This window comes from Sarcophilus harrisii, chromosome 3, assembly GCF_902635505.1.
Source record: "Sarcophilus harrisii chromosome 3, mSarHar1.11, whole genome shotgun sequence".
NCBI classification, from domain to species: domain Eukaryota; kingdom Metazoa; phylum Chordata; class Mammalia; order Dasyuromorphia; family Dasyuridae; genus Sarcophilus; species Sarcophilus harrisii.
This window is the reverse complement of record NC_045428.1, coordinates 488230475-488302563: the sequence shown is the minus strand read 5'-3', so window position 1 is coordinate 488302563 and position 72089 is coordinate 488230475. Positions and strand designations below refer to the sequence as shown.

At 35.0% G+C, this 72089-nt stretch overlaps 2 protein-coding genes across 2 annotated transcripts; both read left to right on the top strand.

Moving 5' to 3' along the window:
* Nucleotides 1-4012: 4012 nt before the first annotated feature.
* LOC111719790 (interleukin-18-like) lies at nt 4013-16771 on the top strand. Its single transcript, XM_023499457.2, has 5 exons — nt 4013-4166; nt 7668-7796; nt 10204-10332; nt 12822-12958; nt 16035-16771. Exons 2-5 carry the CDS (start codon nt 7676-7678, stop codon nt 16284-16286), a joined length of 639 nt encoding a protein of 212 aa, XP_023355225.2. The 5' UTR covers nt 4013-4166; nt 7668-7675; the 3' UTR covers nt 16287-16771.
* A 22370-nt stretch (nt 16772-39141) lies between these two features.
* LOC100919934 (interleukin-18-like) lies at nt 39142-60807 on the top strand. Its single transcript, XM_031961406.1, has 6 exons — nt 39142-39246; nt 50166-50294; nt 52436-52447; nt 55036-55164; nt 57933-58069; nt 60568-60807. The coding sequence occupies exons 2-6, from the start codon at nt 50174-50176 to the stop codon at nt 60805-60807; spliced, it is 639 nt and encodes a 212-aa protein (XP_031817266.1). The 5' UTR covers nt 39142-39246; nt 50166-50173.
* Nucleotides 60808-72089: the final 11282 nt, after the last annotated feature.

Here is a 72089-nt window from a genome sequence, read left to right as displayed (position 1 = left end):
ATGTAATAAAAGTATTTTATCATTTGTGAGCTTCTCTACCTGTTGTTTAGTTAATCATAGATATAAAAGGAAATTTCTTTTTTTGTGCCTCTAATTTGTTTATGATGTGACATTTTAGTGTAAGTCACATTCTTATTTGGAAGTTTATTTGGTACATGATGTGAGTTAGTCTAAATATAATTTCTGCCAGACTGGGGTTTTTTGTTTTGTTTTGTTTTCCCAACAGTTTTTGTCAATTAATGAATCTTTATGCTAGAATGTAGGGTCTTTGGCTTTATCAAACACCATATGACCAGATTCATTTGTTCCCAATGTCTCTATATTTTTAAAACAGTAATAAATCATTTTGATGATTGTTATTTCATAGTATGTTGAATTTTCCCTTACAGTCAGAAAGTAGATATAATTAGCTCAAAAAAAACATTATTTATTTATTAAAATTTCACAGTAAGAACAGTAGCTATTCCCCTGCTCACAAAACTGGGCCATATGTCCCCGTAAATATATATAGTCTCTGTGGCAATATAAACAAATTTGTAGTACAGTGGGAATGAGTCGCAAATTTGGAACTCCATGTGGTCAAAGCAAATCACGCTTCTGGTGCTACAGGTTCCCAGTGTCCTTTATGTCCTTATGGAGTTCCTTATGAGGCTCCTTGGAGAAATTTTGTGTCAACTGACTAGTCAAATGACTAGAGATTGTGTACCTTGAAGTTGCTGCTACCTCTCTTGAGGAACTATCTCCTTGTGTCCATATCATTCTGGAGATTGTGTCTTCACTCAAATACTGGCCCTGCTTGGATTGTCTTCAAACAATGAACTGTTAAATTGCTGGATGCAATGCCTCCCTCAGATAAGAAGTTCCAGTGTTAGGCACCATGGCTGACAGGGAGTGAGTAAAGATAAATCCCTTTCTCTCTTCTCCAATGCTCTCTGGCATAGACACAATGGTCACACTCTACAAAATTGCTCTCCTATTGGACTCATCCAAATTGAATGAACTATAAGATTATTTGATTGTCTTTTAAGGACCACCTAATGTCATGGCCATTTTTTCCAAGCCAATGTCCAGGATCCCTTTCTTGTTCAATAAAGCTACTCATTTCTAAAGGATATGGCCAAGTCTTTACAGTGATTAGATCTTGGACTTTCTTGGCTGGGAACTTGTTCAAAGCCCAGTTGCCCTTTCTATATAAAATAACAATTTTTAAAACCATAATATCATTTCTTAACACAAAAGTCAATGGGGTTTCTTTATGGTGAAATTATCCAATTTCCAAATTGCTTTATTTTGGAATTAACCAAAATTTATTTGTATAGTATGGATACTAGATCTGGGGGGTTATCTAAACTCCAGTTATCCAAAAAGTCACCAGTTCTGGTAACTTGATTTTGATAACAAAAAAGAAAGCACTGGCTGAAGCTAGAAATTTGGATAAATGTCATCTTGTTCAGTAGCATGTTGATTTTGTAGCATACTTTGCTGGCAGCATGGCATAATAACTAACATTTATATAGCACTTACCAGGTGTCAGGCACTGTACTAAGCTCTTTATAATCATAATCTCATTTGTTCCTCACAACAACCTTGAGAGGTAGGTGCTATTATTATCCCTATTTTACAGTTGAGGAAAGTGAAAGAAACAGAGGTCAACTGACTTGCACAAAATGACACAGCTACTCAGTGTCTGAGGCCAGATTTTGACTCAGGTCTTTCCAATTCCAGGTCTGAGCTGTGTCCTGCACTGTATCATCTAGTTGCCTTCAAAAGTGATCCTTACACTCAGGAAGATCCAGGTTCAAATCCTGTCTCTGAAATAAATGTCCTGTGTCACTCTGGCAAGTAATTTAACCTCTCCATCCAGGCAACTCTGTGGGAATATGGATTGAAGAGAAGATGTCAACATGCTTCAGTGGAAGGAATTCTCCTCCTTCATTCCTCATTCACCATGAATTCCCAGATCTAATATCCATGCTGTCCTTTGTTATCAGATAACATGTTTTTAAAAAAAAAAAATTTCTGAAAGATGAGAATAATACTATGAGAATACCATCAGGCTGTTAATAACAAGCTAATTCTCTAAGAGAGAACTGAGATTGGGGATGACTGCTGAAGATAACAAGGAGGATTTTGAGGGCATAATGGAAGGAAGAGGAAGATCACAGAAGGAAGAACAAACACCACTGCTTGAGCTGGAGGGGAAGATGAAAGTAGAGAATGGAGAGAAAGCAAAACCACTTTTATCACATCTCCTACCAAGGAAATGAATCTTTGAGCCAGGGATGATAGAAGAAAAATAATTAACAGACAAATAATGTCTAAGAGAAGGTCTGATGTCTAAGATAGAAAGAGAACTAAAAATGAATAGATGATGAAAAAATGGTGGTCAAGAAACCATTTGGGAATAGTTTTCAAAGGAATTACAACTATTAACAAGCATGTGAATAATTGCTCTATATACCTAATAAATTGGAGAAACAAAAACAAGTTTCCATCACACATCCAAAAACACTAACAAAGATGGAAAAGAAGATGGAAACAGTCACTACTGGAGATGTTGGGTAATTTAGACATCCTAGAGAGTGTGAATGGGCTAGATCATTCTGGAACTCAATTTAGAATTATATTGACAAAAGTGAGTGATCATATTATACCTTGTGATCCAAAGACCCCACTCCCAAGCATATACCCCAAGAAGATCATCTACACTATATTTATATAGCAACACTTTTTGTAATAACAAAAAACTGAAAACCAAGTTAATTCCCATCAATCAGGGAATAGCTAAACAAAGTGAGATAGATGAATGTAATGGAAGTACAGAAATACTTATAACAGTGAATATTAATTTAGACATGAATGGAAGACATGGCAAGCTAAACTCATTTGCCTTATTGATGGAGTTACCAGACTAGTACATATGATGGTCATTCTTACAAGTCCCATGAAGAAAATGGAAGAATATGAACTAGATGGATGATAGTTCATTTAGGTGAGTTAGGATAGTCACCAGAAGGAGTCAAGGATAAATTAATGCCATTTTGAAGGGAGGAGTCTAGAATTTACTGTTCCTCTTTTGTTCATTGTCTTAACCATAATGTGGAGGAAGCAAAGATGAATAAAAGTGTCTAGAATGCAGGCTTAGTATGCCTACAGGTGACACTTAGCTGCAAATCATAGCTAACATACCCTCTTAAAGAGTCAGGTTCCAAAAAGATCTCATCATGCTCCATAATGAGTCAACTCTAACTAGCTGAAATTTACTGGAATAAATGTGAAATTCAACTATCAATGTCACAAGATTAGGGTGGTGGAGATATAGCTACTAAGCACTTAAACTATGAAGCAACAATGTAATATGGCAGCCAAAGAAATAAAAAACTGATGAAGCTGAATTAAAGACACAGTATCCAGAAATCAAGAGGTAAGAGTTGAGCAATACTCTTATTTTCACCTGGTTAAATACACATAACTCTTCTCTTCTGCTCTTCATACTCTTGAATGAAGCACAGAAGCTGGAAGGCATTCCTGGGGAGAGTCAGGGAATTCACAATCATACCAAACCAATATTGAAAGGATTAGGGATATTTAATCTGAAATAGAAAAGATTTAGAGGAAAATAAAATTTCTGTCTTCAGGTGCCTGAAGGACTGTCACATGGAACAGAGATTAAAGTTGATCTACTGACCCTAAAAGAAAGAACTGGGAAAGAAATGGGAAATTATATGGAGGTAGATGTTTGTTCACCATCAAGAAAAACTTATTTAAAAGAAGCAGCTGAAACCGAAATGGGCTGTGTCCAGAGGTACTTAGTGCCCTGACATATTTCAGGTAGGACTGAACTGTGTGAACTTTGAGGTTTTGACTCTAGCTGTAAGAATCCATGTCTTTAGATTAATACAATAATGATTTTGCATAGAAGAAATATCACAAATACTTTGAAAGATTTTTTTCTCTCTTCTCTGCCCACTTTTCTTTTCTGAACTCTTCTCTCTTATTGGTCTAGAAGTGAGACAGGTTTATTTCACAAGAAATTACTATCCACCTACTTCACCTTTCCAGGCTCCTCCCACTAGATCACCTCTTATAAGGCTCTCCAGAGAAGTCAGTTCATTGTGAAGGATCATCCTAGCTGAGGTTGTGTCTCAAGGAAAACCTGGCAGAAGGTAAGAACAAAACCACTGAATATTCAGTAGAACTCAGAGGAAAGGACTGGCGTTAGAATTCTGTGCTATAGATCTTGGGGTCACAGAAGTCCATAAAATATGCAGTCAGATAGGTGCATAGGGCACAGTCATCTATATTCCCTGCTTACTTTGCAAATAGATGCAGGAAGGTCAATAATCCTCTTAATATCCTTGTCCTACTGTCTGTTTTTGTCAGCTTCTTAGATATATATACAAAGAACCACCAGCTCTTTTCTTCTTCCAGAAACATTGAGATGAGATAGCAAGAAGAATAGGGAGTCATAGAATATTAGATGTGAAGAGGACCTTAAACATAATCTAGTCCAAATCTTTTATTTTACTGATGAGCAAAGAGAGTCAGACAAGCCTCAAGTTATTTAGCTTAGAGTAAGAAGGAACATCAGTGATATGCAGTTTTGTCCCTTATTTTATAGATAAGGACATTGAGGTCTAGAAGGTGAAGTAACTTTGCCTAAGATAGCATAGCTAATTAGAGAGAGCCAGAAATAGAACCCATGTTTTCTGGGGTCATTGTGCCTTCCACCATACCCATCTAGAAAAGTTATCAGGCAAGACAGAAATGTGAACTATTGAGAATAAAAAAGTGCATTTGTTGTTTTTAGTGAAAATAATCAAGGTTGTGTGGATTATTGAAAAATGCAATTCCTTGCCTTGCCTCTTAGCAATATTTTTAAATGTGTGCCTCAGTTTCTTCATCTGTAAAATGGGGACAATAACAGCACCTACTTCTCAGTATTGTTGTGAGAATCAAATCAGAAAATAATTGTAAAGCACTTAGCACAATGCCTGGCACATAAGAAGTGCACCTATTAATGAATAGTTCCTATTAATATATAAAATAATTTATTATATTAAATTAAATTATATTTGTAAAGTGCTTAGCCCAGGCCCTGGCACATAGTAGGCCCTATATAAATGCATATTCCTTTCCCCTTCTATTCTATTGATCCCATCACCTCACCTGAGTTACTGCAATAGCCTCTTAGCTGTTCTCCTGACTCTGCTCTCTCCCTCCTCCGATTACTGTGCCTTCTGCTTCCAAATTAACATTCCTTATTCATCACCTACATAATGCCCTTCCTCTCCTCAAGAACCTATGATGCCTCCCTATTATCTATCAACTTAAGTCCAAACTCCTCATTCTGGAATTTAAGGTCAATTGAAACCTCAACTCTACTTTATCCTCTACTGGTCACCAGTAAAAACACTATTTCAATAACATTTGTTGTCTTCCTACTTCCCTTGTGCATTATTTAGACTTCGCTCCATCTCACTCCAGGAAATAACTTCCTCCTTTTCATTTTCCTGATTTTTAAAATGTGGATAATTATACCTGTCCTACTTGCTATCAGGCTTTCTTGTGAGATAGAGGTCACAGAATCATATGGATCATAGTTTTAGAGTTGGAAGGGACCTAATAGGTCATCATACCTAATTCTTCCCCATCTTTACAGATAAAGAATATGGAGCTCAAAAATGTGGTGAGTTGCTCAGCTAGTGACTAAGGCAGGATTCAAACCCAGGCCACCATTTGATGCAGCTTTTTGATTATAAATGTAAAACTGGTTTGAAAAATCCAAAGGTTGGATGCTTTTCATGAATGCTAATGACATCACTTAGACTTAAAGACTCTTTTCTACTTTTCCCACGCATTAAAATTCTCCTCATCTTTCCATCTTTACCCCACAAAGGCTTCCCTTAAAAGTGAGCCACATCCTGTCCTGTCCCCTCACTCTCAATCCTTGGGAGACTTCAGTGTGGCCCATACAGTTTTTAAAAATATTGTATGTGTGATTTATCTTCTCCACTAGATGGTAAGCTTTTCAGAGCATAGATCTTAAGACCATATGATAGAAGGAGGCTTGGAAGTAGAATAACTGAATCTACTACTCTTGGCTCTGCTGTTTACTAATTATGTATTTATTCTTAGGCAAGAAACAATTTCCTTTATTTAATTTTCCTAATTTTGAAAACATGATAACCATACCAGTCCTACTTTCTATCAGGCTCTCTTGTGAGATAAAGAGGTCACAGAATCAAATGGATCATAGTGTTAGAGTCAGAAGGGATCTAATAGGTCATCAAACCTAATCCTTCTCCCTCTTTACCAATGATGAACCTGGGGCCCAGAAAGGTGGTGACTTGCTCAGCTGTTATCTGAGGCAGAATTCAAACCCAGGCCACCATTCTATACAACTTTTTGACTATAGCTTTGACTGTAAGGTATGGATTAAAAATCTCATCTATCACATAAAGAATGCAAAGAGAGGGGAGTGCAATTAAGACAAGAATAACTGCAGATATAATTGTTCAAATGGTTTCGACTTCTTGGTTATCTGTAGTACTGGTGTGGGTTAATTTTGTTGTGAGTATAAGAATTAACACATAAAGCACTAATGAGCTAATTAAGAAGACAATTATTAATGTGTGGTCATGAAAATATATGAGTTCTTCTATGATGGGAGAGGTAGCATCTTGAAAGCCCAGTTACATAGGATAAGGCATGATAAGATATACAGGGTTTAAACCTATAATTTAACTATGGCAAAGTTATGTAATGATTGTTAGTAATATCTTTTTTGAGAAAGTCATAATGGTTATGGGGTTGACTTGAAATCAACTTTTTGGGGGTTCGATTCCTTCCTTTCTTGTTTTAAGATTTAATGAGTACGGGTTGCTCAAAAGTATGATATGAGGGAGGGCAACTGTAGAGTCATTCGATATTAGTGGTAGTTACTTCTACAGAAGAAACTTCTTGTTTTGATGTGAAAGCTTCTCAGATAATAATGATCTTCATTATCATTATTCACATTATAGATGTGAAATTGGTTCAATTTTTTCTATCCCTCCTGACTCTTAAGAGACCATTGTGCATGTCTTAGGCCCTTCAGTCTTAAAGAACTTGGTACTTAGGGGAAAGATAAGTGAGGTTAAGGAAAGATCTTATTTTATTATTTTTATTTATTTATTACTTTTTTAATTAAGGATATCTGGATATATATATATATGCACATATATATGTGTGTATAGATATAGATATAGATAGAAATCTATATCTATATCTATACACACATACATATGGGTAGTCAGTAGAGGAGAGATGGAAGAAGTATGAGAGGAAGAAGATGATTGCTGTAGAAATGTCCTGGAGGAGGAGGTGCTATCAAGGACACAGGCCTAAATTAGCCTAAAGAAATAGTAGGGACACCTTTTCTTCTGAGACAAGGGGGAAACAGGGGAGAAGAGTGATAATGTTGGGTTTTAAGGAATGCAGGGAAGAACTGTGGGAGTTCCCTTTGGGGGTAGGGGAAGACTCTCTTCAAAATGCCGTTTTAAAGCTCCATAAACACAGCAGCCAACCTAATACTTGATTATTTTATACCATTGTTTTTGGAATTCTGCTCTCTCTCTGGGACAGTTATGTCTGGAATTCTTTTAACAGTATGGCTTCCACTTTAGATATAAAGATGGCAGCTGCAAAAGACTGTCAAGAAGTGGCCTGTTCCCCAGAAGAAAATTGTAAACTTAATCCCAATTTTATTGACAATATGGAGCCAGAATTTAGAGAAGATGAATGCTGCTTAAATTGTAAGTCATCATAGGCATTTTTGGAAATGGCCAGTATGTGGATTTGTTTTGCATAACCACTGTCATAATAAGATTTTTATTAATAGACAAGAGAACAGGAGTCCCATAGAAATGTGATAATTTTGAAACTAACATGATAAACATAATGTGTGTATCCATACATATACATACATACATATTTTTTTAAATGTAAGCTATATATCCTAGAGATTGTGCTTTCATGTAAAATCCTTTTTCTCTTTTGTGTATATGAAAATGATCCTGTTGATATTTTTAAAGTTCAGAATAACCACCAAAAAATTTTGTTAAGTAGTCCTTTACATTTTTAAAAATATAAGCAAATGAATTTTTTGAAATCCACCCACAGCTCTTCTTTTTAAAGGATTATGGTAGATATTATATTCTTTGTAATTATACTACCCATCTCACAGGATTATCATGAGGAAAATGTTTTGTAAATTGTACCATGGTATAAAATATAAAAGAAGGAGAGGAACAATCAGCAGGATGATTTCAGAAAGGCCTGAAGAGACTTACATGAACTGATGCTCAGCGAAATGAGTAGAATCAAGAGAACACTGTACACAGCAACAAGATCATATGATAATCATCTCTAACAGACATGATTGTTTTCAGCATTTATTAAACACCTGTTGCTAGATACTAAATGCTTTACAAATATTATCTCATTTGATTTCACAATAACCCTGGGATGTTGGAGCTAATATTATCCCTTTTTGAGGAAACTAAGGTAAACAGAACTTAATTGACTTTCCTGGGGTCACACAGCTAGTAAATGTCTGAGTTCATATTTTAACATGTCTTCTTCCTGACTCCATACCAAGCATTTTATTCCCTGCTCTTCATAAGATAGTACATTGTACTGTATTACAAGATAGTACATTGTAAATTATGCAATATGAAGTAAGCTATTATAATTATTCCCTTAAGTGAATCTTATTTTCCTCCTATCAACTTCTAATAAAATATTGTTGACAGTTAGCTTGAAAATATTTAGATCCCTACACACACACACACACACACACACACACACATACACACATACACACATACACATACACATACACAAAAGGAGGATGTAGGAAGTCCCAGTGACAGCACCATCTAGCTACATAAGAGGTCTACATCCTTAATGGGCACGATGCAATTCTAAAAATTTTCAAATGTGCTTTTCCTTAGCAAATGGATGACATAACATGAACTCTTTGGTTTAAAATTCTTTTAAATAAATTGCTATAAGATTGAAGGAAACCTCTATTTGGAAGTGTTAGCAAGTAAAAAGACAGTTTTGTCATTGCAGCAGAGAAGCCTCTTTCATTAAAGATTATATAAAAAGTTTTTCATGGGGTTAGCTAAGTGGTGCAGTGGATAGAGCACCAGCCCTGAAGTTAGGAAAACCTGACTTCCAATCTGGCCTCAGACACTAATTCGCTATGTGACCCTGGCCATCACTTTACCCCAACTGCCTCGGGGGAGGGGGAGGGAGCTTTTTATTCCCCACCTTTCTCTGTACCTGAAATGTTATTTTTTTTTAATTTTTCCTTTTTATTTTTTTAACAATAGCTTTTTGTTTTCAAAATATATGCAAAAATAGTTTTCAACTTTGACCCTTGCAAAACCTTGTGTTCCAAATTTTTCTCCCTCCCTTTCCCCCATTGCCTCCCTTAGATGGCAATTAATTCAATATATGTTAAACATGAGCAATTCTTCTATACATATTTCCACAATTATCATGCTGCACAAGAAAAATAAGATCAAAAAAGGAAAAATGATAAAGAAAATAAAAAGCAAGCAAACAATAACAAAAAAGATAAAAATACTATGTTGTGATCTACATTCAGTCCCCATAGTCCTCTCTCTGATGCAGATGGCTCTCTCCATCACAAGTCTATTGGAATTAGCCTGAATCATCTCATTGTTGAGAAGAGCCATGTCAGTCAAAGTTGATCATCACATAATCTTCTTGTTGGTTAGATCCATTCACAGTTCTACCAACAATATATCAGTGTCCCAGTTTTCCAACATCCCCTTCAACATTTATTATTATCTTTTCCTGTTACCTTAGTCAATCTGACAGGTGTGTAATATTTTAATTTGCATTTCTCTAATCATAGTGATTTAGAGCATTTTTTTATATGACTAGAAATGATTTGAATTTTTTTTTCTGAGACAATTGGGGTCAAGCCACTTACCCAGGATCACACAGCTAGGAAGTGTTAAGTACCTGAGAACAGATTTGAACTCTGGTCCTCCTGACTTCAGGGCTGGTACTCTATTCACTGTGCCACCTAGCTGCCCCATGGTTTGAATTTCTTCATCGGAAAATTGTCTGTTCATATCCTGTAACAATTTATCAACTGGAGAATGACTCTTATATCTAAAATAGGTGAAGCAATACTCAAATACTCTGTCCCCATGTGTATCAACTTAAAGAATTCAAATGAAAAGATTTCCTTCTTCAATCAAGAGGAAGAAGTGGTCATATTTGAAGAGATGATGAATAATGAGAAGAGAGGTATGTTTTTCATTTTGAAAAAAATCAAGAAAATCATAGCATTGGAAAGGATCTTAGAGAAAATTAACCCAAACTATCATTTTAAAAATGCAAAAATAACTTTCTTAGAAGAAATGTAAGGTTATGACTCTTAGAGAAATTAAGTTACTTGCCGATGGTCAAATGATTAGTTACTAGCAGAACCAGCTGAAATGGACAGACATGAGATAGACAGCTCAGACCAGATTATTTAATTTAAAGCATCCTTTAATAGCTGGTCAGACAAGAGGGACCTCCACTAGACAGGCTAGAAGAGAACAGCCCTGAACCTTTACCAAGGTACACTTTTAAGCGTGTTTGCCACATCCTGGCACAGCCTTGCGGTTACAGATTTCAGAAATCACTGACAGTTTCTCGTTTACAATGGGGTTATGTCTGGATGTGAGTGAGCACACAACGGAACCTGTCGACATGTTTTGCAATGTTGTCCTGACTCTGTTAGGCACACACTTCTCAGAAAGTCTGGGACTCAGCTGCTTCTCAGAAAGTCTAGGGTCTCATGAACCAGGAGATGGGGCCCAGTCTAAACATAACACTTCCCTTAATTTAGTTTGAGCAATGTCTGCCTATAAGCCTTAGACCCCTTGACCCAGGGATGAGCAGGCCAGTCTTTTTTCCATTTCACAACATCAACAACCCAGTTTTCTTGACTACCAGCTAAAGTTTCTTTATGTTTCATCACCTTGCCTATTCTTCATACTCTATTTTGTCACCTAAATCCCTGAGCCCTCATAGACCCAAACCTTAAGTGAAAGTTACAGGAGTAGGAACAATTTAATGCTATTTGTACCAAGGTCCATTTGGAGATTTACTTTTCCTGGTAGGACCTGATTATTGAGAATACTGCTGGAGGTTTTATATGAGAATCTAAAGCTCTTATACATTTCTCTTCTTTCTTATGTAAAGTACATGCACCATAACTAACTAACAAAGTACTGTCACTATAGGCTTCAATTTGTTTTACAGAGAAATTTGTAATAATTATATCCTCATAATCAAAAAATCCTCAAATGGAAAACACCTGTTTATTTAATTCAACTCCTCCACCACCCCTTCCTACAGGGTCTACAGGAAGCCTTTCTATTAACGTTCCTTACTGTACTTGCATACATCCAGTGACAAGGAACTCACTGCTTTAAAAGGCAGCCCACAAAATAAACTCTTATTGGAGACTTAACAGAATTTTAGTCAGAAACGACCCCAGCAGGCACATAGTCCAACCCATATCTAAAAAGAGTCATTATCAAATACCCAAAAGTTGATCACATACATTCTTTGTTTGAAAATTTCCCAGGAGTCTGCCATTTCTAAGGTAGCCCATTCCACTTGGAATAGCTTTATTTGTGAGAAGTCATACTTGAAATCAAGTCTAACTTTATCTCTTTTTGCAATTTTGCAAATCTAAAGGTTCTACTCTTTGGGACCAAGCACAGAAAGTTCAATTACTCTTCCAGGTAACAACCCTTCAAATCTTGAATATAACAAGAGTATCCTCCTTCAGTCTTCTCCTCTGATTTAAATATTTCCAGTTTATTCAATCCTCATATAACTCCAGAAACTTAGCTCTCCTACTTGCTTTTCTCAGAGTATTCTCCATTTTATCAGTATTCTTTTTATTTTAAGGATTCAGAATTAAGTGACTTTTCCAGGGTCACACAGCTAGTTTTACCAACATTCCATATTCAAAATGTGATCCAATCAAGGCCAAAGTACAGAGAAAATATTAATCTTTTAATCTAGAATTTTTGCCTCTTTTGATTCAACCTAAGATTACATTTGGGTTTTTGCCTGCCACATCATATTGATGAATCATATTGAGGTTTAAATTTACTAAACCCCATCTTTTTTTTTACTAACTTTTATTCAACCATCCATTCCCTTTCTTGTACTTGGGAAGCACTTTTTTTTTCTTGGAAAGACATTTTTATAGCTAGCAAATGACCTGGTCTCCAGACCCCTTTCTATGCCAGTCATCAGTCCTCTAGATGAATCTTTGATTGTCAAAGTTATCAAAATGCCAAGTCCATTCCTGGTTCAGTGGTCAAAGTATCCTGACATCTGCTAGTTATGGGGATATGACATCAAAGGCACATACGTATACATCCCTTTTGCCCTGAAAAAAATAATAAATTAGCAATAACTTTTATTCTGATAATGGTATGTCAATCAACTGCCAGATAGTTCTACTTGCCACCCCTGTAATTTCCCAAGTCAAATTACTTTCATGCAGATGTTACTACCCTCATATGTACTATCTTTATTAGACGATAGGCTCCTTGAGGGTCATACTTTGTTCAAGTCCAGCTCAGCTATAAACACACAATGTAAGATCAAGGATCAAATAAGACCAAGTCTGTTAGAAGGATTTACTATCTTTAAATGTTCAAATTTTAAGAGAGAAATAATCTTTTTACTCAAAATAATTCTAATTCATAAATATTTAATCTCAGAAAATGCACCCTGGACTCAATTTATGCTGCAGAGGTATTATTGCAGTGGCCCAAGATCCTTGGTGGCCTTCTCTGTGAAGACTGAAAATGAGAATTATATTCTCTCTTGCAAAAATCATCAAGAACTTCATTTTAAGGTAAGATTAAGCCTCTTAAATTCTTAGTTTCTAGGGAAAAATTAAAAATAACTCCCAGTTCCCGAGTCCAAAACCAATGTCCAAAGAATAAAAAAGAAGAGACAAAGAATTTTGATATAGAAAACTACCCACATATGTAAAAGTCAGGAAATAACATTTGTTTTTTGCTCACAGGATAGGCTCAGTACTAATGTCAAACCCCAGGTCATCATGACAATTAGTTGGCACATCCATCATGGATTAGAACCTATAAAGTGACTTGTCATATTAGTCTGAAGAAAGAATAAAAGCATAGTTTTGTTTTTTGTTTTTTTTTCAGGAATGAATCTTGCTTTTAAGTTAATTCTCAACCAACTCATTTAAATAACATCCTAAATAAAAAAAAATTAATTAGCAAGATTAAAATGCCAAAAGAAAAAAATGGCGTAAGGTATCTCAAGTACCAATCTTTTTCAGTCATGTATGACTTTGTGATGATATTCAGAGTTTTCTTGGTAAAGATATTGTAGTAGTTTTCCATTTTCTCCTCAAACTCATTTTACTGATGATAAGGAAACAGAGATACAGAGTTAAGTGAATTATCCAGTATCACACAGCTAATAAGTTCCAAAAACCAGATTTGAACTCAAGGAAAATGAGTCTTTCTGACTCAAGTCTCAGTACTCTGTGCACTATGACACTAGATAGATACCCCAAGGTATCTCAAAGCTAGTTTTAAGTTGTTATTGTAGATGTTGTTTAAAAACCTCTTTTAGATTGTTAGCATCATCAGGCTGAACTTAGGGGATGAAGGACCTGGGAAATCCTGCTATATGATTTTCTTTCTACTCCTTTAACAAGAGGGAAATCCAGTGAAGTGAACATCAGGATCAAGCTTAAAAGCAGGAAAGAATAATATTAGCTGATATTTATATTAGCCATTTAAAAACCCTATGGAGAAGGCAATATAAGATCATACAGACAGAAACACAAACTTTATGTCTAGAATGCAACTTGGATTTTGTCCATCTCTCCATTCTACAGATGAGGAAATAATAACCAACCAATCAACAAACACTTATTAAGCACCTTCTTTGTGCCATGAACTGGGCTAAGTAACAGGAATATAATACAAAGTTTTTGTATTTGTATCCACAAAACAGTATCTACTCTCAGGGAACATGTAACCACATAAGTGCATATGAAGTTTGTATGCAAATTTAGGAGCATTAGCAGATCTGACATCAAAAAAAGCACCATGTCCAAAGAATTTTGAAGGAAGCTAGAGATTCTTTGCTGGCGTTAAGTAGAATGCAAGGTTTGGAATTAGAAAGATCTAAGTTCAAATTCAGTCTCAGATATTTATTAGCTGTGTGATCCTGGACAAATCACTTAAATCTTATTTGCCTCAACTCTTTAACTGGAGACACATTGGAAAAGGAAATGGCAAACTACTCAATATCTTTGCCAAAAATAGCCCCATGGACAAATTCATGGGATCATGAAGAGTTGGACACAAGTGAATGCCTGAAAAACAACAAACAATATCAGAAAGTGGAATTGGGGATAATGAAATCCAGATAATGGGGGATAAACTGTGCAAAGTCATGCAGACAGAAATGTTATGTTGTGTGTGAGGAGAAATGGCAACAGATTGTGGTACCAGAAATTCCATGAAAGGCAATAATGAAGAATGAGCATGGAAAGGTAGACTAGAGTCAGATTTTAAAAGACTTTAAAAGCCAGAAGAGTTTTGCATTTAACCCTAAATAATATAGGAAACAACTGTAAATCATTGAGTGAGGGGTGAATTCCATGCTTTTAGAAATTTTTTTGGCATTTGTATGAAGGATGGATTAGAATGGAGAAAGCATGGAGGCAGGGAGAACAATTAGGAGGCCACTGTAATAATCCAGGAAAGAGATAACTTGAGCTTGATAAAAGGGGTAGTTCTATGAGTAAACAAAAGAGGTGAGATGTTGTAAAGTAGAAACAGGATTTAGCAAGTGATTATATACTGAGGTACAAAAAAATGAGAAGTCAAGGATAATACATTTCAAACCTAGATGGCTGAATGAATGAATCATAGTGTCTTCCTTGATAAAATTAATTAGTAGATAGCTAGATATTTTGATTCATTAATTAACAGATGAATGAATACATAAATAGATGAATGAATACATGGATAAATAGCTAGATAAAATGTCTATATTCTATAGAGAGTTAGAATGTTAGAACGAAAAGAAATCTTTAAAAAATCTCAGTCCAAACTCCTCATTAGGTAAATAGGAAACTAAAGTCCAGAGAGGGGAAAGAATTTTGCTAAATTTATACCAATAGTCAGTGGCAAAGTATTAGAGGCCACGTTCTTGGAATTCTGGTGCAATACTTTCTCTATTACTCCATAGCATTTTCCATATCTTATGGGGTGGGGGCCCTCAGTTCACTACAGTCAGATGGCTATCTCTAGACATTTGGACAATGGAAGGGGAGTTAAAAGCTGAGAGAGTTTATGGAATATTCTATAGGGTTTATCAGTGAGATGAATTCTTGATGCACTGGATAAATTAACCACTGGGGCAGTGGATGTTCTTAGGAGACTGGAGAGTGATAGTAGCAGTGGACTTTTGTATCTGACATTGTGGCAAGGACAGGGAGAAACTATTCCCAGTAGTGTGACCACTTCCCACCAGAATGCTGTCTGCTTGGGATGCCCACAAGGCAGAAGAGAAGACACTGAGGGGATCAGGGGATTTATAATCAGGGTTTAGAAGCAGATAAATACACTTTAAGAAGATGGAGTTACACAGCATCATAGAAGTAACAGCACACACACATGAATATATATATATATATATATATTCCCAGGTTAGAAGCTTTTACTTTATTCTATGTTTCCAGGCAGATTACAAATGAATTCCTCTCAGAAACACTATATTCCAGATGATATGTTTAGTGCATATCATGCATGTGCATGTGTGTGCTATTAGTAATCTACATATATATGTATGAATATATTCATGTACTTCTTCCCATTTAGGCTAACTATGACTCAACATTATAACATCTGAGTATTTTCCTTTCTTCCTTCCTATAGTATGGTGATTTTCCATACGAGATTGAAGACAAAGATGAAGATATTTTGTTCTGGCAAAGTAAAGTTATAGGTTATGAAAAGGTAGAATTCGAGTCATTCTTATACCCAGAACACTATCTGGCATGGGAGAAAATTCAGGACAAATTTGAGATGCTAGTTTTAAAGGAAAAGCTTGACGGTGTGGAAATGTCTACAATATTCACTTGTATACTTTGTGAAAAAAACGAAAACTATGAGAAGTGTGAGAAATGAGTATTTTTTCTTGTATTTAATAACTAATTAATGAATCAGAAACAAGGTTTTTCCACTTTTTGACATCCTCATCCAGAAGACATCCAGTATGGGAACTATCTCTTAAAGATTTACCTAGATCAAGATCTAATCAGATAATATAAAAATTCTAAGTTGGGACTAATGGATATATTCCTTCTCAATTATGTTTGCTCTGACAGATCTGAGAAAATGTGTTTTCTCCCTTTTGTCAGACAGGTGATATGAAAATGGATAAGTTTCTTTGACCAAGATTTGGGAGGCCCAAGTCACATATCCCAAGACCCTCATTTTAATATAGCTAACCTCCCATTGTGTTAACCAATCAGAATTGATTGGTACCCTTCAGGAACATCTACTCTTCAAAGGATAAATATAAACTGTGAGCTTACTACCATGAGGGGTTTTAGGTTTAGCAAATATGTATCTATTTATTAGTAAGCATTCTGGCCTCATTAATAAAATGATTAAACTAAACCTATGTCTCTTGGAATTTTTTAATTGCCACAGAATTTTAGACCTTGTTGGGACCTTAAAAACAATAGCATCTCATTATAGTTCATAACAACTAAATGCTTACTTAAATTGCAACTAGTCAAAACTACATTATTTTTTCCCACATTAGTAACATTGTGAAAGAAGTATCAGAACAAAAGGGGGAAACCATGAGAAAAAACAACAGCAATAACAAAAGTGAAAACAATGTGCTTTAATCTGCACCCATATTGCATATTTCTTTCTCTGGAGGTGGATAGTTTTTTTCCAGCATGAGTCTTTTGGAATTATCTTAGATCATTATATTGTTAAGAAGAACTAAGTCTATCAAATTTGATCATATATAGTGTTGCTGTTTCTTTGTAGAATAAAACATTATTCAATCGAAACTTCAGGGAAGTGGGTAACAATATAGAGAAAGTTCAAATCCAACCTCAGGTATTTCCTAGCTATGTGACTGGGTAAGTTTCTTCAAATGTAAAATTAGGATAATAATAGCACTCTACCTTGTTTCTTGTAGAAATCAAATGAGATAATATTTTTTAGCTTTTTATTTTTCCAAATACATGCAAAGATAGTTTTCAACATTCACCCTTGAAAAACCTTGTGTTCCAAATTTTTCTCACCACTTTCTCCCTCCCTCCTTAGACAGCAAGTAATCCAATATAGATTAAACATGTGCAATTCTTTTTTTAAATAATGTTTTTTTTATTTTCAAAATATATGCAAAGATAGTTTTCAACATCTACCCATGCAAAATCTTGTGTTCCAAAATTTTCTCCTTCCTTTACCTCTATCCCCTCCCCTATACAGCAAGTAATTCAATATATGTTAAAACATGTGCAATTTTTCTATACATATATATAATTCTTCTAAACATATTTCCATATTAGTCATGCTGCACAAGAAAAATCAGATCAAAACAGGAAAAAAAACAAGTAAACAATTGATGACAAAAAAAATACTATGTTTTGATCCATATTCATTATCCATAGTTCTCTCTCAGAAGAGAACTCATGGCTCTTTCCATCACAAATACATTGGAATTGCCTTGAATCACCTCATTGTTGAAAATAGCCAAGTCCCTTACAATTGATCATCACATGATCTTACTGTTGCTATGTACAATGTTCTCTTGGTTCTATTCATTTCACTTAGCATCAGTTCATGTTAAGTCTTTCCAGGCTTTTCTGAAATTAGTCTGCTCATCATTTCTTATGCAAAAATAATATACCATAACTTATTCAGCCACTCCCCAATGATGGTCATCCACTCAATTTCCAGTTCCTTGCCACTACAATAGGACTGCTACAAACATTTTTACACATGTGGGTCCTCAAATGAGATAATATTAATAAAGTATTTAGGACAATGCCTGGCATATAGTAAGCATTTAAGACATACATCTTCCCAAGGGCAGCTAGATGGTGTAGTGGATAGAGCACCAGCCCTGAAGTTAGGAGGACCTGAGTTCAAATTTGACCTCATACATATAACACTTCTCAACTGGATGACCCTGGGCAAGTCACTTAACCCCAATTGCCTCAGCAAAAAATAAAAAATAAATACATCTTTCCTTCTCAATGCACAGATTCTGTGGAATACACAGTCTCCTCCAAGCATTTCATCCCTTCTGATATTGTGTGAGTGCTGCTAATTTTGCTCCCCTGGTTATGAGGTTGCCTGTAGTTTTCTGCCAGTGGAAGCACTACAAATATGGTTGTGGAGTTCCTTTCAACTTCCATTATGGGGTCCAGATAGAGGCCTTCTTTGGTTTTTTATCCCTTCCCCAAAAGAAAGGTTTTTTTTTTTAATATTGTGCCATCAATATAGTTTTAAAGCTATTTAATGATAGCTTTCTCAGAAATCAGAAGACCTAAGATATCAAGATATCAGACATGGGAGGAAAAAAGACCTCGTTTAAGGGGGTGAAGTGAGAGAGCTCCTCCAGATTTTTTCCCATAATGAATAATGCGCCTACTCTTCACACTGAATATTAAAAATGGAATCTCCAGCAGAGGTTCTTCAGTCTAGGTTAGAGAGAAAAAGTCAAAGTAACTCACTTGTCTAATTTCCAATTGAAGCTCCTAGATTGCCATATTCATTTCTATAGAACTTAATCACAGAAACCAATCCCAAAGAGCTTTGGGGGTCAGATACCTTCTTGTATTTGGAATATGCTTGTATTGGAATTGCATAATTGCAAATGAATCTGAACAAGCCTAAAAACTTAGATCAGAGGACAGTGTGTCTATCTCCACCCCAGTTATATTCTTGTCTTTCCATGAGTATATAAATCATTGAAGTCTTCTGGGTAAGGTAACATAAGAATAGATCAATAGCATTCTCAGCTAGCAAATATCAATAGCAATATTTGAACCTGACATCAAAAGATGATCCTCTATGATCTTCTGTCCACTTTGCCATGCTGGGTCTCTATTAAATTCATTTAATTATATATTATGGAATTAAGTTGCAAAAAAAATGACTTAAAAGAACACAATCTAATTTCAGAAATTTTTTCTTTTAAGACATAACTAACAACAAGGGAAAAAAACTAGAAACAGCCCAAAAGTCTAAAGTGTAAGAAATGGCAAAGTAGATTTGGTTACATTAACAGAACTGAGGGACAATTATGAACTCTATGCAGAAATTTGTAAATTTCTCTTTGAAGTTACATCATGTTTAAAAACAGAACTTATAATGAAATGGGTTACTTGCTTGGATTTTTGAAGCTCAGAACAACATACAAAATGATGTTATTTGTTATGCCTATTCTAATGTTTATGTTTAATTTTCATCGTAAAGTTGCTTTAACACTTATTCAATAAAAGTCTATGATCTTTTAAAATTATCATAGAACAAATGAAAAGTTGTAGACAAGTGGAAAATACCAAATAAACTAGGAACTAGACAGGGACCATACTTTATCTGACTACATATTCTACATGAACAAAATTGTTGTTCAGTTGTCTCATGTCCATTCCCATTTGGGATTTTCTTGGCAGAGATACTGGAGTGGTTTATTTCCTTCTCTAGCTCATTTTACAGAGGAGGAAACTGAGCCAAACAGGGTGAAATGACTTGCTCAAGGTCACACAAAATGGATCTTCCTGACTTCTTGTTATTCTTTACCCTGCCAGCTAGCTGCCCCATTAGTGATTATAGGATGCTAAATATGCCCCAAACTTAGAACCTTTGTAGGGAGATTTAAAGTGTACAAAATAGCCTATAGCCTTCCATCCTATCTTCTTTAATGGCTTAAAGACAGGAAATCACTCAATCACCATTTGTTACTAAGCATATTATCTGGAATATAGTGTTTCTGAGAGGAATTCATTTGTAATCTGCCTGGAAACATAGAATAAAATAAAAGCTTTTACTTGGGGTCTAGGAACATAGATAGATAGATAGATAGATAAGATAGATATCAACAAATCTGATAAAAAGGAAAATGGAATTCATAACAGATGAGGAGGGGAAAACTAGACAATAGTCTGACATACTCTAAATTTTGGGAGAGAAGATTACAAAGATTTCAGAAAAATGGTAGTTGAGATCCAAAAAGGATAGAGAGTTCTCAAAGATTCAATTCTGATTTCACAAAAGCAAATTATTATCCTGAGGAAAAAAAGTGATTGATAATAGACAGGACCATCTCTGATTCAATAGTTAACTTATATTTGTATAAAAATATATATATAAATAAAGATACACAACTAAAATGGAATCATAAAAAGTCTAGTAAATAGCTGTTCGATCTCTAAAGCCCAAAATAACCTCAGATTTGTAATAAGTGTTAAAGAAAGTAAATAATGAGGAGTTTTGTTAGTGACAAGAGGAAGAATGAAAAAAATAGAACATCTGAGCAGAATGAAGAATGGATAATAATAGATGATCAAGAGAAAGCAGGAATAGATAACAAATTCATTTTCCTTCTGACTGAATCTTCAGACAGAAAAATACAGAGAAAAATGCATAACAGGAAATTAAAACCCAAAATAAATAAGAAGATGGGAAAAGAATAACAAGAGGGTTCAGGAAGTTCAGGTCAACAGACTCAGAAAAAATCTATCCCAAAGCCTTGAGAGATATTCTAGGTTTGGTTTCTCTGTGGGGAATCACAATGAGCAGGAGAGGGGTTTCAGAACTAAAACTAAAGGTTAATGAAATTGGCTTCAAATTGTGAATGTACACTTAAAAGGGCCACTAGGTGGCACAGTGGGAAGAGCAACAAGTCTGCAGTGGGGAAGACCTGACTCAAAACTTGCCTGGGACACTTACTAGCTGTGTAACCCTGGGCAAGTCACTGAACCTGGTTTGTCTCAGTTTCCCCAACTATCAAATGAGCCAGAGAAGGGAATGGTAAAGCACTCTAGTATGTTTGCCTGGAAAATCCCACAAGTGGGGTTACAAAGAGTCACACGCAACTTCAACCACAACCTAGAAAGAAAAGTAAGGATCTCTATGAGATAGTATGAGATGACCAAGAACTAGCTAGAGCCTCATTTCTTTTCTAGACAAGGTTACAAGATTATATTCTCCCCATGACAGTGACCATTTCTGTGGGTGACCTCTGTGCAGATGACTTCAGAATCCCTACACTCTTTCTCTACCAGATTACCAAAGGCGGGTGGATCCAGCCCACTGGATAACCTTCCCATAGCATCTCAAACTGAATGTGTCTAGCACAAGAATCCCATCGCCCCCCAGCCCGCTTCCAAATTCTCTGTTTCTCTTGAAAACACTTCCATCCTCTCAGGACAAATCCCAGAAATTATCCTTCACTGTTCATTTTCCTTCATCCCCCCCATATCCTGTCAGTTTCCAGATCCTTCTCAGAATCTCTTATATCCATCACTTCCTTCATCATCCCTTGCCCATCACCCTAATTTATGGATTTATCACCATGAGTGGACTAAGATGAGTCTCTTCACTGGACTACTAGTCTCTTCTCTCTCTAATCCATGCTACCAAATTTTCTTCCTAAATTACAGATCTGATCTGATCATGTCATTCCCCCAATTAGAAATAAGGAAAGGAGGAATAAGCATTCATACAGTGCTTACTATGTGGCAGCTACTGTCCCTAAGTGAAGAAGTAGCAGGTGCATATGATGAAGTACCAGGTTGTGGGAGAGCAGTTAATAATGTCAAGAATTCACATCAGGAGTGTATCAGAGTCATAATGATCTTTTATCGCTGTCAAAAGGCTCCGGGATAAATCACAATGATGAATCAGAGGGAGGTGAGTGATGTGGATACTCAGATTTTAGAGGAAAGAGGGGAGGAAAAATATAGATTGGATCTAGAGAGTTAAGGAGAAGTTAGGGAGGGTCCTAGACAAGAACAATGCTCATTCTGTCTACATCAGTAATTGCCTGATGAGAAGGCAGGAAGTAGGATATGGAAATACAGGATAATGAGATTGTTTTTGTTATAAAGGTGGTCTGTAGGTGGGAAATATGCTCAGTGCTTCTCTGCAGGGAAGAAGGGTGGTTCCCTTACCTGATGAGGTGATTCTCCCTTAGTCACGTTAACAAGATAGTCTTAGGAGTATATCACTCACCTGGACCCTTCCTTTCCAGATTTATTTCCCAAAACTCTCCTTATATAATCTCATCAGAACACTCTGCTGTTCTTTGCAAACCAGAATAAAATTTATTGGGAAATGTTCAACAAAATAAATTTAAAAGCAACAGAATATAGAAGTGAATATGTGATTTTCTACGTCAACATGAGGGCCTTAGGTGCAGTTCAGTGGCCATTTCCATCCCAGTAGGACACTATGCTCTGCGCTAGCCAAATTCACCTGTTTGTGGATCCTTGGATGTGGCTGGCCCTTCTGTCTTTGGACAGGCTGTCCCGAGCCACTAGGTGGCACCATGGTGCACAGGGTGCCAGGCCTGGAGTCAGGGAGACTCATATTCTTGAATTCAAATCCAGCCTCTGACACGTCCTAGCTGGGTGACCCTGGAAAAGTCACTTACCCCTGTCTGCCTCAGTTTCCCCATCTGTAAAATGAGCTGGAGAAGGAAATGACAAACTCCTCCAGTATCTTTGCCAAGAAAACCCCAAATAGGTCACAAAGAGTCAGCAGGACTGAAACGGGTAAACAACAAAAACCACACACTGCCATGAGTGCCTGAAATGCCCATACATCACCTGAGCAAGTGTTGGCGTGTTGGAATACCTCGCAAGGATGGCCCTCGCCCAATTCTCACGAGATTATGTCACTGCAGAAGTCACTGTCCACCACCAAATGGGGTCATGGCTGGTCCCATGATGCGACAACTGTGTGAAGAAGCCATACCCGAATTGGGTTAACACCTGCCTGCAGAAGGGATCTTTCTTTTTTTTAATGATAGTTTTTTTATTTTTCAAAATACAGGCAAAGATAGTTTTCAACATTCATCCTTGCAAAACATGTGTTCCAAATTTTTCTCCCTCTTTTCCAATCTCCCCCCTACCTAGACAGCAAGTAATTCAATATAGGTTAAACATGTGCAACAATTCTGTACACATGTCCACAACTATCATGCTATATAAGAAAAATCAGATCAAAGAGGAAAAAATGAGAAAGAAAACAAAATGCAAACAACAAGAAAAAATGAAAATACTATATTGTGATTCACATTCAGTCCCCATGCTCCTTTCTCTGAATGCAGATGGCTCTCTCCATTACAAGTCTATTGGAATCACCTCACTGTTGAAAAGAGCCACATCTATCAGAATTGATCACATAATCTTGTTGCTGTGTACAATATTCTTTTGGCTCTATTCACTCTACTCAGCATAGTTTATGTAAGTCTTTTCAGTCTCTTTGAAATCATCCTGTTGATGGTTTTTTTATAGAACAATAATATCTTGTTCTGTAAGAAATGAACAGCATGATGAATGCAGAGAGGCTTGGAGACACTTACATGAACTGATGCTAAGTGAAATGAGCAGAACCAAGAGATCATTATATACCTCAACAACGATACTGTATGAAGATGTATTCTGATGGAAGTGGATTTCTTTGACAAAGAGAAGATCTAACTCAGTTTCGATTGATCAAGGATGGACAGAAGCAGCTACACCCAAAGAAAGAACACTAGGAAATGAATGTAAACTGCTTGCATTTTTGTTTTTCTTCCTAGGTTATTTCTACCTTCTGAATCCAATTCTTCCTGTGCAACAAGAGAACTGTTCGGTTCTGCACACATATATTGCATCTAAAATATACCGTGACATATTTAATATGTATAGGACTGTTTGCCATCTGGAGGGGGGGGGGAGAGGAAGGGAGAGAGGGAAAAAATCAGAATAGAAGTGAGTGCAAGGGATAATGTTGTAAAGAAATTTTTTTCAGAATAAAAAAATTTTTTTTAAAAGAACAGTAATATTCCATTACATTCATGTAACTTATTCAACCATTCTCCACCTGATGGACAGCTACTCAGTTTCCAGTTCTTTGCCATTGCAAAAAGGGCAACCATAAATATTTTTACACATGTTGAGTCCTTTTTTGAAGGATCTTTCTTGCTGAACTGCATAGGCTATGCAGTGTGTGACAAACAAGACTTTATGCTGATTACAGCCCATGTAAGAGGAAATGGAGAAGAGATTATGAGACACCTATGATCACATGTGTCAGAAATACCACACAGCAGCCAGATATAAGTACATAATCAGAGTCATGGATGAATATAAGAATGCACCATGCTGTGTCTGCTGCATAGCAAAAGAGAGGATCCTGTCAGCATCCTCCCTGGCGACCCCTGCCCAAAGGCTCCATCTTTCCGAACCCCACACTGTTCTCTTACTGTCACTCTGGCTCTGTCGTGGCTTAGAGTGCTGGAAAGCCTGATCGTTTCATGTTTTACTTTCAATTCAAATGATTTGAGTGCTCTTCAAAATACATTGCTGGCTATGCTGAAAGACCCCAAAAAAAAATGTGGCTAGGAGGTGCCCATTCCAAGAGCTGAGGCCTACAGGCCCAGAGAAAGCCTCCAGTTGATGTCACTGGAGTCAGCATGGTGCTAGCAGAAATAAAAGGACTTAAACTGCCCCCATGATTATTTCTTTTGAGGAGGAATGAAATGCCCCTCTTGCAAATCAGAAAACATGTTTGGGGTCTATCCGCTATGTACTAAGGAGAACCTGAGTCACTTCTCCAGGACCCAATTTTCTCATCTATAAACAGAAATGATAACTCTCTTCCACCCATCTTACAGGACTATGCATATTGATGTGAAAATATGTATGGGATAATACTTTGAAAATCATAAAAGCATTCTGCAGATTCTAGGTTTGGAATCAAAGATCCTGGGTTTGCATCTGGCTCTGCTTCTTGCTGCATGACCATGGGCAAGTCAATTGAACTCTAGGTGCCAAATGTTCTCATCTGTAAAATGAGGTTCTTTTTAAATATGATCTTTTGTGTGCTTTTTTTAAACTTAGATATATGAAAGACTTGGTAATACCAAACTATACCTTCTAAGATTTAAAGGTAATGAAAGAAAGTTATAAACTATTAGTACTAGGGAGAAGATTTTGCTTTGTGTAATGAATAAACAAGTCTGTCTCCCTTTCAACAATCCTCTATAAAGCATGCAAAAAAATCTCTGGTGAATTGGAGAGGAGGTTTCAAATACCAGTGACAACATTAAATAGTAATCAACTGTTGTTTTATTCTTGGAGAATATTTGCACTTTGTTGCATACCTATATCTGACCCCGGTGCAACAGCCACACGATGACATCCATCCTTGATGGCAGAAAAAGTTCTCTATTAAAAACCCATTTTAATGGGTTTAAAAACCAATTTTAAATTTGGTGAATCAAAACCAGGACTATCCAGTGAGCCCAAATTAGTCATTCATGGCTTAGGAGGAAGATGTTGTTCATTTCAGCTTTACTTTTATAATATATTTTTATTCTGGATTATATTGAAATATAAACCCTATGTTTCTCCAAAACTGGATCAATCATGATACAGTTTTTGGTCTCCCTGTTGTATGCTTCTAAAGTAACACAAGGTACAATCGATTTTATTATTTGTTATATTATTATTTAAATATTCTGTGCAGTGGGTCTGGTAGAAAACTTCTTGAACCAAGGCTTTTTAATGAAAAATTGTTACAGTGAAAGAGCACTGGGAATCAAATCCAGAGACTTGGATTCAAGTTTTGGCACTATCCCTTTATGGTCTTAGACAAGTCACTATTTTCTGACCCTCAGTTTTCACCTCTCTAAACAAGAGAATTATGCTAGATTATCTCTAAGGTTCCTTACAATTCTAAATATTCTGTCATCTGCTTTGTCTTTTGCTAAGGTAAGAGGGATAATTGAGCTAAAATCTCTGGTTTATGTCTTGCTAAACTAAAGGACTAAAAAATGAAAGGAAAGTGGGGAAACTAGCAAAGTTTTAGTCTTTGGGGTTCAAATGGAATTCAATATGTTAGTTTTACGTATTCATAAAGTAGAATTGCATATTCGGGTTTATTTCAGATTCACTCCTCAATTCTCAAACACTTATTCTTTATTTCATATAATAATGAGATTTGTCAGTGAAAATATGAGATGAAAGAAAGTTCAAGAATTTTTCTTTTTTGTAAACAGAGGATTTATATGAATGGGTATTAAGTGAAGTAAATAGAACCAAAAAGATTAATACATACCCAATGACTACAACAATATAAATCAAAAGATCACTGAAAATATGTTTAACTCCAAGTAACTGAAAAATTAGTGATAGTTCTGGAAAACAGAAAATGAAACACACCTGTGTCAAGAGCAATCACTCTGGAATCTGAACATTTGGGTTCAAATTTCATCTCTGCTGCTTATTATTTTCTATATATTGTCAAATTACTTAATCATTGTAGGCCTCAGTTTTCATATTTGTGAAATAAGAGAATTAGATAAAATAGCCTGAGATATATTCCAGCTATTATTATTAATGAATAAACATTAGTTAGGTGCTTACTATGCACCAAGTTAAGTGTTAAGAGATGTGAAAAGAAGAAAGACAGTTCCTCAAGGTGCTTACAATTTAATGAGGAAGACAACATGCTAACAAATATGTACAAAGTGACCTATAAACAGGAAAAATAGGAAATAATTAACAGAGGGAAACACTGGAATTAAGAATGGTTAGAGAAAAATACTCTGTCAAGTGTGGTCAGGGCATTTTTATTTGCTTTTTTTTTCTTCTTTACAAAGGAAGAGTCACTCATGAACAAGAAGACAAAGATTTTTTTTTCTTCCAGAAATGATTGAAGACAAAAGACATAAATAAAATATATCTTTTAAGAACTGATCAAAGCTTAACAACAATAATAAAAATAAGTTTTTATGAAACAAAAGGAGAAGAAAAAAGAAGGAGGAGGAGGGAGAAAGAAAGAAGAAGAAAAAGGAGGAGGAGAAGGAAGGGAAGGAAAAAGAGAGGGAGGGAGGAAAGGAGGGGAAGAAAAAGAGAGGGAGGGAGGGAAGGAGGGGAAGATGAAGGGAGAGAGGGAGGGAAGAAAGAAAGAAAGAAAGGAGGAAGGAAGGAAAGGAAAAAGGAAGAAAAGAAAAAAGGAAGGAAAGAAGGAAGGAAGGAGGGAAGGAAGGAAGGAAGAAAAGAAGGAAGGAAGGAAGGAAGGAAGGAAGGAAGGAAGGAAGGAAGGAAGGAAGGAAGGAAGGAAGGAAGGAAGGAAGGAAGGAAGGAAGGAAAAAATGAAAGGAAGAAACTATTCTCACAGAGAAGGGGTTGTCATTGAATCCCCGTTATCTTGCACATAAGGTACCAAACAATTGCTTCTTGAATTTCTTGGATTGGATTAGAAGGTACTAGATGCTCCACAAGTGGGAGTTCCTTCACTTTTCTGCTATTGTTCAGGTTCTCCCATTCCCAGCTAAGGACACCATTACTATCTCTTGCTGCAAGTTCAAAAATTCCTGGCTATAAATCTGGAATCAGAACAAATGGTGGCTGTTTTTTCATTGAATTCCAAGTCCCTTGCATGTAGTAGGTACCTAACACTTGCCTCTTGGATTGGATTAGAAGGAAGAATTCCTTCTCTTTTCTGCTGGTGGTCAGGGTCTCTGCTCCTATCTAAAAACAGATACCATTATTATCTCTTGCTGCAAATTCAAAAATTCCTAGCTATAATTCTAGAATCAGAACCAAAAGCCAGAACCCAAAGTGGCTAAATCACAGGGGTATAACATATTCTTGATATATGTTTTGATATGAATATCTTGTATTTAGGTAAGCCCTCTGATTGTTACTCAATATATTTGCTATCACAAACTGAACTCAAGAAAAACAGCCCAATATCACAATAGAGAAAGATAGAAGTTAGGTTGGAGCTAAGTCTGGAGTTCTAATTATCTCACTTTAGAGATTTTTGTAGGAAGATTTCAGCTGAAACAAAAATATAGAAGCATATATCTAGGTATAGAGGAAGAGGACCCAGAAAGATCCAGGACCAGGGCTGGGCAACAGTGACAGGTGGGAGCAGAGGGAGGAAAAGGCAAGGATGCTGCAGAGGCTTCAAGGTACTATGGTGCTGGAAGGGAGGGGAAGCTGGCACAGCAGCACATTTACAGAATGCCTTTGGAGCAGAAACCAGCTGAAATGTTATCAGGGAAGGGAGACAAGAAAGAGACTCACAGAATCTCACTCTTGGAAGGAACTTCGAAGGCCATCCAATATAACTCATCCCAGAGGAGGAATTCCCCACTACAACATGCCCAACACAAGGTCATTTAGCATTTGTTTGAAGTCTTCTGGTGAACAGAAACCCACAAGCCCCTGAGAGAGCCCACTGTATCTTTGAATAGTCCAAGAAGTTTTTCCTACATTTTTTCTTTAGGCCTAACATCCTCATTTTCTTCAAATAATCTCATCAGCCATGAACTCGTTTAATAGCCTTCCTCTAAATATTTTCCAGCTTCAGAAAGATCTCTCTAAAATGTGCCACTTGGACACATTTGGATTATTGGAAACAGGACTCCAGATGTGGACTGATCAGGGCAGAACCCAGCAGGACTATTGCCTCCCTAGACCTGAATATTGAATTTGCATCAGGAAAAACTGAGTTTGAATCCTTTCTCAGACACTTGGGATCATAGCATCATGGGTTAAAGTCTAGCTGGATTACTTTAAGCAAATCATTTGATCTCTCTCAATGTCAGTTTATTTACCTATAAAATGGGAATAATAATAGCAACTACCTCAAGCCCATTGGTGAGATTGTAACCCTAAGTAGGTGAAAACTTCCCACAGAGGAATGGACAGATGAGAATAATTTGCTCCAACAGCTATGAAGGTAGCTAAAGCAGTGCTGGAGAGCAGTTAGAGCTTGCTCAGACATGGAAGATGCTTAGATTATCCAGTGCTTTCCAGGCCATCTCCAGTTAATTGTTTTCTTGTCACTGGACAACTTTGTGCAGCTCTGTCTCACTTATTTTGCTTCTCTGTGACTTTCTCTTCTCTCTTGTGCATTTTAATGCTTATTGACTCACTTTTACTTGTTTTATTTATTTGTTACTTGTTTTTATTTATATTATATAAATTTTATATTTATAATATATATTTATATTATTTATATCACTGCTTTTCTCTCTTCCTTCCCAAATTCAATTCCCCAACTTAAAAAAAAAACAGTATTATAATAAATAAAATAAGTCAAGCAAAATAAATCCACATGGTAGCCACAAGACTTGTTCTTAATGAAACTCTGCTGGCTCTCTATAATTATGACTTCCTTTTCTAGAGATTCACTACCCATCCCTTTAATAATAAACTCTAGAATCTAGTCAAGAATCTAAGTCATAGTTTCTGGTCTAGGGTTTATAGACTTGTGTTTCTATTCTTTTTTGAAAATATGTCATTTGCCCTTCATTGATCCTGTGGTATGATTTCCATTTTTCATAGACTCAGCAATTGTTTTGCCAACTCTTTCAGTACCCTGGGAAGTAGTTCATCTGGGCCTGTTGACACAAACTTATCAAGAACAGCTGGAAGCCTTTTTACTGCTGCCCTGTTTGACTTGGGTATAAGCTCCCCATTTGACATTTTTGTCTTGTCCTTTTCCAGTTCAAAATCCTTCTCTATGGCAGAAAAAAACAGAAAAGAAAGAAGAAATAAAAAGTGTCAACCTGGTTCACAAACTCAGATCAATGAGGTGATTGATCAATAAATAAAGTAAAGCATTTATTCAGATCAAGGAATTGCAATTCAGAACAATGCACTGTCTTATGGAAGTTACAAAGATTATATACAACAGAAAAAGAGGGGGCAGCTACATAGTTATTTTATTGTACAAGTTATTTATTGCAGTGTGATAGCGCTCTTCTGGAGGAAAAAAATCACAGGATCAGTTTATAAGCTACTCCTAACCAAAAGAAATAGCCCACTGACTGTCCCCCTAACCAGGGTTACCAACAGGGTTATCAGAATAGCAGAGCTTCAGGAAAGAAGGGATTACAAAATTGTCCCTGGCACCATCTCTGTCCATGAACAGGGGCAATTAGAAACTGATGGCCACAGCTGAAATTCCAAGGGGTTTCCCTTGAGGGTAGGAGATGACTGGAAATTATAGAGTTTCATAAAGAGTGTCAAAAGCAGAGCCTTTTCTGCATTATTATCCCTGTCCCCCAAAACTAGGTCCTATTACTTTTTTAATGCTCCTTTTTTCCCTAGTAGAGCTTTTAAAAATATTGCCACAGAAAAGAGAATGATAAATGTTGGAGGGGATGTGGGAAAACTGGAACACTGATACATTGTTGGTGGAATTGTGAAATTATCCAATCATTCTGATAAGCAATATAGAAACTCTGCCCAAAGGGCTATCAAATTGTGCATACCCTTTCATCCAGCAGTCTCACTACTAGGTCTGTATCCTAAAGAGATTATAAAAAAGAGAAAAGGATCCATATGGTACAAATGTTTGTAGCAACTCTTTTTGTCGTGGCAAGGAACTAGAAATTGAGTGGAAGCCTATCATGGCCGAATAAATTATGGTATATGAATGTAATGGAGTGTTGTAGTTCTATAAGAAATAATGAGCAGGCTGATTTCAGAAAAGCTTGGAAAGATTTTCATAAACTGATGCTGAGTGAAGTGAGCAAAATGAGAAGAACACTGTACACAGTAACAAGAAGATTCTGTGTGATCGACTGGGACGGACTTGGCTCTTCTCAATAATACAGCAATTCAAGGCAATTCCAATAGACTTGGGATTCAAAATGTCAAATGCATCCAGAAAGAGAACTATGGAGACTGAATATGCATAGAAGCACAGTATTTTTATTTTTTTGTTTTGTTTTTCATGGGTGTTTTTCTCCTTTTGGATTGATTTTTCTTGTATAACATGACAAATATGGAAATATGTTTAAAAGGATACAATATATTTAAGCCATATCTGATTATTTGTTGTCTTGGAAAGGGGAGAAGTAAAGGAGGAAAAAAGACAAAAATGGAATGCAAAGTTTTATAAAAAATTAATGTTGAAAACTATTTTTACAAGTACTTGGAAAAAAGAAAATACTATTGAGGGAAAAAATGTCAGTTGGTTAGCTTCCAAAACAAACTATATTATCAAAATTTGTTATACAAGATTGTAATCTCTACACTATAATATGTAGAATAGCAAACATTCTTTCAAAGTAAACAAAGCCATTGACATAACGAGAAATAGAAAGCATTTTGGTATTGCTACTGGTATCTAAGTGAGTTATACAGGACATCTTTTCTGTTTCCAGATCACACATTATCAGGAAGGGATTTTTTCCTATTTGATTTTTTTGATGATAGATACACTACCTGCCACAGCAGAGTCTCTTCAAAATATGAAGTCATTACTCTTCCTATCAATGAAAATTTCTTACCAGGAAGAAATACAAATTGTGTGTGGAAGGAGGAGAGATAAAAAAAGGAATAGGAGGGAAGAAAAGTTGTTTTTTTTTTTTTAAATAGCCTTTTATTTACAGGATATATACATGGGTAACTTTACAGCATTAACAATTGCCATACCTCTTGTTCCAATTTTTCACCTCTTACCCCCCCCCACCCCCTCTCCTAGATGGCAGGATGACCAGTAGATGTTAAATATATTAAAATATAAATTAGATACACAATAAGTATACATGACCAAAACGTTATTTTGCTGTACAAAAAGAATCAGACTGAAATATTGTACAATTAGCTTGTGAAGGAAATCAAAAATGCGGGTGGGCATAAATATAGGGATTGGGAATTCAATGTAATGGTTTTTAGTCATCTCCCAGAGTTCTTTTTCTGGGCATAGCTAGTTCAGTTCATTACTGCTCCATTAGAAATGATTTGGTTGATCTCGTTGCTGAGGATGGCCTGGTCCATCAGAACTGGTCATCATATAGTATTGTTGTTGAAGTATATAATGATCTCCTGGTCCTGCTCATTTCACTCAGCATCAGTTCATGTAAGTCTCTCCAGGCCTTTCTGAAATTATCCTGTTGGTCATTTCTTACAGAACAGTAATATTCCATAATTTTCATATACCACAATTTATTCAGCCATTCTCAACTGATGGGCATCCATTCAGTTTCCAGTTTTTAGCTACTACAAAAAGGGCTTCCACAAACATTCGTGCACATACAGGTCCCTTTCCCTTCTTTATAATCTCTTTGGGATATAATCCCAGTAGTAACACTGCTGGATCAAAGGGTATGCACAGTTTGATAACTTTTTGAGCATAGTTCCAAACTACTCTCCAAAATGGTTGGATTCGTTCACAACTCCACCAACAATGCATCAATGTCCCAGTTTTCCTGCATCCAGGAGGGAAGAAAAGAAAGAAAATTGGAGGGGATAAGGACCAGGGGAGGAAAGGTGGTTTTTTTTTATATATAATTTTTCCCCTAATTGCATAATAAATTAATTTTAACGTTCATTTTTTTTTGTTCCAAATTTTCTTCCTAAGATTATACACACTTTGATATAGATTATACATGCAAAATATATTTCCATTATAGTCATGTAAAAAAATGACAAAAATAGAAAAAATGAAAACCAGTAGATTTCAATTTGCATTCAGACTCCATCAGTTCTTTTTCTGGAAGGGACAGCATTTTTCACCATGTGTCCTTTAAAATTGTCCTGGATCATTGCTGTGAAGAGTTAAATCATTCACAATTGATCATCATACAATATTGCTATTCTCATGTACACATCTCATGTTCTCTATGTCTTGTTTATCATAAATTCATCATATCAAAATATAATAAATTATCATAAATTCTTCCCTTCTCCATAGATCTGACAGCTAAACTATTCCATACTCCCCTAATTTGCTTACAATATCTTTTATGTTTAAACATTTATCCATTTTGACCTTATCCTGTTATAAGGTATAAGATGTTGGTCTATATCTAATTTCTGCCAGACTGTTTTTTAGTTTCCCAGCAGTTTTTGTCAAATAATAAGTTCTTACCCCAAAAGATTGGATCTTTGGGATTATCAAATACTAAATTACTATGACTATTTATTCCTGTGCCAAGTGTACCTAATCTATTCCACTGATCCACAACTCTATTTTTTAGACAGTACCATATTGCTTTGATGATTTCCATTTTTAATATATTATATTACCATATTTAATATATGGAGATCTAATACTGCTAAGCCACCTTCCTTCACATTTTTTTCATAAATTCCCTTACTATTCTTGTCCTTTTATTCTTCCAGATGAATTTTATTATTTTTTCTAGCACTATAAAATAGGCTTTTGGTACTTTTACTGGTATGGCACTGAATAAATAAATTAATTTAGATAGAATTGTCATTTTTTGTTTTATTAGCATGGCCTACTGAAAGGCTTTCTATTAAAAAAAAAAAGCCAGAAAATTTTGTCATCTAACTTACCATGTCTTCCCATAAACAAGAATATAAAAAATTAACAGTGGAAAATTTGAGTAAATAGTGAAGTAATCCAAGCAGGTATTTTAACCAGAGTTAGTAATTATATGTTGCTTTAAGGTGTACAAAACATTTTACAAAAAATATAGGCTAAGATTAATTCAAGCCATTCCCTGACATGCCAGATGCCTTTTACTTGACTGCTGACCTAGAGCTGGGGATGCATAGAAAAGGCACCAATAGTCCAAAAGACCAATAGTCCAAACCCAAAAGACAAAGTAGAACAGGCAACCAAAGCTACAAGATCCAGTCTCAGACTCTCCAAGAAAAGGGAAATGCTGCCATGTGAGACTAGCTACAATAGCTATTAGCTATTAGGGATATGAAAGGAAGGAGTCCCTCTATCCCATGGGAAGTTCAAGAGAGGTCTAAAAGGGTGAGAGTAAATGTTGTTCTTCCCTTCAAAATCTACTCAGTAGGCAGGTGGTAGAAGTCATTGTTCAACCCTCTCTAATTCAGCCTCCATCCCCAGTATGGTTGGGGAAGGTTGTATATGAGGAACAACTAGAAGCCTCTGGTTACTCATGTCTTTTTTAAAGGATACCCCCAGAAAGGACCCTGGGCAAATATGCTGCGAGAAAGGGCCCAGCTCCAAGAATGCTCCCCAGAAAAGAGATGTACTCTAGACACTGAGTGAGGAAGTGGGATGGGGATTATAAGCACCTCTGTTTGCTCCCATTATGTTCATTTCCATTCTGATTTAAAGACTACATATAAGTAAGCTTCTGGATCAGAATATTATAAAAAACACAGTGAGTCAATCAATCACCAAATCAGTAGACATTTATTAAGTATCTTCTATGTATAAGGCACTATACTAGACAGAGGGGATAAAATATACAATCCCTGGGAAGACAGAAATTCCTTAAGTAGGATGGGAGCCACAAACTACTAATGTGATAGGCTAAATCTACAGCAACGATTAGATTAGAAAACATCACCCACAAATATAAGTCTATGGAAATAATGCATGAATGTATGAGATAGCAGCTCCCTGAGAGCCATAGTAATAAAGAAGCTAGGTCATGACTTCCCAGATTGTCCTCTGGATTTGGTATTATAAGGGACAGAAAAGGCTGAGTGACATAACCTTTGTTTCCTCTACTCCCCAAAATCAGCATGACCTCCATAGGATCATCTATTATATATTCTGTAAATACATATGTGATATTAATATATTATGTATAATATATAATGTAGTATATTAAAGTATTTTCTATTTTAAAAATATTTTCTGTTTCATAATTTTAGTGGATGGTGATAAACATGACATAATTTAATTGGGAGCTTAGTGTTTAAGATACTAGATCTGAATTCAGAAATATCTGAACGCCAATTCCATCTCTAACATCTGCTAGTTGAATGGCCATGGACAAGACTGTCTGAGCCACAGGTTTCCAATGTGTAAAATGAAAATAATAATAACCATATAGTACCTCCCTGCACAAGAACTGTGTGAGGACGTATGAGGAAGATTTAAATGAGATCATGTATGCAGAAAATTATAAACATACCAGTTATTATTATAACTCAGAGTTCAAGGTATCTGAATATAGTCATAGTAATGGTCCTAACAAAGTAAATGCTTCCTTAGCCAGAAAATATAGACAAAGAAAACCTCTGGCAAATATCACAAGACACCACAATTGCTCCTTCCCATCTGCCCCTCTTTTGGTTTTCTCTCATACCCTTTTCTTACATCCTTTTTTTCATTTCCTTCTCACTTGTTTTTCTTTCTTCTTCCTATTGCTGTCATTTAGCCCTGTATATTGTTTCACAGGGTTCAAAAGGTTCCTAATATCACATTTCTCCTTACACTTCCAACTCTTCCTTCTGGACCATCATTCCTGTCTCACCTCAACCATGCCCCTTACAAGATTATTTCCTAACTTGAGTCTCATGGCTCCCTGATGAGGAACACATCTGCTGCAAGCTTAACCCTATGCTCTGAGGGGGTTAATCCATGCTTTTTTTAGTACCTCCTAGATCATCACTAGATTCCATCACACATCCCCCTCTTAGATATTTGAATTTGCCCTTAGCATCTCTCTTCCTCCCACTCCTTTCCAGAATCCATGTACTAGTTCCTAAAGAAGTTTAATTCCTAAAGATGACACAAAAACATAATGACATATGTTGGAGGGGATATGGGAAACTGGGATATGGGAAAACTGGAACACTAATGCACTGTTGGTGAAGTTTTGAAATAATGCAACTACTTTGTAGAGCAATTTGGAACTATGCCCAAAAGACTATCAAGTGTTTCTATCACAAAAAAATAATAAATAAATAAATTTTTAAAAAAGGCAAAGGACGCACATTGCCAAAATCTTTGTAGCAGCCCTTTTTGTAATGGCAAAGAACAGGAAATTGAGTGGATGCCCATCAGTTGGGGAATGCTGAATAAGTTATGGTACACGGAAGTAATGGAGTATTATTGTTCTATTAAAAAATAATGGGCAGGCTGATTTTAATAAAGCCTGAAATGACCTACATGAACTAATGTTGAGTGAAGTGAACAGAATGAGGAGAACATTGTACATAGTAACAAGATCAATTGTGATGATCTTGGTTCTTCTCAACAATACAGTGACTCAAGGCAATGTGCAATAGATTTGGGTTTCAAAATGCCAATTGCATCCAGAGAGAGAACCATGGAGACTGAATGTGGATTGAAGTACTATATTTTTGCCTTTTTGTTTTATTTTGTTTTTCATGGGTTTTTCCCCCTTTTGGTCTGATTTTTTGTTACAACATGACAAATATGGAAATATGTTTAAAAGAATTGCACATATTTAATCTATATCAGATTGCTTGCTATCTTGGTAAGAAAGAAGATACAAGAGGAAGGGGAAAATTTAGAACACAAAGTCTTACAAAAATGAATTAAAGATGAAAACTGTCTTTACACAGATTTGGAAAAATAAAAATGCTATTGGGAAAAAAAGAGAAAATAAAGAAAAAGATCTGGGGGTTTTAGTGGACTACAAACTCAATATGATACAATACTGTGATACAGAATCCCAAAAGATTAATGCCATACTAGATTGCATTTATGGAAGAAGGAAATATGATAGGCTTTCTGTACTCTGATCTCTTCAGATCTCATTTATGGAATTATATTGAGTTTAGCATCACATTTTAGGAAAGACATTAACAAACAGCACAATTAGAAGAAGGCAAGCAATATTAATGGATGAAAATATTTAAGTGTCTATGCTGTGATGGTGATAAATGCTGAGAATACAAATACAAAAGTAAGACAGTCTCTGAACTTGATTACATTTTAATGGGGGAGACAATATTGTTTGGGTAGTGGCCAGAGAGGGGTCTTTCAGTTTAGACAATTATAGGCATGGTAGTATAGCCATGAGGAAGCTGATTGCTCTTTCCAGTAGCAATGAATGGAAGTATTGATTCAATTCTGGTTCCAGAGCTGAGGCATGGGGCAGTTTTCCAGAGTTGAAAGGATTATATTCTCCAGGACATTGTCTTTTGTCCTGAGAATTTTGCAGTAGGAAAGATGGCAAGAACATTTTGTTTAGTCATATCCAATTCTTCATGACTCATTTTGAGTTTTCTCTTCTCTGCAAAGATACTGGAGTGATTTGTCATTTCTTTCCAATACATTTTACAGATGAAGAACTGGGGCAAATAAAATCAAATGATTTGCCCGGGGGTTATACAGCTAGGTAGTGTCTAAGGTTTGATTTGAACTCAGAAGGATAAATTGTTTTGACTCCAGTCGACCACTCTCTCCATTGTACCACCTAGTTGTTCAAGAACAAGACTAGGATATAAATGAAGCATGATTGGGGCCAGGTAGTTAGAGAGGTATGGTAAAGGTACTAAGCTGTACAAGGATCAGTTAAAGGAACTGAGTAGGTTTTCCCTGGAGAAAAGAAGAATTCAGATGGCCTTCATATCCCCCCAGCACACTCAACTATGTGGGAGAGGAAGCAGAACCCTTATACCATACTATTACTTATAGACACGTCCTCTGTAGCCCATCCTTCAGAAGCCTCCCCTCCTTTGAAGTTTGCTCAAATCAGATATATCATTCTATTCAGATTTAAGTGTTAATTATTGAACTCCAATAGGTCATCAGTCTTCTCTGTCTTGACCACTGCCTTTAGACTAAGGATCATAACATATATGAAATTGTCTTTCAAAAAACCCTGGTCTCCCATTTCATCAATTTTCTCAACTCCCATGTCTTAACCCTTTATTTTCATCTGTCACACAGAGATCAATTTTACCATCAAACACAAGATCCAAGATCAAGAATGTTGAATTCTTTGGTCTAGCCATAACCACTCAAACTCCATCTCTACCTATAATTCACTTTCTTTGAGTCTGTTATTCATTTCCTCTTTCTAATCCTTTTCTCTCTTAATATCTTCCCCAACTATTAAGCCCAATCTGACTTCATTTTCCTCTTCCCAGTCTTGTCCCTAAAGGCAACCAATTTAACTTTATGCTATTTTTCTATTTTAAAATCCCTTACTCCTTAGATATCACTTAGGACTTTTCAAACCTCAAATTTGTATTATCCCCATTATCCTCCATGCCTGTTCATATGCTACTGAACAATGCTTCAAGTCATATAACTTTGCTGACAAGCTCAACTACAGATTAGTGTTTTCTAATCCTTTAAATAAACAAGATAATTCTATTTTCTTTTCCCTAATTATCTCATTCCCCATACTAGCTGCTCCAATTCGGTTTTTCTCAAGCTTCCAAAACCACTCCTTTCCCTTCCTATTCAGTAGATACTGTCACCTTATGCTTCACTGAGAAATTAGAGGCCATCTGCCTTAACTTTCCTTTTTTTCCCATTTCATCTGGAAAAACCTGTTGACATTCACCATTCTCTCCACCTTACTTCAGAATCTGAGGAAGAAGAAGTCTTTCTCTTCAACAAGAACAACTTCTCTACATATACACTAGACCCTGCATCTCTTTCTTTCTCCCTTTCTTTTGTCAAAGACTGGAGAAATATTATTTCTTTTGTCAAAATGAGGCATTAGGAACTACTGCTGGAAGTAATAAAAAAAATATTATCATTCAAGATAAAGAAATCCCCATAATAATACCAGTTAGCCAAAATGGAATAGACTTCCTTGCGAACTGTTTAGTTCTTAGTCATGCTTATAACTAAAAGATTTGAATTCTGTGTCAGCATAATCATAATTTTGTAAAAATAGCAATACCCCAGATCCTTCAAAATATTTCTTTATTTCCTGGTGTTGATTTTCCTTTATTATCTCTCCTTGCAGAAGTAGAAGGATTGGGCAAGAGATTCTTCTTGATAAGAAGGTTGCCTAATTATATCATGCCTAATATATATGTATATATATATTATTATTATTATTACATAATAATATTTTCCTCCCACTTCAGTAGGCATACTCAGGCTCTCCTAAAGAAGTTAGTCCATTAATTGTGCAGGAGCCTGAAGGAAGGAAATAGGCCTTGAAGATCCATCTGGCAAGTGAAAGAACATCTGGCAGAAGGTAGGAACCAACAACTCAGTACTTGTTTGGGTAATGGCCAGTAAGCTTTTGGCTATAACTCCCAGGGAGGAAAATGACCAGTTAAAGAGGAAACTTGAATTATTGAGAAGAAAAAAGTACATTAGGTCCTTGAAATGTTCCCCAGGATAGTCAAGATTTTCTAGATTTATTAGAATCAAGTGCTTCTTCATTCTTATATCCAACCAAACTCTTCCAAAGCAGCCTAAGTCTTCATGACCTCACAGGAAATCTCCAGAATAATTCTAACATTAAATCTTTACTGTTCTGTCTCCTGAGACCCCCAGAATTCCCTTCCAGCAGCATAAATTTTTGCCAAGCCCAGGAGCAATGTGGGAAGAGGTGGCTACAGGGATCTGTTTCATGTATTTGTGGATGCCATCTTGTTTCAGACTGGTAAAATTCTATCACTGCAATTCTAATTAGGCCACACACAGGAGAAGAGACAAAACATACTTGGAATATACTTGTTTGGCTTTGGGAAATTATTGAAAATGATCCCAAGGGAATAGATACAAGGGTCCAAACTAATGCAATTGAGGCTGGATTCTCTCTAGACTTAATTGTGCCCATACTTTTCCCATTAGATGACAGATTTTTACAATCCATTCAAAACTCTTAAATTTATGTCAGTGGTTGATACTGGTTTTTATTTTTAATTATGAGACATAACTTTTATATATTAAAACAATATATTATTTTGTGAAAATATCAGAAGTGTTTTGGGGTCCTTCAAGATGAGGGAGCAGTCAGCACTAAGAAATGCACAGTAGGGGGGCAGCTAGCTAGTGGATAGAGCACCAGCCCTGAAGTCAGGAGGACCTGAATTCAAATCTGACCTCAGACACTTAACACTTCCCACCTGTGTGACCCTAAGCTTAACTTAACCCCAATAGCCTCAGAAAAGGGAAGGAAGGAAGGAAGGAAGGAAGGAAGGAAGGAAGGAAGGAAGGAAGGAAGGAAGGAAGGAAGGAAGGAAGGAAGGAAGAAGGAAGAAAGGAAGGAAGGAAGGAAGGAAGGAAGGAAGGAAGGAAGGAAGGAAGGAAGGAAGGAAGGAAGGAAGGAAAGATGCATAGTAGGACTCTGATCTTTATATCTCATTTAGATATTGAATAACTTAATTATAGCACAAAGGAAAGATGCACAGTAGGACTCTGATCTTTATATCTCATTTAGATATTGAATAACTTAATTATAGCACATTAAGATATTAGTTTCTTCTTAAAACTGAAACCCCAGAACAGACACATATCCACCTTCTGATTCTTAGGGCAGGGTAAACTATGCAAGATAAATCTGATCCAAAGCAGATCTCCTGTGCTCACTGAAGTCTAATTGAACTTTGGGGATACTTTGACACTTCAAATTCAAGAGATTCTGAATTAAATTCATCCTCTTATCCAGGAAAAACCCAAATTAAATTTGTATAAAAAACATTAGTCCTGGCATCTCCAGCCTCCTCTGTCTCTGATGTTTCTTTCCTCTCAATCATCCCATGAATCCTTCTTCTTAGGTTCCAGTTCTTCTATGCTGCCATGGTCCTTCCCAAGGAAAACAATTATAAATTAATTCATACTAAGATGTGAAATTCTTTCATTTAGAGATTCAAATCATTTCCCCTCCTGAAAATATTTTCATTTTAATATGAAAGGGAAAAAGCAATTATCCAAACAAGTAAATTACTACTGAGAATCAAATATGACATGACCTTGAACTCTTCTCACTTTTTCATTGGTCCCAACACTTAGGCATCATTTTTGCTTCATTCCTCTTTATCTAGACACTCATCACTACCCAATTCCTGTCATTTCTTCTTCCAAAATATCTCATATCTGTCCCTTTCTTTCCATTCTCACTTCCTTCGCCTGAATTTTTGAAAGAAACTAATTGTTTTGCTGATTTCATTCTCTCCCTCTTCTAATTCGTCTGTCACATGTTGTCAAACTAATCTTCCTTTAAAATTGCTACTATATTTAATTTATACTTTAACATATTTAACATGTATTAGTCAACCTGCCATCTGGGGGAGGGGAGGGGGGGAAGGAGGGGAAAAATTGGAACAAAACGTTTGGCAATTGTCAATGCTGTAAAATTACCCATGCTTATAACTTGTAAATAAAAAGCTATAATTAAAAAATAAAATAAAATAATAGTAGACAATATTAAAAAAAATTGCTACTATAAAATTCTTTCTCCATCAGGGACCAGCAGTACCTCCCTATTGTCTTTCAGATTAAGTCCAAACTCATCACTTTACCATTTAAACTCCTCCAAAATCTGACCCCAACTCACTTTATCCTCCACAGCTCTCAATCAGGAACCTTCCATTCCAACAAATCTCACTCTATGCTTTTGCTCATGCTAGTCCCCCTTCTTAATACTTAACCTAAAATATTCAACCTTCTCCATCTTTTTGAATTCTCCCCATGCTTCAAACTCAGGCCAAGGGTCCTCCTCTTCCCCATAAGGATTTCACCAACTATATTAACTACATTAAAAGGTGATTCCTTTTCTACTTTGGGTCCCTTTAGTCCATACTATATGATTCTGTACTTGATTGATTGTATATTGCCTTTCATAATTTTCTAAGTTATTTTTTAATCTATGTATCTTATCATGCTTCTCCAGGGCTTGAGACCACTAGTGGGAGAGGCTAGGGAGTTAGGACAACTGCATTATAATCCTGTGCTTCATCTGTGAAATGTGTGTCAAGATGTCGCCGTGCCTAATCACACAGGCCTTAAATTCAATATATATCTATTCTACCACCTAAATGCCTAAATGAGCTGAGAATATTATGTTTTGAAGTTCAGGGTATAGGGAAGACCATGAGTATGGGGAAAATTGAGAATGTTTAGCCCAGATAAGAGAAGACTTAAAATGAACATAGTGGCTACTTTGAAGTATTTGGAAAGTTATAAGTAGAAGAAGAATTAGACTTGTTCTCTTTAACCCCAAAGGACAGAACTAAAAAGATCAAGGGGAAATTGCAGAAAAAACAGGCTTAGGCTTGATTTAAAGAAAAGTTTTTCTAAACAATCAGAGATATACAAAAGTAGAGGGAAGGAAATTGTTTCTCTCCTTTCAAGAGATTCTCCCCCGACCCCAGGCAAGGGGGGTTAAGTGACTTGCTCAGGGACACACAGCTAGGAAGTATTAAGTGTCTGAGATCAGATTTTAACTCAGGTCCTTCTGATTTCAGGGCTGGTGTTCCATCCACTGAGCCACCTAGCTACCCCTACAGAGGTCTTTAAACAACAATTGAGTTTGTTGGGAATTTGAATAAAGGACATTAATGTTCAGGTCTCTTCCAATTGGAATTCTAGGATTATCTGAAATAAGTATACAAATTGAAACATGTGCTTACATATTTATGGACTAGTTCACATTTTGACCAGGGCCAGCCCTAGATATAAGAAACTATGAAGTTTAAGAAATACCTATACAATCTGATTTTGGCTTACCATTATAAGGCCCTGCCTGAGACAACTAAGTGACACAACGAATAGAGCACTGGGCCTGAAGTCAGTTAGATTCATCTTCCTGAGTTCAAATCAGTATTCAGACACTTATGAGCTGTGTGACCCAGGGCAAGTCACTTAACCCTATTTGTCCAAGTTCCTCATCTGTAAAATGAGCTGGAGAAGGAAATGACAAGAAAACCCCAAAGGGGATCACACAAAGTTGGACATGACTAAAACAACTGACCAACATACAAACACAGTAGCATAGTGTTCAACGCACCCAACAAAACGAGGCCCTGCCAACTTGAAAAAGAAAATAATTTCTGCATCATTAGGCAATTGAACCACCCTCCACTACTCTTCAACCTGAAATCCATGCCAGGAGAGTTACTCCCCTGGGTCACACAACTCAAAGGCCACTCATTAGCCTATAAACAGACAAACATTATTATGATAATGAGAGAAGATGAAAAAGAACCAGCCAGGAGTCATTGGTTGTTTATTTCCTTTGACAAGGAGACAGTATGGCAGTCTTCTGCCCTGGACCCAGTACAGATTGGTGGAAGCATAGAATACAAGGCAGAGGAGAAGTTGTACTTCACAAGAACTTAAAGATTGGATTTTTTATTTTTTTAGATTGATTGGAAAGAATTATTTAGAAGATTGGAAAGAGTATAACTTTAAAAATATGGAATAATAATGAGTAGGAGACATGTATGTTCCTCATCCCAGTCGTTTGCTTTTATCAATAGCAGTCCTAAAGGCTCATTAGAGCAGGTGAGGAGAGATCTAAACAGGGAAAAGTTTGGGACTTCACAGTTAGCATTTTTTTTCATCTCCAAAATGAAGTAAACACAGAGGCACGACAGGTTATAAATAACATGATAAAGGGTTCAGCTATGGGCAGACTCCCCACTACATCCATGTCTATAGATTAGTCACTAACATTCCTCCTTGCCTTCTCTTCCCCTTTTAAGTAGTAAAGCTAAGACTAGAATGTTGTTTCCATTGCTTTATCCAGCCTTGTTCAAAAGCTATGCTAAGGCAATGTCAAATACCATGGTACCTGGAAACATGAGCTGGTATGGATAAAACCAGTGAAGAAAAGCTTTTCAAAACAATCAGAGATATACAAAAGTAGAGAGGAGGTAATTATTTCTCTTCTCTAAAGAGCTCTTTAAGCAATGATTGAGTTAGGAATTTGACTGTAAAGGACATTCATAGTCAGGCATAGATTGGACTAAATAATGTCTGGGGTCTCTTCCAATTTGAATTCTGAGATTCTCTGGAATATGTACTCAAATTGAAATATGTGTTTACATAATCCTGAGGAAACAACTTTGGTCTTGGACCCTTACCATGTTGCTTTCCTTTGTGTTATCCACTCAGCCATTCGTGTTGATGGGTTGCTTTCAAATTGCCTTCTTGATCCCTCCTTGATAATGAACCTGATTATTAGTAATTCATTCTTGTGATTTAATAACTACAGTAAAAATTACTCCACCCAGTTATTGGAGGATGAGACCATATTGGCGTTGCCCATGCCAGTTAATGCTTGTGATGGAATACACTTGGTATGGGGGAAGATGGAAGAGACAGAGGAAAAAAAATGAGGAGATATCTCCAAGACCCAATTATAGGACAGAAGCTTGGAGCACGGAGGCAAGAGAGGCCTTAGGCAGAACTAAAAGCTAAAGTTACCCTGGGATCTCTTTAAGGAGGGCTCCTAGTCTTAGCCACCATACTCTAGCCCAGTCAGAGCATGACTATACCCTGTAGGAGTGTGGGTGTGGATCTTCATCATCACATACACTCCCATACCCCTTCACAAACTAAACACTGCAGCTTCTGAGATGAACAAATTAAAGGCAACACCAAATACTATGAGGAAATACTTTGGAAAGAAAAATGTCTATGAAGTAAATCAAAGGAAGAAAAAGCTCCTAAAAAAATTCCAAGTAAAACTTTAGAGAAAAAATATATCATAGCCAAAAGGAATATAAGAGTATCTGGAAGAAGAGAAACAAGAGATACAAAATGAAATATCTAGGGCTAGAGAGGAAAGAATAACAAAGAGAATTGATACCTTAGTACAGATGATGGAAAGCTTCACATAAGAACTGAATGTGCTGAAAACTAGAATGGGCCAAAAAGAAAACAATAATTCAATGAGACAAAAAGAGATATTAAAACTAATTTTAAAAAAATTTAAGTGGAAAAATATATAAGAAATATGATTTCAAAAATAACTTATTTGAAAAACAGGTCAAAGAGAGATAACCTAAAAATTATCAGATTATCTGAAGCTCATGACAAAGAAAAGTCTTGATACTACATTTAAAGTCATTTTAAATGAAAACCATCTCAAATTCCTAGAACCAAAGGGCAAAGTAAAAATAGAAAGAATGTAATGGTCACCTATGGAAAGAAACTGAATATTTCTCCTAATGACATAGCCAAAACCCAGATCATCCAGGTCAAATTAAAAATATATGTATAAGAATTAAAAAATAAAGCATTCCAAGTACCAAAGGGCCATTATAAGGTTCATACAAGACATGGTAACCATCAATGAAAAGAGAAAAAGAGCTTGGAATGTGGTCACCCAAAAAAAGCTATCAAGAATAACCTACCAGGAAAACTAAATAAAATCCTGTAAGGAGATAATGGACCTTTAAAAAAAAATAAATTTCCAAGTATTCCTGATAAAAAAGTCAGAATTGAAAAGATATTTTTAAATGAAAACACAGGAACCAAGAGAAATATATAAAGGTACAAAAATTAATTTAATTGGAAGGGGGGGTATACATTGGGTTGATTTATCCTTGTGCAAATAGATAAGAAAAAACATCTGCTCAGAACCTTAATATCTTTAAGGATCTTAGAAAAAGGTAACTATAACAGTGAGTCTTTGTGTGATTTTGTTTTACTTTAATCTCAGAAGAAGTTAAAACTGAGGATATGGTAATACAATAGGGGAGAAAGATGAAAGAAGATGTGTAAGTTTCCTATCACATTAACAGAGATGAAGAAGATCAAGAAATTATCAGATTAATAGAAAAAAGATTAAACATAATTACAAACACCCATACATACACACACACACAAACATATGTATAACTATCTTGGCATATAAATACATTAAACTCAAAAAATAAATAAATAAATGCATTAAACTCATAAGAGAAATAAGATGGGACAAAGACAAGGAAGGATTAAAAAAGAGTTTTAAGGGGCAGCTAGGTGGCATAGTGGATAGAGCACCAGCCCTGAAGTCAGAAGGACTTGAATTCAATTCTGGTCTCAGACCCTTAACACGTCCTAGCTTGTGACCCTGGGCAAGTCACTTAACCCCAATTGCCTCAACAAAAAAAGGGGGGAGGTGTTAAGATAGATAACAAGATAAGTAAGGGAATAGCAATAAGCAAAGCAACTTACATCTTAAAGAGAAGAACATGAAAATGGAATTAAAATGGATAATAAAGAAAGGGAAAAGCATAAGATAACAGAATAGAGGATAAACTCACCCATAAAGTAGAAGAGAAAAGCAAAATGGATTTAAAAATTAGAATCCAACAATCTGTTGTTAATAGAAAATATATGTTGTAAGTAGAAAACATACTTGAAATATAAGATTAACATAGAGTTCAAATAAGGAATTGAAACAAACTCTATAGGAAATTAATCAAATTGAAGGGAAAATAGTAAAATTATAATAGTGAAAGATTTCATTGTACTCTGTCAAACATAGATATATCTAACCAAAAAGTAAGAAAGGAAGATGTTAAGAACTTGAATAGAACTTTAGAAAAATAAGAAATGATAGAAAGGAATTTGCATGCCTCTCTGTTGTATATGGCATCTTTTCATAAATTGACCATGTATTTGGAAATAAACACTTCACCAAAATATGTAGAAAAATAGAAATGCTGAACATACTGATGAAAGTTGATAAAATTATATTCAATCCTTGAAAAACAAATGTTAAAGTTATTAGAGTCTAAATAACATAATTCTAAGGAACTAGAAGCAGGGGTAAAAATACAAATTATAGAAAAAAAATAGAAAACTTCACCTCAAAAAATGACAATAACAACTCAATACAATGAAACTTATGGGATATGGATAAAGCAGTTCTTAGAGGAATTTTTTTATTCTCATCAATAAAAAAGAATAAAACAGAATCAATGAAGTAGTTGTACAACAAAAAAAACTTGAAATGTTGTTTGAAAACTAAGCAACAAAGTAGAAATTATGAAATTTAAAGGAGATTAATAAAACTGAATTTAAAATATGGAATTGATTATTTTAAAAAGAAGTAGAAGCTAGTGTTTTTTAAATTAATAGGTAAGCTGATTTTCAAGAATAAAGAGGAAAACAAAATTGTTTATATCAAAAAATGGAAAAAGAAAATTCACAATTGAAGAGAATATAAAAGAAACTATCAGAAATTGTTTGCTCAATGATATACTAGGAAAACAATTACTTAGAAGAAATGTGTAATGGGCTGAAGCTTGAGTTGATGCACTGAGGTCCCAAGCATGTGAGGCTAAATAGTATTTGGACCATACCCTATTAATATATATATGCTTGGAAAAAAGAATGGCCCCTGCCCACTCTTTGTGCAAGTCCTGATGTGTTGTATAGGAAATGACAATTTTGGTGGGTGGAGGCTGAGGGGCGGAGAGAGGAGCAGAAAGAGACGGCTGGCTGACTTCTTGTCGCAGTTGCTCACATTGCTATCATGATCCCCCTTCACCTCTGCTGGCTGGGTTCTGTCATAGCTGCCCATATTGCTATCTCAATCCCTCTTCACCTCAAAAAGAATAAAGATTGAAGATTTTCCCTTAACCTGAATTCCTGACTCCAACTGATTTTAAAATACGCGGTCATCACAGAAATGAATGAATATTTACAAAACATAAAATGCCCATATTTGCAAAAAGAAAAATACATTATATAAATAATCTGAAAGAAGGAAAAGAAATGGAGCAAGCCATAAAGGAACTACCAAAGAATAAAACTTAATGTACAGGTGGATTTATGTGTGAATTCTACTAAACACTCAAAGAACAATCAATTCTATTTATATATAAAGTGTTTGCAATAAAAGGGAAAGAAGAATTCTTTCCAATCTCTTTCTATAATACAAACATAATATTGATATCAAAAATAGGAAAAGACAAAATAAAGAAAAAATCTATTGACCAATGTCACAAATAAAAATTGATGTAAAATTTTTAATTAAAATATTAGCAGGATAGCTACAAAGAAATATTATACACTAAGACCAGTTTGGATTACTACCAGGAATATAGGGATGGTTTGACATAGGGAAGATCGTAAATATAATAAATCATATCAATAATACAAATAATAGAAACCACATGAGTTTCCCAATCAATGCCGAAAAATCTTTTGACAAAATACAATCAGTACCTTTTTCTGGTGAAACTCTAGAAAACATAAGAATAACTGAGCCTTCCTTAACATGGTAAATATTATCTATCTAGAACCAAGAATAAATTATTGCACATAACAAAAACAATTATAAAGTAATATTATCTCAATACAATTTAACATAGTCCTAGAAATAATTGATAGTATTTATACAGCATTTTAACATTTGCAAAGTGCTTAATGAATACTGTCTCATTTTATCTTCACAACAACCCCAAGAAAAAGGTTCTATTAGTATCTTTATTTTACATATGAGGAAAGCAATAGTTGCATATTTACATATGAAGCAAGAAATAGCTAAGTGACTTATGTAAAGTTACATAACTAACACAAGCTTGAGGCAGGATTTGAATGCTAAACCAGACTAGACTAGAGTCTTCATGACTCTATGGCTACCACTCTATCCACTGTACCATCTGTCTATAGAAATAGAAGTGTTGGTTTTAACAATGAGACAAGAAAGACGAATTGTTCAAATAATAATAGGGAAGGAAGAAAAAATATGTACATATTTTTGTAGATGATATGATGATTTACTTAGAAAAGTCAATAAAAAATTGGAAAAAAATTTAATGGAAAAGACTTGCAGCATATAAATTAAATCCATATAAATTATCAGTATCCCCATATATTTACCAACAAAATCCATTAGGAAGCCTAGACAGAGAAATTTAATTCAAAATAAATACAAAAGACATAAATTATTTAAGAATCTATCTACCAGCAAGGTGATACAGTGGATCAAGTAGTAGGCCTGTAAGCAAAAAGTCTTGAATTGGAACCTAACTTTAAACACTTCATATCTGTATGATTCTGGGGAAGTTACCCTCTATTTAACTCAGTTTCCTTATCTTTAAAATGGAGATAATAATACCTACCTCTCAGGAATGTTGTGATAATTAGATGAGATGATAGTTGTAAAAACTGTGCACTCAGGCACAATGTCTGACACACAGTAAGTGCTATATAAATGTTAGCTATTATTATTGTTATTAATATCAAGATATATGCAGGAACTAACTATATAAATGCAACTATAAATCACTCTTTACAGAAATAAATATTCCTACTTAACTGAAGAAATATTAACATGAACAGTTTGAACAATTATAATAAAAGTAACAATTCTATCCTAATTAATTTTCTTATTCAGTGTCATACCAATCATACTATCAAAATACTATTTTGTAGAGTTAGGAAAAGATTCCTTTTGAAAAACAAAAGAATTTCAAGGATATTAATGGATAAAAGTAGTGGGAAGGAAAAGAATCTCTTAGGACCAGATCTTTTTTTATACCATAAAGCAATAATCATCTTTAACCATTTGACAATGGTTTAAAAAAAAAAGAAAGAAAGAAAAAGAAATTAAGCCATGGAATAGATTAGAAATATAATATGCAGAAGCAAGGATTGCCAGGATAAAGTACCTATTCTGGAGTAAAGAAGACTCATCTTTCTAAGCTGAAATCAGATCTTGGACACTTACTAGAAGTGTGACCCCGGGCAAATAACTTTACCCTGTTTGCCTCAGTTTTCTTTTCTGTAGAATGAACTGGAGAAGGAAATGACAAACCAATCCAGCATCTTTGCCAAGAAATCTCCAAATGGGGTCACAAAGAGCCTTAAAAAACTTAATAACAATTACACCTAGTCATAGTATAACCTTCAACTTGGATTATCCTACTACAAACACTCTATCACTGCTGAAGAAAAAGAATTAAAATTTTTAAAAAAGAGAAAGAAGATAAAATGATATAGTTCTTGCCCTCAAGGAGCTTACTATCTAACTAAAAAGAAAGGGAAAATAAAACATTTACAGAAATAACTATGAATTCAAGGTAGAATATGATGAGGGGAAAGGAGGAAGACTTAACATAGTATTCTCATAAATGCAAGGAATGAGAGAATTGGGAGACAGTGCTAACTGTCAAAGGAACTTTATTCATCCTTTAACAATTTGGTATCTGTTTTCATTAGGTGTTAAGATGGCAACTTCGGCGAACCTTCCAGCAGCAGCTTGTACTACAGAAATGGACTTTGATCAAGATCTTAATTCTATCAATATTGTGGATCTAGATTTTAGAAACGACACACTGTATTTAATGGGTAAGTGTCCCTATACATCTATATAAATATAAATAACAGAACAGACCCACAGTTATAAATAAAGTTAGTTATAAATAAGTTAGATAAATAAGAATGCTTATTGTAAGTATCTTTAACATTTGGGATCTTTGAGCTCACCAAATTGGAACCTGAGAGGTTTATTCAATCCAACTTCCTCATTTTATAGATTAGGAAACTGAACTTCAGAAAGATTATGTGATTTGCCCAGAACATCTAGCAAGTTCCTGAGGCAGAATTTGAATCCAGATCTTCCTAACTCCCACACTCCCTCCACTTTACATTACCACCTTTTTTTTATATTACTCATCTCACAAACATGTTGAGAAAAAAAAGTGACTTATAAATACTCAGAACTATGTAAAGTAAATCATCATCATAAATATCATCATTCTCATTGTCATCATAAAGGCAGTGTGATGTAGTAGAGATCAAACTTTGGAATCAAGACCTAAGTTCAAATTCTGACTCTAACACATATATTGTATTAGTATTCTAGGAAATAATTTGCAGAAAGGATCTTTGACCTTCACTGAGGAATAGAATTTACTCACCTGAAAGTACTCAATACCAAAGAAATTTTAGGTGCAATGCCTGTCCTTGTCATCTCATGCAGAGTATTCTAATTTTACTTTTAACTTCTTTTACTACTTTTTTACCACTTACCATTGACTTATTTTACCATAATGTTGAAAAATATTCTATTGCAAAAATCTGGGCCTAGAAGTTAAGTACAATATTTACTGCAAGATCCAGCAATTGCATTGTTGGTGGAGTTGTGAACGAATCCAACCATTTTGGAGAGTAGTTTGGAACTATGCTCAAAAAGTTATCAAACTGTGCATACCCTTTGATCCAGCAGTGTTACTACTGGGATTATATCCCAAAGAGATTATAAAGAAGGGAAAGGGACCTGTATGTGCACGAATGTTTGTGGCAGCCCTTTTTGTAGTGGCTAGAAACTGGAAACTGAATGGATGTCCATCAGTTGGAGAATGGCTGAATAAATTGTGGTATATGAAAATTATGGAATATTACTGTTCTGTAAGAAATGACCAACAGGATGATTTCAGAAAGGCCTGGAGAGACTTACACGAACTGATGCTGAGTGAAATGAGCAGGACCGAGATCATTATATACTTCAACAACAATACTAGATGATGACCAGTTCTGATGGATCAGGCCATCCTCAGCAACGAGATCAACCAAATCATTTCTAATGGAGCAGTAATGAACTGAACTAGCTATGCCCAGAAAAAGAACTCTGGGAGATGACTAAAAACCATTACATTGAATTCCCAATCCCTATATTTATGCACACCTGCATTTTTGATTTCCTTCACAAGCTAATTGTACAATAATTCAGAGTCTGATTCTTTTTGTACAGCAAAATAATGTTTTGGTCATGTATACTTATTATGTATCTAAGTTATATTTTAATATATTTAACATCTACTGGTCATCCTGCCATTTAGGGGAGGGGGGGGGGGGGGGTAAGAGGTGAAAAATTGGAACAAGAGGTTTGGCAATTGTTAATGCTGTAAAGTTACCCATGTATATATCCTGTAAATAAAAGGCTATTAAATTTAAAAAAAAAAAAAAAAAAAAAAAGATCCAGCAATTGATCCTGGCTCACACCAATATATAATGAAGTGGTAGGCCCACATTATCATATAACCCTTAACTTTCAAAAAATTTGAAATGGGATGCATCTTGGAAAACTGTTAATGTACCATGAATTCTTTGATTTAAAATTCCCTTAAGTAAAGGCTACCTGTTTATAAAACATTTTGGGAAGTTAAATGGCATTATTTTGATTATCACAGAGAGAATCTACTTCCATTTAAGTTTCTATGGATAGGTTTTCATTCCCTTCCTCCATCATGGAAGTATTTCCCATTTACAAAATCTGGATTACAATTTCACATTTCAATTTCCTTTGTTGGAATTAAGTGAACTTTTAGTTCTCTGGAAAAGGTTTCCTAAATAAAACAGTATCCAACTATAGAAGCTATGAAAAATGGTGGGGAAAGGGGAAGAGGGAGGATGTAAAAGAAGGAAATGAAAATGTGCTTTTTTAAAAAATAATTTAATGGAATGTTTTCTGTTTCTTTTCCCCTCAGTTGAAGAACAAGGTAAAGAATGATTTAATTGTTTTCTATTATTCTATCTAAACTTGGGGAGTTGCTAAGTAGCACAGAACCACATGCAAAGATATTGATTTGACTTGGTGCAGATCTGGTTTGGGAAGCTGCATTCCTTCCCTGAAAAGGGTGTGAACTATATGCATTCAGTGTAACTCCCATTGGGACCACTGATGCAAAAGATAAGAAGTTGGAACAAGTCAACATATACTAAGTGCCAGGTACTGTGCTAAGCACTACAGACATATAAACTAAGACAAAAATAGTATCTGTCCTCAAGGAGCTTAAATGTAATGTGGAAAAACATGCAACAAATTATGTGCTAACAAGATTATACACATATACATATAGATACACATACACATATAGAGAGAGAGATTCATGATAAAACGGAGATATGAACAGAAGGAAGACCTTAATATTGAAGGAGACTAGGAAATGCTTCTGGAAGAAATTGGTTGTTTAGCAGAGGCTTGAGAGGACCCAAGGAAGTCAAGAGGCAGAGATGAGGGGAATGTGACAATACGTTCACTATTGCACTGGAATTACTCTGGCTCTCACAGTCTACCTTAGGTGAGCTGCAGACATACTTTTAAGTTAAGCTGAATCCACGCAGAAAGTCATGGTTTTTAGAAAAACACAGGAAAAATGGGATGGAGGATTTAGACACTTGTCTTTGAAGCCAACGAGGAAGAATAGGGAGAAATGTTTAAAGAGAGAAAAACAGACCATCCCTAAGTGGTGATGGTTTAGGAAGGTTTCCTTTCAGGGGAAAATGCTTTAGAGTAGAGGAAATCTATTTCTGCTTTTTTTTTTAAAGCAAGAAATCCCTATAAAAGAGACATATACATAGCAGATAGAACCCTTTAGGAAGAGGGAATGATTGCTTCTTTGTTCAGCACTGGTTCCTCCATTAGTCCCTTAATAGTATTAAATATCAATAGTTTCTCAGTTTTCTTAAGTATTTTCCCATAATGTAACACATGATCAAAGGCCCAAAATTGTTTGCTTATATAGACAGCCCCCCAAATCATTCTCCCTTTAGTTTGTTTTGCTTTTACTCAGAGGTTCTTCTAGAAATCTCAAAATAAAGTTCAGAGAATAATTTGCATCTAATTTTTAAAGATATAGTTAAAAGGTCTTTAATTGCTATATGAACATTTTAAGTAATAACACATATCAGGCATAGTACAGCATTTTATTTCACATCAGAAAAAAATGCAAAAAATAAAGAATTCATGGTAGTCCATACTATGGCTTCTTCCTGTTCCAGTGAGACCCACCATCCTCTCAGAGATGTATAGTTCTCCAGACTCATAGCATTACTTATGTCTTATACTTTTCTTGGAATAAAAATAAACTTGAAATTGTTAGAGAGACAATTACCCAATATCCCAGTGAGTTCCATCAGTAATAAATATATTCCTCCAGGTTTATGACACTATCCTAAAGCTTGAACTTCCCCCAGTTGTAAAACAAATTTGAAATTTCTAGGAAAGTAGTCTTCTTCCTATTGGACCTACACTGTCCTAATAATTCATGGTAACTGAAAATAATTATTTGCTCTCCCATATCATATCTCAGTCCCTTTGTTCAGATCTTTTAATTTATAAACAGACATAATCCTTATCTTCTGACAAAGCTGATGCTGCCCAGGAATGCTGCCCAGGAATTCCCTCTTCTCTCTCCAAAAGGCAATGGTTTATTAATACATGCCATTTGGTAAAGTAGTTCTCCTTTGCTGGGACTACCTTGTTGAAATATATGCAACTGAGATGTTATTTTCCACTGCCTCTCTAGGTTTGTGATCAGGAACAGTCACTAGGTCAACATTTCTCTATATGCTATAATTATTAAGCCAAGAAGCTGTCATCTCTGAAGATGTAGAGTAGGGGTAAATAACTATCCTTAGAGACTTTATCAGAATGCAAGCACCCCTATTGGGACCAAAGTTAGTTCTCAAATCTCTAATATATTCAATTCTTTCTGGATCTCTCAAAAAAAGGAAAGAATCCAAAAGTCAAATTCTGCACTGATAACTCCTTCAAAAGGACAATCACAAAGGGATGACTATTACCTACAATAGTCTGAAGTAGCCATTTCATCCCTAAGCATTATGAGTTATGAATGAATCTGTGGGTATATACATATCTTTCATAGGAAGAGGTAATTAAAACTCCAAGAAAAGAATCATCCCTCACTAAGCTCATCAAGCTCATTAAGAGATTTCCCTGATTAGCTCCTTACATTCTCAATTTAATTCAATTCAACAAGCCTTTAATAAGTACTATTAGTGCAAAACACTATAACAAAAATTAAAAATAGCTTCCACTTTGTATGAACTTACAGTTTATAGATAGGAAAAAGCTTCCTATTTTCTGCTTGGTGTTGCTGAGAAAGTCACTCATATTCCTTAAAGAATGCATTTTTCTCTATGTCATTTATCTATGTCATAGATTTTTCTATATCAGGATATTACCAGTAATTATTCTGGAGAATTAATTTAAAACAGATTTGCTAGTAAATATGAAAACCTCCCACCTATAAGTATGTATTTAATGCATATTTATTTAAAATAGTTAAACAAGAATTCAGCAAGCTTGAAAAGCATTGTGCCATCTTACGAAACATAAAGGGCAGAGTTCTTATAATAGTCAAAGGAGAGAAAATGGCTGTATTTGAAGAGATGTCTGATGCGGAGATTAAAGGTATGTTTTGGTTTTGTTGTTGGTTTATTTTGGAATTTTTTGAACCACTATTGTAGAAAGCCAAGAATCAAAGGACTGAAAAAGACCTAAGAGATGTTTGATTTTTTTTCTCACTTTTATAAGATAAAAATCCTTTCTTGAAAACTAGGGTCAAGAGAGTCAAAAAGAGCAAGTGATTGCTCAAGGTCAAAGAACAAGTTAAAAGGGACTTAACACCTAAATATCCTGACTCTTGAATAAGTGATGTCTCCATCAGGTCTATCTAGCTTCATACCTAAATAAAAGGATGAAGAGTAAATCCAGCTCAACTCTATCAATAACAAACTACAAAGGGTATCTATTTCTTTGGTTGTTGATGTGGGTTTTGATTATTGAGTGCATTGCAATTCATTTAAGAATCCAGAGCTAGCACACATAAATCAGTCTTTATTTATTGTAGGGGATAAACAGTATAATCTTAACCAAAGAATGTTATTAGTATGAATTTCCATTGGCTAAATAGAACTCTTTGCCATAATTAAATCAATTAAGTCAAAGTATATTAATTGGAAGCAATCTTAATATTTGTTTAATCTATTTTCTAGTCTTCTACTTAATACAGGAAGTCTTTCTATAAATATTCCTTAGTGACAGTCACCCAGCTTCTACTTTAACCTTCAATAATGCACTCCTTCCCAAGTGCATTATTTTTTTACACTTACATTTACATTTATAAACAGCTATAATATTAGTAAGCTCTACCTCATGCTGCATCAAAATTTGACTTTCTAGAACAGTGTTCCAATTTCTCCTCTTGAGAACCAAGCAGTATAGGCCAAATTCTTTTTTCCACATGATTAGCCCTTTGGATACTTGAAAATCACTGCCAGGCCCTGTCCTTTTTGCTCCTCTCCTGGTTAAATAAAGTCTGCTCTTTCAAATATTTTCAACAATCCTGGTCTCCAGACTCCTAATCATCCAGGTGATATTCCTCTAGAAGAATTCTAGCTTATTAAAGCTTTACTTAGAACTCAACACAGTATCCTAGATTTAACTCAAATAAAATGAAGTTGGCTGTTACCATACCTATCTTAATCTAGAAACAGAAATTTTACTGAAGGGTGGCCTATATTGCACTGACTTCTTTGATAGTCTCCATATTAAATCTCCAATCAACTGAAACCTTTAGTCTGTTTTTACATGAATTGCAAGTTTTTTCTCCCCCATCCTGTATTTATGCCATTGCATTTTTAAACCTAAATTAGGTACTTTACATTTAGCCCTGTTGATTTTGTTCTATTATTCCAGTCTATTGAAACTTTTTTATATCTCAATTCTTTCTTCCAAGATAATGGCTATCCCTCCAAACTTTGAGCCATCTTTGCACATGGTTATCATGCCTTTATTAGAGATATTAATTCATTGTATTTAACACAAATAGGCTACTAGACTTGTGTCTTTAGTTGAACCCAGTCTGATTTATTAATCAACACTTTTAGAGTACAATGATTTAACCAATTACAAAGCTAATTAGCTATGCCATTATTCAGTCCAGCTTAATCTTATCCACAAAAATATAGAGACTTGTCAAATGATGCGCTGAGATAAAAATATAGATAGGTAGATAGATAGATAGATGTGTATGTATACATGTATGTACACATTTTCTATTATAATCTAACAAAAAGAAGCAACATGGGATAGTAGAAAGAGAGTCAGCCTTGGAGTAAGGAAGACCTTAAATTAATGTCCCAACCCTGCCAAATAGAGACTTGATGACTAAGGAAAATCATTTAATTTCTCAATGGTCTAGGCAACTCCCTTAGGCTATCCATTGCAGAGAAGGTACCAGCTCGCATTGATGTCAACAAGGTGACTCACCCCTCAGCAAGGAATTCTCTATCACAATGAACTCATCAGGCCAGTTCCTCAGTTAAACTCAGATAAATATATAAAATTTAGAATGTCTTCCAAATGGATCCTTAATTCCTAGGCAACACATATAAACACAGGCACACACACACACACACACACACACACACACATATCAGCATATCATTTGACAAGTCTATATTTTTGTGGATAAGATTAAGGTGGGCTAGATGGTGGCACAGCTAGTTAACTTTGTAATTGGTTAAATCATTGTACTCTAAAAGTGTGGATTAATAGATCAGGAAGGATTCAATTAAAGATACAAGTCTAATAAAGAGCCCTATTTTAGCCTTTTTGTCATATATTAATGAATCATTAACTTTGATAAAGTCATATTAGCTACAAAGATGGCTCAAAGTTTGGAGCGATTGCCATTATTTTGGATGACAGAATTAAGATATAAAAAAGTTGGAATGGGGCAGCGAGATGGTGCAGTGGATAGAGCACCAGTCCTGAAGTCAATAGAACCTGAGTTCAAATCTGACCCCAGACACTTAACACTTCCTAGCTGTGTGACCCTGGACAAGTCATTTAACCCCAATTGCCTCAAGGGGAAAAAAATTAGAACAGTAGAACAAAATCAACAGGGCTAAAAGTAAAACAGACAATGCTGGGCTGAAAAAAGCTTTCTAATCCATGACAGGATTTTGTAGATGCTAAACTTTCTAGATTTTTGTTTCTAATATGTGCCTTTATCCCAGATCTCAAAATCAGCTTCTTGATTTCAACAAACCACACAAAAATCAGTATTGCAATAGTATTTTCTGGAATGATCCCTTAAAGTTTATTCTTAAAAGTTAAAAAGCTGCAAAAGATTCTTCAGGATAGAACCCTAATTTATAAATGTTTATCCTCAGCCAATGCACCTCGGACTCAATTTATAATACAATATTATAAAGAGACTACACCCAAAGGGTTAGCTGTAGCATTATCTGTGAAGACTGAGAAAAAAATTTATACACTATCCTGCAAGAACAAAAAGCTTCATTTTAAGGTAAGAATAAGTCAATTTATTCTTAGCTTTATTTCTAGGGAAACCTTAGGAATAAATAATTTGTAGCAAAGTCCAAATCCAGTCCCCAGAAGAGAAAAAATAAAAGGCAGAGATCTATAAAGGCAGAGCATCATCCACACCTGCCTATATCAATGAGTTAGTATGAGATCATAAAATAGTTTTGGGCTCGGCACCCATTGCAAAATCCATACCATCCAGATAATTTGCCATATATTATGGAATAGGAAACTGGTAAGTATCCGAGAGGTCATCTAATCTGGCATCCCAATGCTGCAGTTTATTTTGCAAAAGAAGAAAATTTTTCCAAGATAGACAACAGAATTTTAACTCAGGTCTTCCAACTCTACATCTAAAGTTTTCGTCATTTCACCACTGCCAGGACAAATAGCAACACAATCCTAGGTCAACTCACAAAGTCCCCATTGAGGTGTCTTTCCTGAGATTCCTCAAACATTTACTTTATATCAATTAGTAGATAGTACCCTCATCTCTAAAGGAAACATGTCTTCCTTGCTCAGAAAATTCATAAGAATAGACCATGATATTTTCAAGAATGAATTGCCATGCAATCAGTTCTTCATCATTCATACTTGCACTGTTATACTCTAAATATCAACCTACAAACATTTATTAAGCACCAACTATTTACTAGATAAGAAGATATCTGGAGATATGAAGAGAAAAGAGAAATAATTTTGCCTTATATTTACATATAACATATTTATACATGTATATATATAAATGCATATAAACTGTATAAATATATTAAAAATAGATACAAAGTGTAGGGTTGGAAGTTACTTGCAATTGATGGGATAAGCAAAGAAGGTGACATTTGAGCTGAGCTATAAAAGAAACTAGAAATTCCTAGAAATAATTTGGAGATGATGGGGGGAGTGTGTTCTATGCATGGGATACCTCCCAAATCCAAAGCAAAAACATATTGTTCTCAATTAAAGACAGATAACAGAGCAAGTCTGCCCAAAGGAGGGGGGAAATCACATAAAGTATCTCAGAGTCAAAAAGAAAAAAATTTTTGTTGTTATTGGGTTTTTTCCCCAATGGCTATGAAATCCACCTGGAATGAAACTGGCTGATGGTTTCTTCCAATTCTAACATTCTATGTAGGATTCTCCCTTCCCACTCAACATTTTAATTCAAACCAAATCAAGCTAAAATGAATAGCAAAGTCAAAATCAAAGAGGAAAAGAAAAGCAATCACTGACTTCTGTGTAAGCCTTATGATTTACAAGATATTTTATCACCTTTGGTCCTCCAAAAAGGTCTGGGAAATAAGAAATGAAAAAAAAATTGGAACCTGAATTTTAGATCTTAGAATTTATCTAGTCTAACTCCCCATTTCACAGATAAAAAAAATAAAGCCAAGAGATTTAATGATTTTCCTAAAGTCACATAGATATAAAATGGGATACTAGACCTGTTCTTGTTGTTACTCTCTGTGACCCGATTAGGGTTTTCTTGGCAGAGATACGGGAATGGCTTGCCATTTCTTTCTCCAGAAGAAGCCTTTGTACTGATGGGGAAATCTATATTGTATGTATGCACAGTACTACAAAGGAAGGAAAATGATTTCAACAAGTCAGGCAAAAATTCAATCTTTTTTACCTTTTTACCAGGTAAAACCTTCAACTTAAAGACAGAGCCAGGTTGGCTATTATGATTTCTGCCTTCCTTTTTAGACATTCACCAACTATCTTTTTAATGATTGACTTTTCTTAGAATTGAACATTTTAATTGGGGAGCAGAAAGAAGGGAGGCATTACTATTAAGTAGAGAGGGATGATAGAGTTGAGGGGCATGTACACACATGGGTAAGCACAGGTACACTTGTGCATCAGGGAATGCATGCTAATGTATGCTCCAGAAAAGAAAGAAGCAATCTTAAAAATGAGTGATTTATCCAGACGAATTGCTGCCTCCAGGATAAAGGACATATTAATTTGTTAAACATTAAGAAATATCATGGAATTTCCCAGAGTGTTTAGAAATTATATAAACTCTCACCTCACCTGGTCAATTAGGGTGCATGGGAGTTCATGCCCAGAAGCAACCAAATAGTGAGCAGCTAAGACAAAAAAACTGTGCTTGGAGTGGGGACCAGGGAGCAGGAACTACTTGGATCATCCTCTAGCTTCTGCTGATGGAGGAACATAATCTGTAGGGACTACTGCTCTACTGGAGTGCTGTTTGCCTAATAGTAAACAAAGTGTCATCTAGATGGAAGACAAGGGACAGGGAATGTCCCAGAAATATAATAAGAAGTATGAATGCACAGTGATTATACTATAAGAGGATGGAGTTACATGATGTTATGGAACTAAGTCATATATATTCTAGCAGAAGTCTCTGGCCCAATATGATAACTATGCAAGGACTTTTTTTTACTCTGGTTCTGTATAGCTCTTCATAATAACATCTGGAATGTTTTCTTTTTTCTTTTTTTTCTTCCTCTATAGGAAGGTGCTGCCCCAGATAAAATTGATGGCAAAGAACAGGATATCTTGTTCTACCAAGAGAAAATTTCAGGCCATGATAAGAAGATGCAATTTAAATCTGTTTTGTATCCAGAATACTACCTAGCATGTAAACAGGAAAAGAAGGGTGTTTTTAAACTGATTTTAAAGAAAGGGTGCCAGGATACAGAAGGATCTACAAAATTCATTGTCATGTATAACTGTGAGAAAACAGACTTATGAGTCTGTTCGGAATGATGGTTTTAATCCTGGAAAAATATCTTAAGGATAACAACACTTCACTGGGGTCTTAAACTGCAAAAAAGATAAGTAACTATATAATCATGAGTATTTAATCAACACTTGTGGGGAAATGGGACATAGAAAAAAATATATTTAGGTTTCTAAGTTCAAGAAACTACAAATTAGATTTAATTAATAATAATAGTATTAAGAGTAAATTTGTGATTCATATATAATATTATAAAATATAAATATAAAAATAGAATTATTACTCATAAATCCAATGTATTCAATAATACAAGTCTGAATTACAGTTTAGTCAGAAAATTAATCTAAGTGCATTCTTTGAAAGGGCAATGTTCAACATGAAGAGATGTAGTGAGTCACTAAAACAGGCTGAAGCAAATTCTTTGCTACACAGCGCCTAAGAGCTTATTAATCAGAGCTTCTATCTAGACAACAATGACATTTAGGATATTTTTATCTATTTCATGAATATTCATGGCCAAAGAATGCATTGTCTTCTAGCTAACCGTAAAATAAACTTCTCCATAATTAGTTGGGCTAGTCCTCAGATATAAGATGCACACTGTCTCCAGGACTATTTAAAGTCTTTCTAGTCTGATAGAATCTACCAGAGTTTATGCCATGCCAACTTTCTTTAAAAATACATTATGAGGTACACAACACTGAGATATCAAAGCAGAGCTTAGAGAAACAGAGAAATATATGAAGATAGAGATTATTGGGGAAAAAAGATAGCAATATACATAAAGAGTGGAGATAGAAATAGTTATAAACAACTTCATGGTTTACAAAAAGCATTCACTTCACAACAGCTCTGTGAATCAGCACAGAGTCTTATTAGTATTACCAAAAAAAAATTAAGGAATTCAAAGCTTCAGAAAGGTTAAGGAACTTGCGAGTGATCACACAGCTAATAAGTGTCAGAGGTGAGATTTAAACTGGACACCTGACAACAATCCCCATTTTTCTTTCACTCCAACATCTTGCTTCTCCCAAAGCAACAGATTCCATCATATGCTTCAGTATTTACTTTAACTCTCCCAATGGACAGTGAGCCAAAATCAATTACAAAACAATTGCACACAAGGCTTCTTTTTTGATCTGCCTAGCAATGACAAAAGCATCAAAGGACTATCTTTGGGGGGACTTCCTGAAGTAAAAATTAAGTTAAAATAAAACCATTAAAGGTGCAGCAGAAGCCTTGCAAATGCTGAAAACACACCCTAGATCCTGCCAATTTCATAATCAGAACAACTTGACCTCTCTTTCACTATTCTGGCTTAAATCCCTGATCAGTCTTTAATTTCCTACGCTAATCTCATCCTCTAGTTCACATTTGTGAACCAAACTCCAAACTAACTGATTTAAATTGATATTTTATTTAGAAGGGAAGAGTAAAGTTATATAAGAGTACAGGCATATGGTAAAGATTGACAAAATTACCTTCCCAGAAAGAGGTTCTCTTTTGTTTCAATGTGAATTGCTCTGATGCTTTCCAAAAAAGATTTTGTACTCTGTTTAGTTTTCCTGGATATTCTGATCCAACCTGATGCTTCATGGCATCAGGAATCCCCCTATATCTGACCTAAAGTCCTATATATATATATATATATATATATATATATATATATATATATATTCACTTCTTATACCCATCCCCAAATGGTTTCTGTCCTTTTCAGGACCCAGTCCACTGGACTTGGCTCTGTTCAGCTTCTGACTGTCTGGGTTTAGGTCATGGGTAAATGTATAACCAGTGCTCCTTCACTTTGTTCAATTAGGAAATCATTCCAATGGTGATAGTTTGATCTGGTCATTGATCCTCCAACACTATAATAAATTCCAAAGAAATTGAAGTAATTTTTTTTAGAAGTCTGAAAGAAATGTAAATGATATTCTTTTTTTTACTGTGAAGGGAAGATAAAGATTTTGCAATTGAAGTATAAGAAATGACTAGAGATAAGATCTATTATAGTTCAATTATATAGAAACTAAAAACTTTCATGCCATAAGAAATAATAAAATTAATATAAAAAGAAAATAAATATTATGGATAAATGTTTAGTTTCACATTTTATACATAATATAATATAAATCTATGAGGGTAGCATCCAATTACCAAAGGACAAAAATAGTCAAAGGATTTAAAAGACAATTTACCAAAGGGAGAAAATAAACAATAAATTGGGGAAATTGTTATGCTTTGCCCTCTCTTTTCATATTAAATTAATAGAGAAGAGAAAGAGAAAAAGGAGAGAAGAGAGAGAAAGGGGAAGAGAAAGAAAAGAAACAGAAACTGAGACAGACAGAAAAAGAAGTTAAATAGTTCATTAATGGCAAAGTATAGGAAGGCAAATACACTTAATTGCCATTGATGGCAAAGCATATAAAGGCAATCTTTTTAGAGAGCTACAGTCAGTTTGCAATAAGAGTCAAGAGTAAGGTCATATTTTTTGGTCTTATCCATTACTAGGAATGTATTAAAGGGAAAATATTCAAAATACAAAATAATCTGCTTGTGCGTTATGCACATTATGCTTAAAATATTAGCCAAAAAAAATTACCTAGATGTCCAAAGTTTGGGGAATAACAGAATAGGCTGTAGTATATTAATGAAATTGAACATCATGTTAGCATTAAAAAGAACGAACATGAAGTATCTATAGAAATAGGGGGAAATCTATGTAAAATAATACAAAATGAAAGAACTCAAAATTTGCTTAATTTTGTTTGTTATTTGTTTTGTGTAATTGTTATTAAAAGGACCATAATTTGTTGTTCTGGTGTTTGTTTTATTTTTACTAAAAATTTGGTTAAATATTCAATGAACAAAATTCTCCCCCCAACACACACACACACACACACACACACACACACACACACTAATTTTTTTTTAATTAATGCAGAATGAGTAGATGAAAAGATGCACAAACAACAGAAATGAGCACAGATTTCTCTTCATTTGACATTAAAGGAGCACTGTCTCCAGAAGGCTACTATTAAAATCCACCTATGCTACCTAGAAGAGACCTTTAACCCCTTTTTGTTAGACTTTGGAAATAAATATTTTTCAGTATATTTACTTATTCCTTATGATGGCAAAGAGAACTGCCATCATTAAAAATTAGATAGTAATCCAAAAACTCAGGAAACACAAAACAAAACAAAAAATAATACCTTGTACAATCAAACTGGATAATATTTTCATGGTTCATGTTAACAACATAGCTCTTGGGACTATAAAGCATCGGGGATGAGAGGGACAAGTAAGAAGAAATTAAATTCCTCAAAGGCCTCAATTGGTTTTTTCATCATTGCTGTAGATTGACGGTAAGACCTTCAGACAAGAAAAGCAGAAACTGGGGAATGAGCATCTGGTTAACAAAATGGCATAGGAGAAAAATATTTTTTTCTGGGCCAGAATTTAAGGTATGAGTGACAGGTGCTTGATACACTGCAAATACTGGAAAGAACACATTGGTCAGAGGACTTATTGATCTGATCAAGAGGGCTTAATATAAAAAAAAGAGGGAGGGGGGAAATTGTCCTAACATTAATTAAATCAGATACTATAGCCTTTATTAGGCATTATCTAGAAAGGAAAATGTTAATAGAAAGGTCGACAAGAAACAGTATTCATAAAAGAGAATAATAATTCTTATGGAGTCAGCTATCTAAAAAGAATTGCTAAGAGCAAAAAAAAATTGAACGTAAAAATGCAAAATTGAATTTATAGGTATCACAGAAACTTTATGGGATGTGAACTTATCAGAAAAGACTTATGGAAAGGTGTAATTTACATAAAAGAAATAGTTTAGATTGAGAAAGGGGTAGTGGTAAGCTCATTTTTAAGAAAAAAATATTCCCGTAAGGAATTCTACAAACCAGAAGGGCAGTATTTGATGAGAACCAATAGAAGCTTGCCAAAGCAATATCTTTGGTAAAAAGACAGTACAGACCAGGTCATAATTAAGGAAGTGAATGGGTACTAGAAACAGAACATAAAGCTGATATGAAAGCATATGTTAGTGATAGAAAACTTAGACTATCCAAACATCTTCTGAAGTTCTTTCTCCAAGAGCAAAGCTGCTGACAAATTCTCAACTTTTCTCAATGATTTCATTTTTCAAAAGTTAAAAGAAGCAACGAGGGAAATTTTATCCTAGATTTGAGTTTTACCATAGGAAGGAACTGCTTCATGAAGTAGAAATGAGAGGAATCGATCAGGGAGGAAATGTCTACCCTGTGTTTGAATTCATGTGCAATATTCACTTGGGATATTGGAACTTGGTTTGATCTCATTATTGTTTTCCCTTTAGAATGTTGGAGGGAGGGATTGGAATTCCAATCAAGGAGTTTGAATCAACTCAGAATGAAAAATCTAACTTAGTCAGCAGATGGCGTTCTACTGTCCCTCTGTCACAAAAGCACAGAAACCTTAAATTTTATCACATTTTATTTTAATTATTTCCAATCTATAATATATTTCATAGATATTATATTATTTTGAAAGGCAACTCAAAATCTTCAAATGCCATAGCTGCTGCCCTAAAATGTCACAAATTTCACATTTGGGCTTTAAAAAATAGCTTGTCCTTTCTGAAATACCGCTAATTTCCAAGATTTGATCTACTGAATAAAATTAAGTATTAGAATACAGATATTAATTGTTTTGGAAGGAAAGTGTTTTTGTTTGAGATTTTTTCTTAGTTTTGTTCTTTGTTTGCTTTTGTCAAGAAAACCCATTTAGCCAAATCAGTAGCAAAAAGAAATCAGAGAAGAATTGGAGATTATGTGTACCAGACAACACAGAGCAAATGAATTCTCTCATTGGAAGCCAGGTAAAGGGAGGGGAGGAAGGAGGGAGAGGGAGAGGGACAGAGAGAGAAACAGAGAGACACAGATAGAGAGATAGAGAGAGACAGAAACACAGAGACAGAGACAGAGTCACAGAGAGACAAAGACAGGGACACAGAGAGACAGAGACAGACAGACAGAGACAAAGACAGAGATACAGAGAGGCCCACAAGTCTACAATGATCCTGATGGTTAATCTAGACCAATTTAGACTAGTTTTAGTGTCTAAGCAAAGAGATCATTAAATACAAGAGATCTAAGTCTATTAAGTCAGTAACTAGATTAAGTTATGATATTATAAGTTATAATGTTATAATGTATGTGTTTACTGGTGTACATATGAATTACTACAGATTTGAGTATGTTGGTTTTTATTTTGCTATTAGATTTATTTGACTATATTTTATGTCATTTCCATGATATAGCAATATCTGTGTTAAAATATGAACAATAAGATGATTAAAATTTAGATCTGCTCCTACACCACATGCAATTCTCTTTTTGTACCATTCCCCTGTACCCACATTGATTTAGTTACCCAGTACATGTTGTTTCAATTTTATTATACATAGAATAAAACAAAAGGAAAAGAGGCAAGATCTCCTCCCCCTGGAGGGACATAATTATTGCTAACAAGATAACACTTCATCCTCTTCTGGTCCTAAAATTCTATGATTCTATGAGAGGTGAAAGAAAGCAGGGAACTTGTAAGGTGGGAGGCAGATAGTAGAGCAGCATGGATGGAATAAGTAGAGTAGGCTCAAAGATGAGAAAGGGTCCAACAGCAGAAGAGAATAGCAGGACCTCAAGAATATAACAGCTCCTAATTTTGCAAGAAGCTCCCAGATTTATCCAGGATACTGTCTTCTCTAGAAACACATACATATACTCACACATACATTTTCCCAATATTGATTCACAATTTAATAAAGTATTAAATTATTAAATTATAATAATAAATATATAATAATATAATATATATTATACATAATATAATATATGATTATATATAATTATATTGTATATTATCTATAATATTGTGAATTATATATAATGAATAAATTATGAATAAATAAATTATTATTAAAATTAATTAATTAATGGTACTTTAGTGATTAATTGATTCACAATTAATAAGTACTCTACAAATGTACCTTAAGATTTAAAAAGCCTGTTATATACATTCTTATTTGACAGTCATAGAAATTCTGGGAGATAGGTATTATCCCCATTTTATGGGTGAGAAAACTAAAAGAGAATGATTTGCCCATAACTCTAAGATCTGAATTCAGGTTTTCCTGACTATAAGTCCAGAACTGTAGCTTTGCCATAGTTCTCTGGAAGAATTTCAGGCAAAAAAAGTATCATAAAATATCCTTAAAAAATTATAACTTTAATCAAATGCACTACATATGTCAGCATAGACTTAAAGAATTTTAATCAATGGAGCATTAAAATCCAAGAAACAAACATTTGGTGAAATGAAATTTAAAATAATAATAAAGACAAAAATGGCTCCTATGTCTGATAGTCTCTCCTGTCCTCTTCATATTCTGCTCTTTTGCCAACATTTCAATAAAGAGAAATGGAGAAGAGGAAAGATATTAACAGCTCATATTTATATAATAATTTGCAGTTTTCAAAGTGATATAGGAATTAGTGCCTCCATTTTATAAATGAAAAAAATGCTTAAGGAGTTAAGTAACATAGCCAGTAAGTAGAAGAAAGAACCAAGGACTCTAGCAAAAAGGAGTTCATAGGAGAAAGTATTAGAATGGGAAAAAGATAAGAAAAAACAGGCAATTGGAAAAAGGAAGAGGGTTTTGAATGATGATTAGGTGCTGTCCTGGGGAGATCCTCTTTCTGCTTTCTTTATCCTTGACTCTTCTTGGGAAACAGTGTGATGAAGAACTCCTTGATTGACTGTAAGTTGAAGGCAGACTATCTTTTGCTTCTTTATGTACCCCTAATACAATCCAGGTACATGATAGGTATTTAATAAATACTGATTGATTTATTGATTGATTGAAAGGCAGCGAACTTACAGCATGGTACATTAAAAAGAACCTTGATTCCAGAGTCAGAAGACCTGATTCAAATTCTGTCTCTGATGCTCCCTACTTATAAAAAGACATCAGGTAAGTCACATGGAAGCATGGGCTTCAGTTTCCTCATTTTTTAACATGAGGAGGTGGAATTAGATGATCTCTACAATCTCTTCCAGGTCTGCATCTATGATCCTAAAGCCTGTGTTTCAAATTGCAGCTCTACCATCTGAAATTGACAGCCCTAGAGTTTTACAAGGCTCACTTGTGGCAGATAATTCTATTCTGAACACTCCCCTTCTTCCTGCCTAAAAATTCAACCATTTCCTTTTATATAAATTTCCACATGCCATGCTTGTACTTCCTATTTGTCACTGGGTCCCTCAGGTTCCACTTTCAGACAGTCCCTGCCTGTGACATCATAGATGGCAACCCAATCTGACACTGCCAAGGGACCCTCTCTTTAAAATCTGTCATCTTCTGTTCCTTAAGCCATTGTGCTGAAGTGACAATTTGGTTTAAACAACTTTATATATATATATATATATATATATATATATATATATATATATATATATATATATATATCATGGCTTCCCTCTAGGATCAGTCTCCTGACTTGGATTCATACTGAGTCCCCAAAGGAATTGTTACTATTTTGGGTTCTAAAAATAATCCTATGGATGGTGATTCATAACAATGGAATTCAAGAACCCCTACCTGTGTGCTTTCCCTTAACAATCAGACTCAATTGGATCTTTAGGAAAGACATTTGTTCAAATGCCATTAATAATTTCTTACAAACTATTTTCCCAACCACAAATATACACAAAGTCTGTATATAAGGGAGAGGTGCAATTAGAGCACAAATTTTGTGGACAACAGCAGTGAGACATTTGTATAGGGAACACACTGGAACATCAGGGCTTCTCTGTGGGATGGGGGAATCAATGTTGATGATAGTCCAGTAATTCCTGTTTTTCTGGGCACAGAGTCACTTGTTATCACAAACACATCTCAAGGGAAAAAACTATGACATCTGAGCAATGATACAGCTGAGCCAACAGCTTGAATTATTCTAAATTTTTAGATGGAATAGAAACGGCAAAGTCAACAGAGAAGGGAATAGAGCCAAGAAGCCATAATCAGAATCTCAGGAGAGTGAGTCAGATCACTTAAGCCAATCAACGAGCATTTATTAGTTATATACTTTGTGTTGGGTTTTGTCTTAGAGTACTAGTAATACTCTTTGCTGATGATATGATGGTATACTTAGAGAACCCCAGAGATTCTACTAAAAAGTTATTAGAAACAATCCACACCTTTAGCAAGTTGCAGGATACAAAATAAACCCACATAAGTCATCAGCATTCTTATATATCACTAACAAAACCCAACAGTTAGAGTTACAAAGAGAAATTCCATTTAAAGTAACTACTGATTGTATAAAATATTTAGGAATCTATTTGCCAAGGAAAAATCAGAAACTTTATGAGCAAAACTAGAGTATTAGTGATATAAAGGAAGTCAAAACAAGGGGAGAAGAGGAAGGAAAAGGGGATGAGATATGGAGAGTAGGGAAGTATCAGATAGGATCTAGAAATTAAGTGAGCACAGAAGCACCTTTATTCACCAAGTGTATTTACAGAGCACCCAGCAGCAGTACTAGCAGGGAAACAAGAGGATTAATCACAGTCATAATTTGGGGGGACCTCAGAAGCCATAGTCCAAACTATGCCTAACAGTAATACCAAATGACAGTCTACCATAAACAAATCGGGGAGAAATATTTACCTATCGGATGTATGGATAAGGGGATGAGTTTACAAGCAAACAAGAGATAGAGAATATAATGGATATTTTTGGTTACATAAAATTAAAAAATTTCCCAAAAACAAAACCAAATGCAGCTAAAATTAGGAAGAAATCAACAAACCAGAGACAGAGGGAATTTTACATTGTTTCTTTGATAAAGGTCTCATTTCTCAAATATACAGAGAAATTTGTAAAAATGAATCATTCCTCAATTGATAAATCATCAAAGGATAAACAGGCAATTTTCAAAAGAAGAAATCTAAGTTACCAATACTTACATGGAGAAAATGATCTAGATTATTAATAATTAGAGAACTACAAATTTAAAAATTCTGAGGGACAATTTCACATCTGTCATGTGGTTAATAAGGCAAAAGAGGAAAATGACAAATGCTGAAGGGAATGTGGGAAAATAGGAACCCTAAGGCACTGTTGGTAGAATTGTGAGCTGATTCAACCATTCTGGAAAACAATTTGGAACTACACCCAAAAGCTTTCAAACTGTGCATCCCTTTCACCCAATTATACTACTACTAGGTCTATATCCCAAAGAAGTTTTTTAAAAAATCAAAAGACCTCTATGTATAAAAATATTAATAGCAACTCTCTTTTAAAATGGTAAAGAATTGGAAATTGGGGGAATGTCCATCAATCAGGGGATGGTTAAACAAGTTGTGATATGATTGTAAGGAATACTATCATGCCATAAGAAATGACAAGGGGGATGGTTTCAGAAAAACCCGCAAAGACTTATATGAACTGATGTAAAGTGAAACGAGAAGAACCAGGAAAACATTTACATAGTAATAGCAACATTGTCACAATGATTAACTGTGAAAGACTTAGCTATTCTGGTCAATACAAAGATTCAAGACAAATCCAAAGGACTCAATGAAAAATGCTATCCACTTCCAGAGAGAAATTGAAACATCTTTTTTGTCAATTTATTTTTCTTGCTTTTTTGCAATATGGCTAATATAGAAATACATTTTGCAGGATTTCACATGTATGATAAATAACATATTGGTTACATTTTCAATGAATGGAAGAAGAGGTGGAGGAAGGGAACTTAAAAATCAAAATTTTAAAAACTAATATTGAAATTAAAAAAAAAAAAAACAATGTAGACTAACCAATTGAGTATCCACATTAAGTCTAACACCAATATAAATCCTGAAGAATGAAAGGAAGAGGAGTGGGGAAGGTTACTTAGGGAGGAGTGAACTGACACAAGTCAGAAACAGAGTGGATTAAAAATCTATATTCTTCATACCACGTCCTGAGGCCCTTCTTCAGAGTGTGAAGTCATAATTCTAGTTGAAAACAGAGACTTCTGTAAGGTACCTAACAATTCTCCTCAGGAATGAATCTAAAATATACAAGGCAGAGAGGGGATGGAAGTAATAAGTTGGGGTACCAGAGCAAGGAAAAATCTCTCTAAAACTTGACTAGGTAGAATTATCATATTTCTAGAGAAGAATAAAAGTAATAGGGAATTAATAATAGATAACATTTATATATAACACTTGAAGCTTTGCAAATCACTTTATATATATTATTTGAACACAATTCTGTGAGGTAGATGCTATTATTATCTCCTTTCCATAGAAAAGGAAATTAGAGGCTGAGAGTTTAAATGCCCAAAACCATACAATTATTAAATGTTTGAGGGAGAATTTCAACTCAAGTCTTCCTGAATCTCCTTGAATCTTCCCGAAATTTGATGGTTCTTATTCACAGCATTGCCTATTTGGAAAAAGAATGAACTTTTTTTTTTTTTTTTTTTTTTTTTTTTTTTTTTTTTTTACTGCTAAAGGCAAGTGAACCAGGGATACTGGCAAATTGAATAATTTGGAGTCAGGAAAACATGGATCTTAATCTGTCATTAACTGTGAAAAATTCAACTAGTCAGCCTTTCAGTGCCACAGGCCACTCTCTAAGATTATGTTTCAAGTAAATTAGCATGGTCATAACTTGCATCCTTCACTAGATTCTCCAGTTTGAATCCCTCAAATTATGAAATCACAGATACCAAAACAGTAGCAAAAAGGGAGAATGCTAAGTACTTATAGTGCCAATACATATGTTTAGGGGAATTGCCCTCATAGTCCTTTAAAATTCCATGAAGTTTTCTATAGATTTATGTAAAATCCTTCTCTTTTTTCTAAGTTTGTTTTGATTCAAAAAAAATTTCTTCCTTTAAAAGATAACGTTATTTTTTTTATTTTGATAACAGCTTTTTATTTTCAAAACACATGCAAAGATAGCCCTCAACATTCACCCCCACAAAACCCCACATTCCAAAATTTCCTCCCTTCTTTTCCTCAGCTCTCCTCCCCTAGACAGCAAGTAATCCAATATAGGTTAAATATATACAATTCTTTCAAACACATTTCCACATTTCATAATAATATTTTTAAACAAAAGGTGCCTTAGAAATCATAAACCCACTCTTTTTTATAGTTAGATATCCCAGAGATATATTTTATATATCTTTTGAGTCTGTTTCAGCATTATTCATTCAAAAAGTCTTTAGGA

Excerpts from the sequence above, each read along its gene's own strand:
- LOC111719790 (XM_023499457.2), top strand. The coding sequence starts at position 7,676 with ATGGCAGCTGCAAAAGACTGTCAAGAAGTGGCCTGTTCCCCAGAAGAA. Across the intron at positions 10,333-12,821 it reads GATGAATAATGAGAAGAGAG|AAAATGCACCCTGGACTCAA; the intron begins GTATGTTTTTCA and ends ATTTAATCTCAG. Across the intron at positions 12,959-16,034 it reads ATCAAGAACTTCATTTTAAG|TATGGTGATTTTCCATACGA; the intron begins GTAAGATTAAGC and ends TCCTTCCTATAG.
- LOC100919934 (XM_031961406.1), top strand. The coding sequence starts at position 50,174 with ATGGCAACTTCGGCGAACCTTCCAGCAGCAGCTTGTACTACAGAAATG. Across the intron at positions 55,165-57,932 it reads GTCTGATGCGGAGATTAAAG|CCAATGCACCTCGGACTCAA; the intron begins GTATGTTTTGGT and ends GTTTATCCTCAG. Across the intron at positions 58,070-60,567 it reads ACAAAAAGCTTCATTTTAAG|GAAGGTGCTGCCCCAGATAA; the intron begins GTAAGAATAAGT and ends CTTCCTCTATAG.